Source organism: Mobula birostris, chromosome 27 (assembly GCF_030028105.1).
Source record: "Mobula birostris isolate sMobBir1 chromosome 27, sMobBir1.hap1, whole genome shotgun sequence".
Lineage (NCBI taxonomy): Eukaryota > Metazoa > Chordata > Chondrichthyes > Myliobatiformes > Myliobatidae > Mobula > Mobula birostris.
Window position 1 is genome coordinate 22,133,508 of NC_092396.1, and position 72,089 is coordinate 22,205,596.

General features: G+C 42.1%; 2 protein-coding genes and 1 pseudogene across 3 annotated transcripts; all 3 read right to left on the bottom strand.

Moving 5' to 3' along the window:
* Positions 1–12,658: 12,658 nt before the first annotated feature.
* ube2j2 (ubiquitin-conjugating enzyme E2, J2 (UBC6 homolog, yeast)) lies at positions 12,659–36,013 on the bottom strand. 2 transcript variants are annotated; one of them, XM_072244959.1, is made up of 8 exons: positions 35,831–36,013; positions 33,902–33,979; positions 26,702–26,832; positions 23,107–23,147; positions 22,153–22,255; positions 17,447–17,585; positions 15,832–15,912; positions 12,659–14,656 (listed from the first exon to the last, which is right to left on the bottom strand). In XM_072244959.1, the coding sequence occupies exons 3-8, from the start codon at positions 26,830–26,832 to the stop codon at positions 14,381–14,383; spliced, it is 771 nt and encodes a 256-aa protein (XP_072101060.1). In that variant the 5' UTR covers positions 33,902–33,979; positions 35,831–36,013; the 3' UTR covers positions 12,659–14,380. The 2 variants fall into 2 exon arrangements, with proteins under 2 accessions (XP_072101060.1, XP_072101061.1); XM_072244960.1 differs by lacking the exon at positions 33,902–33,979.
* Positions 36,014–42,485: 6,472 nt separating this feature from the next.
* mrpl20 (mitochondrial ribosomal protein L20) lies at positions 42,486–47,584 on the bottom strand. Its single transcript, XM_072245085.1, has 4 exons — positions 47,360–47,584; positions 46,725–46,835; positions 44,177–44,254; positions 42,486–43,228 (listed from the first exon to the last, which is right to left on the bottom strand). The coding sequence occupies exons 1-4, from the start codon at positions 47,444–47,446 to the stop codon at positions 43,055–43,057; spliced, it is 450 nt and encodes a 149-aa protein (XP_072101186.1). The 5' UTR covers positions 47,447–47,584; the 3' UTR covers positions 42,486–43,054.
* Positions 47,585–56,087: 8,503 nt separating this feature from the next.
* LOC140188590 (uncharacterized) lies at positions 56,088–69,644 on the bottom strand (annotated as a pseudogene).
* Positions 69,645–72,089: the final 2,445 nt, after the last annotated feature.

Genomic DNA, 72,089 nt, shown 5'->3' on the forward strand with positions numbered 1-72,089 from the left:
AAACAGTGCAAGCAGGTTAAAATACCGATTGCTAGATTTTGTTACACTTAATGAGCAGGTGCTTTTTAAAATGTTTGTATTTAACCAACTTTCATGGCAAGAGGCTGTGCATAGAGGAGATAACTATCAAAGCTAGTTACACTGCCACAGATAGTTTGCTCTCAGTTTGCACCTTAGGTTTTATGCAAGTAAAATTTATATAGATGTGTGGTGGAGAGTATATTGACTGGCTGCATCACAGCCTTATACTTTATACTTCATTGTCGCCAATAATTGATACTAGAACGTACAATCATCACAGCGATATTTGATTCTGTGCTTCGTGCTCCCTGGAGTACAAATCGATAGTAAATATTAAAAATTTAAATTATAAAACATAAATAGAAAATAGAAAAGGGAAAGTAAGGTAGGGCAAAAAACCGAGAGGCAGGTCCGGATTTTTGGAGGGTACGGCCCAGATCCGGGTCAGGATCCGTTCAGCAGTCTTATCACAGTTGGAAAGAAGCTGTTCCCAAATCTGGCCGTACGAGCCTTCAAGCTCTTGAGCCTTCTCCCAGAGGGAAGAGGGACAAATAGTGTGTTGGCTGGGTGGGTCGTGTCCTCGATTATCCTGGCAGCACTGGAAACACCGATGCCTTTGAATGGGAAATCTGACAAAAGGTGGTGGATTTAGCCCAGCCCATCACGGTAAACCCTCCCAGCCACTGAGCACATCTACATGAAACTCTGTCGGAGGAAAGCAGCATCCATCATCAGAGATCCCCGCCACCCAGGCCATGCTCTCTTCTCACTGGTGCTATCAAGTAGAAGGTGGAAGAGCCTCACTAGTCACACCACCAGATTCAAGAACAGCTACTACCCCTCAACCATCAGGCTTTTAAACAACGCCACCACCAGACTCATTCTCTGCTTTCAGTTTCCCAGCAGGGAGCCATTTCTTCCAAGACCTGTGGGTTCCTTTTCTATCTTCACCAATATCAGCTTCCCTTCTCACAGCGGTTTCCTGTCCACCGAAATGCAATATTTCCAAGACCCCAGCACTTCTGCACCGTTAGTTAATGAAGCTTGATCTTTCTCTGTGGTAGTTTGTAATCAGAAGGTGGTCCCTTCCACAACGGGGTGATCGAGTAAAGTTTCAGTGACTTTTTGTAGAACACACCCCTTTTACCTGTAGGTGTAACCCTGAGCTTTCAGTGTCCTGCCACTAATTCTCCACGTAGCTGACAACTTCATTCGCAGTCCAAAGAAGCACAACACAGAACGATACCCAACAACCTAATGCATTGCAGCCATCCAGATTCAGTAAGTTCAACGAATTGATATTATCAAGATTTCTTTCATTTCTCTTTCACTTAGATTTCCAACAGTCAACCTCACATTTCTCTAATAACTATTCAACAGTTAGACAAGCTTCTTCATTCGTCCCTTTATCACCTTGAAGTGCATTCCTTGTCATTCTCTCTCCTGCTTTGCAAATTAAACCAGCCTCTACTTAGGAGTTTGCAAAGATTCCACATGACAGCTAAAACTTTGTCAAACTTCTCTAGATATGTGGTGGAGAGCATATTTTTAGCCTGGTGCAGAAACACCAAAGCCCTTGAGCACAAAATCCTATAAGAAGTTGTGGATGCAACCTGGTCCATCACAGGTAAGCCACTCCCCAACACGGAGCACATCTACATGAAACACTGCCACAGGAAAGCGGCATGCATCACCCGGGACCCCCACCAGCCAGGACGTGCTCCTTTCTCGCAGCTGCCATCAGGAAGAAGGCACAATAGCCTCAGGACTCACACCACCAGGTTCAGGAGCGGTTATTACCCTGCATCTAATCAGGCCCTTGAATTAAAGGGGATAACTTCACTCCCTCACTGAAATGTTCCCACAACCTATGGACTCACTTTCAAGTGCTCTTAATCTCATGCTCTTGATATTTATTGCTTATTTATTTACTACTAATATTTTTTTTGTATTGCCAGTTTGTGTTTTTTGCATACTGGTTGAATGCTCAAGTTGGTGCAGACTTTCATTGATTCTGTTACTGTTATTCTATTGTGGATTTGTTGAGTATGCTTGCAGGATGACGGATCTCATATATGTATTCTGATAACAGTGGCCACGTGGCCAAGTGGTTAAGGCATTGGACTAGCGACCTGGAGGTCATGAGTTCAAGCCCCAGCCGAGGCAACGTGTTGTGTCCTTGAGCAAGGCACTTAATCAGACATTGCTCTGCGGTGACACTGGTGCCAAGCTGTTTGGGTCCTAATGCCCTTCCCTCGGACAACATCGGTGTCGTGGAGAGGGGAGACTTGCAGCATGGGCAACTGCTGGTCTTCCATACAACCTTGCCCAGGCCTGCGCCCTGGAGAGTGAAGACTTTCCGGGCGCAGATCCATGGTCTCGCAAGACTAACGGATGCCTAAATGGATTTTGATAATAAAGTTACTTTGAATTTTGAACTTCAAAATTTCCCTTTTGTTTCTTTACCTCCTCCACTTTTTGCAGAGATTAAACCACAGGTTTATTTCCATTTCTAGACCTGACAAGAGAGCATTAACCAGAAAATTAAGTTCTCTTCTCATGACAGACCAAGCACATATTTCTAGTGTTATTTTTATTTAGTATCCAGCAGTGGAAATTAGAGAAACTGTTATCAATCATTTTAGATGGGTGTAGTAAATCAGTAGCACTAGGCCAGAGGGAAACTTTAGATCAGACCAATTTCCATTATTTCCATAAATATTACATTTATATAATGGGCACATTTGCAGAAAGTTAAAAAAAAACTTTTTCATGTCGGCAATCGAGCTCTGGGAACAGTATGCCTGGGTCTGCCTAATTAATTGCATTGTTTCTGATGGCATCCCAAGCCAACACTGGGGAAATTAACTGTGAGCAAGACACACAAAATGCTGGAGAAACTCAGCAGCTCAGGCAGAATCTGTGGAAAGGAATAAACAGTCAACGTTTTGGTCTGAGACCCTCCATTGGGACTGAAAAGGAAGAGGGAAGAAGCCAGAATAAGGTGGGGGAGGGCAAAGAGTACAAACTAGAAGGTGATAGGTGAAGCCAGGTAGGTAGGGAAGGCGGGGTTTGGTGGTTGAAGTAAGAAGCTTGGAGGTGGTGGGTAGAAAAGGCAAAGGTCTTGAGAAAAAGGAATCTGATAGGAGAGGCGAGTGGACCATGGGTGAAAGGGAAGGAGGAGGGGAACCAGAGAGAGGTGATGGGCAGATGAGGAGAAGAGAAGAGGTAACCAGGGGGCCAGGGTGGAGAATTAAAGAAAACAGAAAGGGGAGGGGAAAAGTTAGAGAAATCGATGTTGAAGCCATCGGGTTGGAGGCGATCCAGAGTATGAGGTGCTGCTCCTCCAAACTGAGAATGGCCTCACTGTGGCAGTACAGGAATCCATGGACCGACATGTCGGAATGGGAATGGGGATTGGAATTAAAATGGCTGGCCACTGGAAAATCCTGCTTTTTGTGGATTATAATAATAAATAATAGTAACTTTGTTTATAGAACACTTTTCATACAGACGATGTAGTTCAAAGTGCTTTACAATGGGATAAAAGTACAAACATGAATATAAAAGACAAAACTATGTTAGTTAAAAGCAAAGTTAAATAAATAGGCTTTGAGCCGGGGTTTAAAAGTATCAACTGAGTTTGCATTCTTTACAGTTTTCGGTGTTGAATTCCACAGTTCAGAAGCATAGCTCAAAAAAGCTGGCCTGCCAATTATCTTTTGGGGGAGATTGTTTAAATTTAAGAGACCAGCAGAAGATGACCCAAGAGCTCGAGCTGGATTATAAAACAAAAACGATCCTGTGATCTACTCTGGTCCCAGACAATTAAGAGCTTTAAAAACAAGTAAGAGAACTTTAAAATCAATTCTAAAAGATACAGGAAGCCAATGCAGATTAGTTCATATGGGAGTGATATGTTCCCTCATCCTGGTTTTGGTTAAAAGCCTAGCAGCGGCGTTCTGAATGAGTGAAGTTGGCCAATAGACTGCCTTGGAAGTCCAGTAAAAAGAACATTGCAGTAATCTAGTCTATTCGATATAAAAGTGTTTTTTCAGCATCAGTACATGACAGAAACAGATGTAACTTTGCAGTATGTATTAGTCATAGTCATACTTTATTGATCCTGGGGGAATTTGGTTTTCGTTACAGTTGCACCATAAATAATAAATAGTAATAAAACCATAAATAATTAAATAGTAATATTTAAATTATGCCAGGAAATAAGTCCAGGACCAGCCTATTGGCTCAGGGTGTCTGATCCTCCAAGGGAGGAGTTGTAAAGTTTAATGGCCACAGGCAGGAATGACTTCCTATGATGCTCTGTGTTGCATCTCGGTGGAATGAGTCTCTGGCTGAATGTACTCCTGTGCCCAACCAGTACAATATATAGTGGATGGGAGACATTGTCCAAGATGGCATGCAACTTGGACAGCATCCCCTTTTCAGACACCACCGTCAGAGAGTCCAGTTCCATCCCCACAACATCACTGGCCTTACGAATGAGTTTGTTGATTCTGTTGGTGTCTGCTACCCTCAGCCTGCTGCCCCAGCACACAACAGCAAACATGATAGCACTGGCCACCACAGACCCGTAGAACATCCTCAGCATCGTCTGACAGATGTTAAAGGACCTCAGTCTCCTCAGGAAATAGAGACTGCTCTGACCCTTCTTGTAGACAGCCTCAGTGTTCTTTGACCAATCCAGTTTATTGTCAATTCATATCCCCAGGTATTTGTAATCCTCCACCATGTCCACACTGACCCCCTGGATGGAAACAGGGGTCACCGGTACCTTAGCTCTCCTCAGGTCTACCACCAGCTCCTTAGTCTTTTTCACATTAAGCTGCAGATAATTCTGCTCACACCATGTGACAAAGTTTCCTACCGTAGCCCTGTACTCAGCCTCGTCTCCCTTGCTGATGCATCCAACTATGGCAGAGTCATCCGAAAACTTCTGAAGATGACAAGACTCTGTGCAGTAGTTGAAGTCCGAGATGTAAATGGTGAAGAGAAAGGGAAAGAAGACAGTCCCCTGTGGAGCCCCACTGCTGCTGATCACTCTGTTGGACACACAGTGTTGCAAGCACACATACTGAGGTGTAGAAATGTTGCTCCTCATTTTCTTTATTGGGATTTACAATTCAAATCTGAATCAAGGATAGCACTCAGGCTAGTTACACCCAGGTTAAATATCACAAGGTGACCTAAGTTCCTAAGTTTATCAAGAAATTTATCTCTTTTGGCCTTAGGACCAACCAAAAATATTTCAGTTTTGTCTTCATTTAGTTTTAAGAAATTATTGCTCGATTTGTTTATTGCAACCAGACCAGAAGTCAGAGAAGATAGAGTGTTATCATCATCAGACTCAAGTGAGATAGACAATCGTGTGTCCTCTGCATAACCGTGGAAATTGGGTTTATGTTCCCTAATGATGTCTCCTAATGGGAGAATGTATAAGGAGAAGAATAGGGACCAAGACAGCTTCCCTGAGCAACACCAAAAGATGCATTGTATCTCTTGGAAATTTGTTCTCCAAGACAGACAAAAAAAAGCTATATGATCAAAAACCAATTAAGGACACTATGAGAGATGCCAACCCAGTTCTCGAGATGATCTAGGAGAATGTTGTGGTCAATTGTGTCGAAGGCAGCACTTAGATCTAGGAGGGATTTTCTACTTCAGCAACTTGCTCTCCTTCCCCAGCGACCCTGCTGCCATTGGTGTTTTCTGGGTGAGGCCACAATATTTAAATACACGCTGGAGCGAAGTGCTAACAACTTATTGATGGTATTGTCATTACATATGTAGCAGACTTTAACATGTGAAATGACACCAGTACCCATGCCTTAGATGTGTTAAGAACAGTAAGATCAAATACATGCAATGTTCAATAAAAATTTTTGCACAAAACTTTTCAGTAGTTTTCTTTATAGAGTTCAATACTACAACTGCAGAAGGAAAATTAAGATGTTTCTGAAGATTCTTAGGAATTTTACAAAGGCACAGATAGATGCAAATATCATGGCAACAAAATTTCAGTTCAGTTTATGCAACAGCTACTCATCTGAGAGTCAGGAATTCTCTCTTTTGGGAACTTGCACTTCAGAACAGGTGTCAGACACTAGAAGAAAGAAATCAAAATGTTTGAAAAAACCAACTACTTCAGAATGGCTTAAAGAAACAGTATTGTGTTATTGAGGTCAGTTATCAATATTTGAGTGTGAATACATACAGGCAAATATGCATAATATCCCAATATGTCACAAGAATCTGGCAACACTTTAGAAATTTAATTACATGGAACAGTACAACAGGAACAGGCTTTTCAGCTTACAATGATCTGCCAAACTAATCTAATCTCTTCTGCTGGCACATGGTCCATATAGTGTCATTCACTGCATAACCATGTGCATAGCTAAGAGTCTAAACACCTTTATCATATCTGCCTGCACCATCACCCCTGGCAGCGCACACCATGCACCTACCTTCGAACTTGCCTTTCTCACCTTAAATGAATACTCTCTTGTATTAGTCTTTTTGATCCTGGGGGTGGGGGAGATACTGGCTGTCTATCAATGCCTGTCAATTTTATTTCCTTCCATTAGGTCTCTGCTCAGTTTCTGCCAATCCACAGAAAGTGACCCGAGTTTGTCCACCCTCTCCAAAGCCTTGCCATCTTTCCTGTAATGGGGTGAATGCAATACTCCTGATGTGGCCGAGCCAGAGTTTTATAAAGTCACAACATAATTCCCTTACTCTTGAGCTCAGTGCCTCAAATGATAAAGACATGCATGCCTTATGCCTTCTTTACCATCCTATTGATTTGTGCATCCTTATTAGGCACGGATGATGGTCAGCTAATCTGCTGAGGGTGTTTGAAATAACAAGGTCATCATTGAAAATAAATTAAAAACAATAAATAATGAGTAACACCTCATGTTATTTTCAAAAGTCAATAATAATGAATTTTGGTCATTGGTGTGATAAGAGTTAACCGTGGGTCAGGATGATACTGACTGACTTCATGTGCCTCACTGTTGTAGCTGAGTCATACTGCACAACTTGTGACTGGGACTGAACCTCAGGCAGGAGATACTAAAGCCCTTCCCCAACTACCCTGTGTTTTTTTAAAGACGTTGTCAAAGTCTTTAAGAAATTTTCATTACCTCTAAAAACAGCTCAGAGAGCAATTAAGTTACAAAATTTAAAAATTTATCACTTTGACATCCTAGAGTTTAGGAAGATCAAGGAAAGAATAAAATGAATCACTTAAATGTACTTAAGTTAAAGAAATGACAATACTATCTCATAAACATGCTGGGTGGCCAATTCAAGACTGCTTTTAATGGAATGGTATAATGCTTAATGATAGCAGTACACCTCAAGGCCAGAAGTTGCAGATTCTGTTCCTCAGACATAATCCAAAATGAGAAAGCACATTCATTTTGGAAAGTGCTTCACACAAGTATAACATTATTCCATGTCACTTGCTGGAACAATACAAGAAAGAACTTCTCAGCAAATAAGATTGCAACATACTGTTTTTCTACTGCCTGTTGAGACCGGAATGAGCTGGTGATGATGTGGACATGCTGCTCCAATGCTGGACTTGGCACTGAGCTCATGATATGTGTGATACTAATGCTAAATCTTCTACTTCAGGATATTTTAATACCAAGATCATAGTAAACTGCAAGATTCAAGGCATTACTGGTAGCTGTTCTAAAACTAGGGTGCATATTGGAAGAACTCCTTCAATATATCCAATTAAGCAAGCATGTTATTCAAATTGTACAAGAGGGAGGGGTTACTAACTTTAATATAAAGTTTTTAAAAAAAATGTTATTTGACCTTTTGAGAATTGACCATTTAAGTCAATTCTTAGTATTTACGTGTTTACATGCTAAATTTTTAGTATTTTTCTTTTACTTTTGATAATTTAACACTTTTGAGCTACTTCTGTCTCTGACCAAACTGCTCCAAAGCCTTTGATGGGAACTAGTTTAAAGTACATTTATTATCAAAATATGTATACATTATACAACCTTAAGATTCATCTCCTTACAGGCAGCCTCAAAACAAGGAACCCGTTTAAAAAAAGACCATTAAACACCCAGTGTGCAGAGGGGGAAAAAAAACAAATCATGCAAACAATGAAAGCAACTAAATAGTTTTCTGAACTGAGGCCTACAAAGAGGGTCCATCCACAGACCCCCCCGATCAGCACAGAGCCGAGTAATCGTCGTGGAGCAGCGAGCTGAACTGGCCTGTCCCTCACCTTGGGCCCCAACACCTGGACATTTTCAATCAGGCCCAGTGCCTAAGTCGTTGCTTAACCATTGGGCTCAGTCATGTCAATATGCTCCAAGGCTTGGGCCCCACAACAGTAGCCCTGGGACACTACCTTTAAGATCTGCTGTCTCTTTTATAAATGGGATTAGACCGCTGCATTTTATAGGACACCCATACATCAAGGCCTTGTACATCAAATCCTACAGGGCCATAGGTGTTCAACAATAGCAAGACAGTTTGAAACCAGCTCAGTATACAAGCATTTTGCCACATCATCTCTACGAAGTAGCATGGAAGACTCAAATAAATGAATTACTTAAAATGCTGCCTTTCAGACACAAGTTACAATGAATTCCAAAAGCAGCAACCAATGAAACATGCACTTCATTAAAGAGGCGGAAGTCCTTATGTAAAGGTAAACGATGCAAGTTGCATTATTCTGCATTGGTGTCTACAGCAGAGTCCGGTTATGAATACAAGAGATCCTGGGAAACCAGAGCAACACACACACACACACACACAAATACTGGAAGAACTCAACAGGAAACCACTGTTCTTTTAAAATAATACTTTTTATAAGATTTGTACTTTTTAAATAAACTCAGCATTTTTCACACACTGGCAGAAATCGGTATAGCAGCTAAACTAACAGTTTATCACCTTTCTCATTTTTCATTTGCTAAGTATTAGCACATTACCCACATAATGTAATTGTTTAATTATGTAGCCTATTAATTAATTCATTCCTACCCAAGGAATTTCTCTTATCTGATCTATAAAAGTGATAGATTTTTCAGAAGTGCCATCTTTATTCCTTTGTCTTACACCACTTAGCATTAATTCCCCTCTTAGCTTCTCAGCTCTTTGTTTAGTTTGCTCAGTATTTGTATGTTTGTTTGTACTCTAAAATAAACTGAAATTTTGGAATTACAACTGCTTGCTATTTTGACTCAGAATGGGGAAATGATAAAGGGAAGGTGGGAGAGGAAAAGTATTACTGCAAGTTGAAGTAATCAATGTTCATGCCATCAGTTTGGAGGCTACCTAGACAGAATATGAGGTGTTGCCCCTCAACGTGAGACAGACTTCATTGTGGCAGAAGAGGAAGTTAATGGTGAGGGATGAATGGACAAGGGAATGGGGGGGGGGAATTGATTCCTATAAACTGCGGAGATTGGGGGGTGGGGGAGGTAAAGATGTGTTTGGTGGCAGGGTCTTAATGAAGATTGCAGAAGTTACGAAGAATGACATATTGGATGTAGAGGCTCAGAGTGGTTGGTGAGGACAGGAGGAACTCTATCCCTATTAAAGTGGGGGATGGGGTAAGTGTTGATGTCCAGGCATTAGAGGAGAGGCAGGTGAGGGCAGCATCAATGGTGGAGGAAGGAAAACCCTATTTTTTGGAGGAGGCCCAGAAAGGAACATTTCATCCAAGGAACAGATGCACTGAAGGCAAAGGAACTGAGAAAAGTTTCCCTTCATGAACCTGCTCTCCCACTCTCACAATAATGGCCATGGGCTAATCACACTGCCGATATGATCTGAACTACAGGGAATTAGGTGGTAATACATAAGCACAAGAGGTTCTGCTAATGCTGAAAATTTTGGGCAACACACACACAATGCTGGAGGAACTCAGCAAGTCGGGCAGTAACTACGGAGGGAAATAAACAGCTGATGTTTCAGGGTGAGGCCTTGTTCAGGAATGGAAAGGAAGGGGGCAGAAGCCAGAATGAAAGAGTGAAGGGTGGGGGGAGGAGGGAAGTAGTAAAAGCTGGCAGGTGATAGGAGAGTGATGAGAAAAAGTGGGTGGTTGGTTGAGGGGTGATGAAGTAAGTGAGGAGGGAATAGATGGAAGTAGTAAAAGGCTGAAGGAGGAGGAATCAAATAGGAGAAGATAGTGAAGAAAGGGAAGAAGAACTAGAAGGTGGTGATAGGTAGGTGATGAGAACAGGTGACAGCGTAAGCAGAATGGGAAGTGGAAAAAAAAAGCGAGAAGAAATTTTCAACTCCAGGCAAATTTCTTCTCCTCAAAGTTCGAAGTCCCCCCCCCCCCCCCCCCCCAAAGTACATATGCCAACTCCAAGATTCATTTTCTCTCAGGCATTCACAGTAAGTACAAACAAAATAGAATCGATGAAAAACTTCACACAGCAAGACAGATGTACAACCAATGTGCAAAATACAACAAAACTGTTCAAGAGCAATACATTAATTAATAAATAAGGAATTAATATCAACATGAGATAAAGAGTCCTTGCAAGTAAGTGAGTCCATAGGTTGAGGGAGCAGTTCAGTGAAGGGGTGAGAGACGTTATCCCCTTTCATTCAAGATGGTTGAAGGGTGATAACCGTTTCTGAATCTGGTGGTGTGGGTCCTGAGGCACCTGTACTTCCTTCCTGATGGCAGCAGCAAGAGTATGGCCTGGATGGTGGATAGTGCTTTCCTATGACAGCCTCTTTGTGGATGTGCTCAATGGTGGGGAGGGCTTTACCTGTGAAGGACTGGTCTGTATCCACTATTTTTTTGTGGACTTTTCCGTTCAAGGGCATTGGTGTTTCTATACCAGGTGGTGATGCAACCAGTCAGTATACTCTCTACTGCACATCTATGGAAGTTTGTCAAAGTTTTAGAGGACGTGCTGAATCTTTGCAAACTTCTAAGAGACATTGCTATGCTTCCTTCGTAATGGCACTTACATGCTGGACGCAGGACAGATCCTCTGAAATGACACCACCAAGGAAGTTTACATTGCTGACCCTCTCTACCTCTGATCCCCTGATGAAGACTGGCTCATGGACCTCTGACTTTGGTCAATAATTAGCTCCTTGGTCTTGCTGACCTTGAGTGAGAGGCTGTTGTGTCACCCCTCAACCAGATTTTCAATCTCCCTCCTTTATGCTGATTCATCACCAGATTTGGTTCAGCCAATGACAGTGGTGCACCTTTGCTGATGGAGATTGGAGAGGAGATGTTGCCAACCCGAACTGACTGGGGTCTGCAAGTGAGAGAATTGAAGATCCAGTTGCACAGGGAGGCATTAAGGCCTAGATCTTGGAGCTTATTAATTTTACGGTTATGATAGTTTTAACTGCAGAGCTGAGTCAATGAAAAGTACCCTAATGTAGGCATTTTCACTGTCTAGATGTTCCAGTTCCAGGGTTGAGTGAAGTGCCAATGAAATGGCATCTGCTATTGACCTGAGTGCATCCAAGTCACGTTGCAGGTGGGAGTTGACGTTTCATCACCAACCACTCAAAGCACTTCATCTAGGTGAGGATGTTAATGATTCTGGTACAGGAACTTCAGGACCCACACTACTATATTTTGGAACAATTATCCTGCAACCATTAGGCTCTTGAGAGGGGATAACTTCACTCACCCCATTTCTGAACTGTTCCCATAACATATGGACTCACTTTTAAGGACTCTTCATCTCATGCTCACTATTTATCATTTATTTTAAATTTTTTATTTCAAGATTCAAAGTACATTTATTATCAAAGAATGGACAAATTAAACACCTTGAGATTTGCTTACTTACAGGCAGCCACAAAGGAAAAAACCTGAAGAACCCTATTTAAAAAAAGACCATAAGCATTGCATAGAGAGGAGGAGGAAAAACACACACACACATCATGCAAGCAATACAGGCAAACAACAGCATTCTGAACCAGATTGTGTCCTTAGATCCACTCCCTGGAACAGCTAGAGTAGGCCCAAGCCTCAATATCAGTTTATCATATTAGTGGGGCAAAAACGCCACGAAACTCAGAGACGACAGCCACCAGTTGGCAGTTTGCTGTCTTTGCACATTGGTTGTTTGTCCGCCCTGTCAGTCTTTCATTGATCCTATTGAGTTTCTTGGATTTTACTGTGTATGCCCACAAGAAAATGAATCTCAGGGTTGTACATGGTGACATACATGTTCCTTGATAATAATCTTACTTTGAAAATTCTATTTTGTTTGCTGCAGTACCTTCTACTCATTAAGAACTTCAGTATTGTCACTATTAAACATTTGACATACACATTTCCCTTCTAAATCTGCTGCTATACCTTTCTTTGTCCATGGTCAATATTCCTCTCAAGTTTTAAACTCTCAATTTGCTATGCCACTTGTTTGGCTACTTTAAAAAACCAGATCAATTTCCTCAGCCCAAATTCAGTACCTAGTATATGGTAAATGCAAGCTCAGAACACAAGATCTTGGGAGACATGATGAATTTCATTCTAACAATCTGAGGTGTCCAACAATCTTTGCTCATTGCTTCATGTCATCAGATAACTGTAACAAAGATAGACTGGTGAAAAATCTGGCATAAAAATGGAACAGTTGCATTTACAGTTGTGATAAAGAATTTATTGATTTTACAAACTGCAACACAGATCAGAACATAAACCTACCATATACTAAAATCAACTTTTTATTTTGAAGTTCTAAATAGATCTTTCCTGGCAAGGCTCATTAATGATTTCTAGATATTTATGTTGGGGGCTTTTAGCTTTAAAAGGAAAATATCCATAAATTCATATTAATAGTTGTATGAATTAGGTAAAGGCCTTGCAAAGTATGCTTGTCAGTTTAATTAACTTGCACCATCTTTCTACTGTTCTGTTTCAATAATTCCAAAATATAGTCACCAACACTTTCTCAATTCCAGAGCAACTTTCAAAAAATACCTTCCAAAGACTTGACAGATTATTTTGCACATTATAAGGTAGAACCATAGAAACTTTATATGACAAACATTTCCCTACTCGATACTTTCAGAATAAAATCATGGACTTTACACTTACAATAACACCAATCTTGTCAGGAAATTGACTATGATTTCTGGAAGATTTTTAGGCTCTCTTCAGCTCTCTATGTATTAAAGACAACGGATACCACTAATATAGTCTGTAAATTTTAATTAGTAGTCATTTATAATGTGGTTGCTGCAATTATGCATAACCTGCTCAATAGAGCGGAGGGCAGGTATATATCAATATCCAGGGAATTACATGAATTTGACAAAATTGCACTGTTCTTCAAACAAGTGAAAAATCTAATCTAATTTCTATTGCTTGCTAGAGATGATATTTAAAATTCCAAATATCCTATTTTAACACTTAATGCCACTCATGAAAATGGAACAAGACATTGCAAAGGCTCGTCTCATTAAACTAGTAGATTGCAATTATATCGCTAAATATTAAGCCAAGTAAAAATTTTGTGCAGGTTGTCTTGTTGTTTTGAAAAACTGTATTGCTAAATTCCAAAGGTGTCGTAATGAGGAAAAAACATAACCATCTTCCAGAAATAACTGATTAAATAATTATTTCTATTACAGCGTCATTCTCAGCAACACAAATAGTGCATTGAGCATTTGAGGAAATCAATTACAAAAATGATGGTTTCCCTGACAGTTTTGGCAAGGATTATCCATTAAACTTAATGAGGAAAAGCTTCTAATTTGCTTGTAGGAATGTGCATAAGGTCTCGATCTCTCAGGCGGCCACTTATTTTACACTGGACGACCACAATTGCCTTTCATCATTTTATTAAAATAAAAACTATTTTAAAACTACTTAAGTTCATACCCAGTTTTACTTTGCTCGGCATTCACTTTTTGTATTGTGTTATCCCAGAAATACTTCCAGTATAGTCTAAATACAACAGTAATATAAATACATTAAAAAGTCATTTACACTGGGGTAGATATCTTTAATCATTGAAGTAAACAATTAAAATCTGAAAATGTCGCTGCAAAACATGCCCCTTTTCAAAATAATGCTAGTTTGACAATCATAATTAGAGGCATACTATTGGTCACCCACTGTAAAGTACACATGACCAGCGCAGTAAATCCGAACCTTCTGCATATTCTTGAATTATTTGTTAGCTTCATTGATCCATTCACTTGAAAGAAAACCATAGGCTCTGGTTGGTCATATTTTGTACATATACAAATGTAATTTTAATTACATCACTCCAGCGCAGTCTAACGTCTTTCCTCTTCTGCAAAGTTTCCCCAAAAGGGGACAGATTTGCTTGCAAGTTTGGTCACGTCGCCAGCTTTATTCTTGTGCTATGCTTCGTAACACGTATTTCACTGTGTAGGCAAATGCTGCAAAACCAACAATGACGAACAAGTTTGCTAAAGCTCCCCCTAGGAGTCCATGGTTTCGGTTGGCCTGTTGAAGGCCTTGATGGTTGGCAGCTGGTAGTACTGCGTGCCCATTAAGAAGTGGCATACCATTCTGGTGCATTTCTCCATCAGGGATAACATCAGGTAAAGGCAGAGCCTGCGCCCTGTTACTTAGTTCTTGTGCCCGTTGCTTTTCTTTTATTTCCTGGAGGCAGAAAAATATACATTATGCAATGATTTGGAAGCTCCTGGGTTCTTTTCATTGTACTTTGTCTCTTGAACCATAATCTCATCCTAGAAAAATGTTGAGCAAGATTCTCTACAACATTCTCTACAGCATTGGTCCAAAACTAACTTTTAAGTGTGACAAACTATGGTGTACCTTGGGGCAAGGAAAAACAAACAAAAACTGTTGATTGCAAATTATGCTCAAACACCACCCTACTTCTAAACCAGTTCCTTCAAAAAATATTTGAAACTTTCAATATCTAGTCCCTTCATAACCTTTCATACTTGGAATCAGCTTCAAGCATTTCATAACACATTGCTAGGCTTGATTTCAAAAATATTATCAGCATTCACGTTTTCCCAGATGGCAATTACAAATCGCCAGACTCTTGTGTCCAGGATTATATAATGACAAACACCTCCCTTTGAATCTTCTCCTTCCCAAAGGACGAACGAGTGAAGAGTTGGCTATTGATTACCCGCCAAATGTTCAAAACTCTGCATTTGCCAGATCATCCCAAACGTGGAGTTACTAATATTTCCTAACACCACACTCTGTCCTACTATTAAAGTCATCTATTATTTTTTCATAACTTTCCTACACACCAGTTCCAATTCAACATTCTGATTTTTACTTCTATTAAGCCTGGATCATTCTCATAAACTTTCTTTGGACCCTAACTCCAGCACATGCATTCTTAGACATGGGACCCAAAATGGCTCTCACACTCCAAAAGCATTACATCCTTGCTTTTACACCTGAGTCCTCTCAAAATGAATGCAAACATTGTATCTGCCTTCCTTAAAATACCGACGCAATCCACATGTTAACATTTAGGGAACCTTATTATTAGCTAGCTTACCTTCAAATACGTCTTCATTTCTCACATTGTTACTTTTTTTAGTTGCCCTAACTTCCCTGACTACAATTTCTTTACAGATTGACATAAAATGTTTGTGCAATGAATTGAAGTATTTAAATATGTCAAAATCAAGCCATTAAGAATATTACCATTCTTAAATATGATTTCTGCAACAATATTTGGTCTACATCATGATTGGCTAGTTCATTTTTAAACATTTAATACATGCAAAATCCCAAGATTAATGATGCATTTAGTACTTTAATTCTAAAGTTCTATGAATTCTCACCTCCACTAAATCTGGGAAGAGCTCACAAAACACTTTATCCTTTAGATTAAAGGCACTGCTTTGGGCAGCAAGTTGTCTTTTCTGCCAAAAAGAAATCAAAATTAGTGCAAGGATGAGTTATGATTGCTGCTAGGAATTCTCAAAAATTCCCCCTCCCCCAAATTAAAACACATCAGTATTAAGAGTTTTGTCAACCTTTGTAAAGAAAAACACTGGAAGCATCTCACCACCCGCCAGGCATTCACTACTGTCACCATCTATAAAAAGTAATGAATTTAAAACCTTAAATGACACTACACATTAGGCAGCAGGACCTTCTGAATACAACATTGTCTCCCACAAAGCTCAAATTCAATCCACAAGACGTTTTCTCTGCTTCAGCTGTGCACATTTTATCAAACAATTCCATCTAAATATCCCTCTATTCATACTTCACCCTTGCATTCAAATGTGTACATTTTGATACTAATCTGCATCCTACCACTGATTTGGATTTCAGTTTCCAATTTTTCTTCCCAGAGAATTTGACAAAAAAAAACTTCTCAGCACATTGCCACTACACTCTCCCTTGTAGGGCCACACTCTGGTCTTCATATTTGATTTCCCTTCACAAAGTAAAATATTGGGACATACTATCTTTATTCCATGCCTTCCTTTCTGCAACCTATGAACAGTCTTCTCTCCGTCCCCTTGCTCATCAATTTTAAAAGTACTTGACCCAAAAGAAAATTCTAACTGGTTTGATCCATGTATGTGGATCTAGCATCATATAATATTCAGAGTTCATAATATCTAAATAAGTGGGTTTGGAAAGCACTAAGTTTTACTTCTAAAATTGCAGTAGAATGGAGTTTGGCTAGCAATACTTCATGACATATAGTATGCCTCCAGCTTCACAGCCCGGTTTATTGTACTTATTGAATACATTGTAGAGAGATCCTGCTAACTGAAATTTTTGTTTCATAGATTTTAAACATTACGTTGATTGCAGCAAAATAAATCATAACTTAAACATTTACAAAATACAATCAAAACCAAAAATCCTTCACTTAGCACTTAAAAATTAGCACAAGGTAATGGCTACTATCATAACTAGGCAACTTAGGTACAAATTAGCTTGCTTCCCCTCCGCCCCCACCCCATGTCTTAACAAATGAACAGGCTGATTTAAGTTGTAAAAGTTTTAAGACAACAGTGAAAAGTAACAATGAGGTTAATTTGGTACTAATCTGATTTTTTAAGAACCATCACATATTAATAAACCCTTACTAAAATGGATGTTAGAGAAACTTGCAAAAGAAAACTCATTTACTCGTCTCTCCCGCTCAAAAGCTTTACTTTGCGTAACTATGGCAGTTGAATGCTTGAATTCAGAACACTAAATGGTTTATTACAATTCTACATGTGCCCATCACTTTTACTCAGTGACATGCTGGTCACGAGAAGAACAAAAAATCAAATTAAATTGCACTTTCTATCTGGGGAGAAATTTCATCTATTTTAACAAAGAAAACAAGACAAGATTCTATTTGGAATGTCATGTAGAAAAGGAAGGTCTACTACACAATTCAAAATGTATGAACCCAGTAAAGTCTTGAGAATAGTAAGAACTCACTGTATATTCTGAAGTTTCAATACTGCCCAATGTAGGGCCTTTCTCTACCATGAAGCTAAGGAGACCCGTCAGGATTGTGGAAACAGACCAGGCTGGGTTCCAAGTATCTGGATGGAAATCAGTGATTGAAAGACATAACCTGAAAAGAAAAGTTGTTTGCTAAAGTTTATTCTTTTTCAATTTGTACTATGTAGCTTCCTTTGGCATTCTTAATCTGTAGAATTTAAACATTTTTTAAATAAAAGAAAATAAGTTCATAACCAGCTTCTTGAGGTAATAAAGCAGTGTAAAAAGAGCAACACATCAGTAACTTCCCATGATCAGTTAGAGCAAAGTTCTGGAAAATTAGCTACAAAAGCTCTCTTAATAAAACAGTGCCCTGGTTTTGGAATGAAGGCAAGATGATGGAAAATAAATAATCTGAGAGTTTATTGAACACAAGACTTATTCCATAGAGATTTCAGAAAACTATAATTTCTGTGAGATCTTAGTTCAAAAGATTTACAAGAACTAAGACGTGTGCCTGAGTATGCATAAAAGTAATGGGAAACAGTGATGTCTCAACAGACTGAAATCCAAATAGCGGACAAAGACAGGAAGTTAAAAGCATTACTAGAAATCCAAGTGTAAAACAATGCATCCACAGAGTATCCCTAATGACCATTATTTGGAAGACTGCATGATACCTAGGATTTTAATTTTGTAATGAGTATTAACTGTGAATTTATAGATGGAAACTTGCAACTATCATTTCTTCCATATATAAAATAAGTGCAAAACCAAAAACACTTTAAAACATCTAGATATTAATTTGTTCATATTAGCAATCAAATGAAATCATACTGTTGCAATTAAAAACAATGATTTCTGCTATAAATTTGGCCAAAATTCCAAACTTTTAGAAATCCAAGTTGAAAATGACAAATGGATCCACAAAACTCTTCGCAAAATTCTTTTCAATTTCAACTTAATGTTTTACCAAGTTTATTCTTAAGCTGAAACATTCATCTGCAAAAATAACCATAACCTCAAAATATTAATATACAGTCTACGAGTCTCAGCTCAGTTTTGCAAAAAACCTAAAATTCTGAAGCTCCTTGCATTATTTACTTTTCTCTCCTCACCTTTAGATATTCCTCCAATCACTAACCAAAGATGAAATAAGATATAGGAGCAGAATTAGGCCATTTGGCCCATTGAGTTGACTCTGCCATTTCATCATGTCTGATCCAATTTTCCTTTCAGCCTTCATATCCCTTCATACCCTGACCAATCAAGAATTTATCAACCTCTGTCTTAAATATACACAAAGACTTGCCCTTGCCCTCCACAGTTGCCTGAGACAAAGCAATTCAGATTCACCACCCTCTGGCTAAAGAAATTCCCCCTCATCTTCATTCTAAAAGGATTCTCCTCTATTCTGAGGCTGTGTCCTCTGGTTTTAGACTCTCTCACCACAGGAAGCATCCTCCCCACATCCACTCTATCAGGCCTTTCACTATACAAGAGATTTCAATTAGGTTACTCCTCATTCTCTGAATACCAGTGAATACAGGCCCAGAGCCATCAAACACTCCTCATATGACAAGCCATTCAATCCTGGAATCATTTTTTGTGAATCTCCTTTGAACCTTCTCCAGTTTCAGCACATCCTTTCCAAGCTAAGGGGCCCAAAGCTGCTCACAATACTTCAAGTGAGGCCTCACCAGTGCTTTATAAAGTTTCATCATTACTTCCTTGGTTTTGTAGTCTAGTCCTCTTGAAATAAATGCTAACATGGTATTTCCCTTCCTCACCACAGACTCAACCTGCAAATTAACCTTTAGTGAATCCTGTACAAGGACTCCCACGTCCCTTTGCTTCTCAGTTTTTTGTAATTTCTCTCCATTTATAAAATAGGCAACCCTTTCATTTCTACCAAAGTGCATGACCATACACTTCCTGACACTGCATTCCATCTGCCACTTCTTTACCCATTTTCCTAATCTGTCCAAGTCCTTCTTTAGCCTACTTCCTCAAAACCACCTTCCCCTCCACCTATCTTCGTATCATCTGCAAAATTTGCAACGAAGTCCTCAATTCCATCATCCAAATCATCGACATATAACAAAAAGAACTGGTCCCAACACGCACTGCTGTGGAATACCACTGGTCACTGGCAGCCCGTCAGAAAAGGCTCCCTTTATTCCCACAGTTTCCTCCTGCCAACCAGTCACTGCTTTATCCAAGCTAGAACCTTTCCTGTAATACCACGGGCTCGTAGATTGTTAGCAGCCTCATGTGTGGCACCTGTCAAAGGCCTTCTGAAAATCCAAATACACAATATTAACTGATTCTCCTTTGTCTATCCTGATTGTCATTTCTTCAAAGAATTCTAACAGATTTGTCAGGCAAGATTTTCCCTTGGGGAAACCATGCTGACTATGGCATATTTTATCATGTGCCTCTAAGTACCCTAAGACCCCGTCCTTAGGAATCAACTCCAACATCTGAGGTCAGACTAACTGGCTTATGGTTTCCTTCCTTCTGCCTCTCTCCCTTCTTGAAGAGTGGAGTGACATTTGCAATTTTCCAGTCTTCCAGAATCTAGTGATTCTTGAAAGATCGTTACTAATGTCTCCATGATCTCTCCAGCAACTTCCTTCAGAACTCTGGGGTGTATAGCACCTGGTCCAGGTGACATATCTACCTTCAGATCTTTCAGTTTTCCAAGAACTTTCTCGTTATGGTAACTTCACACACTTCATACCCCGACACCTGGAACTTCCACTATACTACTACTCTCTTCCACAGTGAAGACTGATGCAAAGTACTTATTCAGTTTGTCCGCTATTTCATTGTCTCCCATTACTACCTCTCCAACATTGTTTTCTAGTAGTCCGCTATCTTTTACACTTTGTTTCTGAAGAAACCTTTGCTACCCTCTTTAATACTAATGGCTACTATACTTCATATTTCATCTTTACCTTCTTAATGACTTTTAAGTTGCCTCTTCTCAAATTTCAGGGTGAAATCAATCATATTATGGGATTGTTTTACCTTGGTCCCTAATTAATTCTGGCTCATTGCAGAACACCCAATCCAGAATAACTGATCCTCTAGTGGCCTCAACACGAGCTGCTGCAAAAAGCCAACATGTAGATACTGTAGAAATTCTCCCTCCTGTAATCCAACACCAACCTGATTTTCCCAAACTACTTGCATATTGAAGTACCCCAATGACTATTGTAACACTGTCCTTTTGACATGCATTTTCTTTCTTCCATTGCAATTTGCAAGTCACATCCTTACTACTGTCTGGGGGTATAGTGAACAAGCCCAGGGCTCGCATTTACAAGCCTCGGAATGCCTTCATCTCCTGTATCCTTTCTTCCTATCAGAAAAAAATAAACTTACCTACATTCTGCATCTCTCAAAAGTCTAACTAATATTTAGAACAGCAAGTTATGAATAAATTGAAAATCAAATAAAAGATAAAAATTCTGATTAACAATCTAGGAATCTTAGTAATATACATTGGGATTCTGGTAGCTGGGAAGCTGATCACTTCAAATCAGTCATTAACTGTAACCAGCCAGTAGTAAAACTTCAATGGACAAGTTATTCAGGCACAGTTATAAACAGTAGGTAAGGATATTGAAATTGTTTATAGGTTGCAAGCAGGAAGCAGCTAATTATTTTAGCTGGGGGCCTTTTAGGGTTTATCATTTCATATTGAAAGCTTGTTTTGTTTCGAGTGGTAAAATACCTTTCAGTGAAAACCTGTCAGGCAGACTATCGATCTACCTGACATTTTACACCCCATGTATGAAAATACTTGATTTTCCAATTATTCATTCAGATCCAAGTGAAGCTCAAGTGGAAAATGCTTTGAAAATTAATACCTGCATTGCCAAACTTGTGCTAGTCAAACACCAAATGTTTAGATAAGAACATTTCCTTGATAGGTTTCCTAAATTATGAACATTAATAATGCTTTAAATATTTATGATCCAACAGATGTGATGCATGAACAATTTTAATGTAAACTGGTAAAATGTTTGCTTCCCTGTGTTTTACTTATATACAGTATGAAAAATATAACTGGATAGATAGATCAGGAGAGCACAGAGCAGCTTTCTGCATTTCCAGTTAGTCCGCCAGGCAGAACACGAGTTTATCAGCACACATAAGCTGCAAGATTCTTTTCACGCAGGAAAAATTTTAGCTCACTTAAAGTCAGAGCTTACCAACAAAGTAGTTTATGCATTGAATGTTGGGAAAGAACCCTTGGAGAAAACCCAAATTAACACAAACAGCCTCAATGGCTGACGATGCACAAAAGAAATGTTTGGCAAGACTCTTTCAGGCCTTAATAAAAATTATATAGTCTACTGGACATGCAATAGAAATGAAAACACATGTACTTCCAGCAATACTGGAAAATGATTAAGGCCCAGTATTGGGCCTATTTGGAAAACACCAAGTGAAATGTTGCTTTTAGTACTTCCTTGACATTGGCAAAGAATCTCATTGTGCCAGAAACTATAAATACTTTCATTTTTAAAAGAAAATTACAGGTTTAATGTATATTGCAAAATACAGAGGAAAGAACAGAAACCATTGAACTGTTTTATTTTTATGTTTTACATTAAAAAGAACTTGAGATTCTTTCAAAGTTTCATGCAACTAATGAAAACCTGAAGACTTTATACATTATTCCTTACCGGGTATTACACTTGAATCTTCCATTAGGTGTAATCATATAAATACTAGGTGGTTTGAATGGAAATTCTCTTGGGAAAACTAGCTTCCCATGATAAAGACCACCTAGAATTGAAAGAAATAAAAGCATCAAGAGAATACTGAATCCATACATTCTAAAAGTAAAATTTATGCAACAAAAACTTGAAGGCACCATCTTTGATGAGGAAAGGGCAGAACAGAAAATAGCAATTCATCAGAAAATTGCACAAAGCTGTAGCTGGTTGAGTGAGAACTGCAATTTTCTCAGATTTGGAAATTATTACTTCCTGTAGAACTGGTTTGGAAATGTGATGGCTACAATAAAACAGACATTTCTGAAGTATTTTTCAAAATGACCCATTCATTACAAGTGAATGCCATGCTTTTTTCTCATGTAGAAATATACTTGAGAACTTTCTCAAGAACTCATTTCCACTAAGACAGTACCTGACATTTTAACCATTCAATATCAGACACTCATCAAGATTAATGCCCTCAATATACAGTATATTAGCAGTGGAGTAATTAGCACTTGCTAGATTTTTACATTTATATACACGTTTGGTTTCTTTGCTCTCCATCTGCAACCAAGCATCCATATTCATTTGAAACAGTTCAACAAATCACTATTAAAAGAAAACAGTATCAACATGAAATTAATCCCCCCCCCCCCCAATTCAGAGCTTAAATCACAATCAGACCCAATTAATTTTTGTCAACATCCTGGTGATATAACCCCAGCACCTAATTATTTACCAGATCAGTTAAGATGGAACTCTTGAGTTAAAATTAAACTGGAGAAGCTGTGGTTTTCCTCCATGTGGTAAAGTGAAAGGAATGTCCATGTGAAAGGAGATTAGATACAGTAGATGTATATGTTATCTTAATATGCCAGCCAGTAACCACTGATCAGTATGTACAGTATCAATACATACCCTCATACGGTGTTTTCTCAGGGCCTCGTACCACATAATGCCTACCAAGAGAAGATGACTATTAAACCATGGCTTCTCATTCTGAATAAACCCCTTCAATTTAGCACAGCCATTGCAAAGTCCAACTCAATACAACAAGCTACAATCAACTGTTTCAGAAACTCCATTACTGGGAACGTTTTAAAAATTTAACCAACATTTTTATATACAAAAATTCCAGAAAACCCAGAGTAGAATTAAAATACTGAATCAAAAAATTTCTAAACGACAGCATTCTTATCCGATAGACCAAAGAACAGGAACAATATGACATCATTTAGATGTGCTAAGTATACAATTGTGTCATAATGAAAAGATATAACCACAAATATGGCTATCTGAAGACAAATCTCAGTTGTATTCTGATAATAAAATGAACCTTTGAATTAATTTACACAAAAATCAAGAGTTTCAAATTCCCAAATGCTCATGCAAACTCCAATAAGTTTCCAAAACAGTGACTTTCACAAACCATAGTGCAGAATTTATATAAAATCAAAACAAGATGCAGTGTGTCCAAAAGTTAATGATTAGTCATGTCCAGCTAATTTTGATCACAAAACAAAAGATGAGCTGATACTCATCTGATCATGTAATCCAAAGTCATATTTGCATAACTTGTGCACATGCACTTTAATCTTGTTAGTTAAGTATACATCAACTATATTTACCTCTACGTCAAATGTTATTGCATTTTACTAGAATGATTGCACACAGTCACATCCATGCCACTAAAAAGCAAAATCCCAAACCAGGGTCTGTGCATTCACCCTTTCTGGATTCCTCAATTAAATCCCTACTCAAGTCTCTTTTGTTCCTAAGAGAGTAACCATACCTTGGTCTGTCTCCCCACAGATCCATTATTGCCCTGCCCAAAAGGACTCTTAATTCTGCTCTGCAACCATCACATCCTTCCTGCAGCAAGGAGACCGCGATGTACGTAGAAACGCTGCCCTAGTAACTCCAGCAATATTGTACTTGGATTGGGGGGGGGGGGGGGGTGAGAGATTTCCAAAATATCCACCTTCCTTTTGGGAGGAACAGCTCCAACGTACTAAATATTATTCTCCCTTTGACAACTGTATTACTAGGGTTAATTGGTGCCACACACTCATCATTGCATTGATGTCAAAGGCAGTCAAGTTTGCCTCATCTTTGGAATTTTGCACTTTTCCCATATTTGAACTACAGTTGTAAAATGAAATGTGTTCCCCTAACAAGACCACAAGACAGCAGAACAGAATTAGGCCATTCAGCCCATCGAGTTTGCTTCACGGTTCTATCATGGCTGATTTATTCTTCTTCTCAACCCCACACTTGGGCCTTCTTCCTGCAACCTTTGATGTCCTTATTAATCAAGAGCCAACAACCTCCAATTTAAATATACCCAAATGACTTTGCCTCCACAGCCATCTGTGGCAATGAATTCCATGGGTTCACCACGCTCTGGCTAAAGAGATTTCTCATCTTTGTTCTAATGGGCTATCCTTTATTCTGATACCGTGCCATCTGGTCCTAGATGCCCCCATTATAGGAAACATCCTTTATATGTCCAGTCTATCTAGGTCTTTTAATATTCAATAGGTTTCAATGAGGCTTCCCCTCATTCTTCTCATCTCCAATGAGCACAGGCCCAGAGGCATCAAAAATTCCTCAGACATTAACACTAATTCCCAGGATCTTCTTTCTGCACCTCCTCTGGAGCCTCTCCATTGCAGGCATGGACACATCTTTTCTTAGATAAGGGGCCCAAAACTACTCACAATACTCCAACTGTGGCCTGACCAACGTCTTATAGAGCCTCATCATTAATCCTTACTTTTATATTCCAGTCCTCTCCAAAAGAATGTTAACATTGCATTTACCTTCCTTATCACCAACTCAACTTGCAAGTTAGCCTTTAGAGAATACTGTATGAGGACTCAAAGCCCTTTGCATCTTTGATTTCTAAATATGCTCCCCGTTTAGAACATAGTCTATGGCTTTATTCATCTACCAAAATGCATGACCATATACTGTGTTCCATCTACCACTTCTTTGCCCATTCTTCCAATCTGTCCAAGTCCTTTTGCAGACTTCCTACTTCAACACTACCTGCCCCTCCAAATATCTTCGCGTCACCCACAAACTTGGCCACAAAGTGGTCCCAACACTGATCCCTGCAGAACACCACTAGTCACTGACAGCCAAACAGAAAAGGCCCCTTGGTGTCCAAATACTTGTCTCCTGCCAGTCAGCCAATCATCTATCCATGCTGGTATCTATCCTGAAATACCATGGGCTCGCATCTAGCTCAGTAGGCTCACGTGCTGCATCCTGTCAAAGGGTTTATGAAAATACAAGTAGACATCATCTAACGACTCCCATGTGTCTATCCTGCCTGTTATTTCCTCAAAGAACTCCAATAAATTTGTCAGGCGAGATTTCCCCTTTAAGGAAGCCATGCTGGCTTCGGCCTATTTTATCACGTGCCTCCAAGTACCTCCAAAGCCTCATCCTAAATAATGAACTCCAACATCTTCCCAATCAGTGAAGTCAACTAACTGGTCTAAAGTTTCCTCTCTTCTTGAAGAGTAGGATGACACTTTTCAATTTTCCTGTCCTCCAGAACCATTCCAGAATTCTAGTGATCATTACTAATGCCCCCACAACCTCTTCACCTACCTATTTAAGAACCTTGGGGTTTAGTTCATCTGGTCCAGGTGACTTATCTCCATTCAGATCTTTCAGCTTTCCAAGGACATTCTCTCTAGTAATAGTGACTACACTCACTTCCACCCTCTGACACTCTCGAATTTCTGGCATGCTGCTGGTGTCTTCCACAGTGAAGACTGCCACAAATACTTAAGCTCACCTACCATATCCTTGTCCTCCATTACTACTGGTCTATCACCATTTTCCAGCAGATATCCACACTTGCCTCTCTTTCACTCTTCATACATTTGGAAAAAATCTTGTGCTATCCTTTTACATTATTGGCTAGCTTACCTCCACAATTTTTTTCTCCCTCCTTACTGCTTTTTCTCCCTCAAGTTGCCTTGTTGCTTTTTAAAAATTTTCCAATCCTCTAGCTTCCCACCAAGCTTCTGCTAGTTATATGGCCTCTTTTGCTTTTATGCTGTTTTTGACTTCCCTTGTCAGCCATGGTTGTCTCATCCTTCCTTTAAAATACCACCATTTCTTAATGATGAATCTATCCTGCACCTTCCAAACTGCTCTCAGAAACTCCAGCCACTGCTGTCCTGCAGCTCTGCAAAGAGCTCACCATAGCACACATGCAAGACATTAAATGTACAGGAAGGCAATACAGGGAAATATTTGAAATTAAGCATAATTAAACATAGGGGCCACATTATTAAGTAAGAGACAGATTTAGAGTTGACAGTTCTTCATGGGTTATCAATACATGTAATACTTTGCAGTGAAAACCCACAAATCAGTTGAGTCACTGAATGTATTGAACACGATTTCAAGATCATTCTGCCTGAACAGTTACCAAGATACGTGAAATACACAGTAACTGGCCAGTCCTTTGTACTGTTGTAAACTCACTTACCATTCAAGAATATTAGATGGGAGAGGTTCAGCACAGATATAAGGCACTGGGTCTTTCTTTATTCGAAGATAGTCCTGTTTAAGTCTCTGTGTTGCTGTTGTTGGAGCTCGCTTGTTACTGTTGCTGCTCATCTATTTATGACAGGAAGAACAATTTTAAAAATCAAATCATTTGAGAACTAGCTCAAACTCCAAGAACACAGTTACAAATCTAATAAAACCATCCAGCTATTTCTCACAAAGACCTGCTCGGGTAGTAACCCATGAGAATGGTGGCATAGAGGTCAGTTTGCTGAAAGCAGGTTATTTCCTGTTTATGGATGTGTTCTGTCCCGAACTCTTCATAACCTGAATAGTTTGCAAGATGAGAATGTGACCGTGAACTTTGCTCCCAGGTGGCAGAAGATGCCTACAGCCCCACAGCAGCTGGCAAATCCATTTTGCCAATTCCAAAACCCCAGAGAAGGATTATACAATCCTAATCTGGGGAAGGCCTGCAATCAGATTATTGGTCCAGAAGTGCAAGGTCAAATTCAACCATGGCAATTGAGCTAATAGCAATTAAATAAATTGGTTAAAAAGATAACATCAGAAATGACAAAACTATCATAAAAACCCATTACATCTCAGAGATAAATTTTCAGCATCTTACTCAGACTGGACTACACACAACTCCAGAGCCACCAATGTGGTTGACTCAGAGAGAGGCTAACCCACCCAATCAATTAGGGAATAAATAACGGCAAATAAACAGAACCAATACAAATGCTTCAACATTTACAAAATTCAAACAACTAAAACTCAATCATTTTAATGTCGATTATTCTTTCTAATCCCACTATTTCACTTCAAATTCTGCACAAGCTGTGTAAATAATCACAAAGCTGACAGCACAGGAGACCTTGGGCCTTGTCAAGACTGTGGTGGTTCTGTGCAAGTGCAAACCAGGCAGCAATCCTCATGTGTCCCTTTTATCCCACCCTTTGGCAGGTTATTAATGTGTGGTAATAGACATGATGGTGAAAAACCATGAATCAGTTCCCAAAATGACCTTCCTCCACATTTAAGGAACTATGAAACACCAATTAAATCCACCTGCACTGCTCACCCCGACAGTGGATTCCAGATTGTCAATGCCTATTGTGTGGATTGATTAAGATGGTGACATCACTGGTTCCTTTGCAAATCTTCCATCCTCTGACCTCTGGTTATTCACTGTCACTAGTGGGAACAGTTTCCTTAGTACAATCCCCACACCCCTATCAGATCCCCTCTCATAGTTCAGAGTTAATTTATTATTAAAGTACATAAATGTCACCATATACAGTACAACCTCCAGATTCATTTTCTTGCAGGCAATCCACAGTAAACACGCAAAACGCAACAGAATCAACGAAAGACAACACCCAACAAGACAAATAACCAATGTGCAAAAGGCAAACTGTGTAAACACAAAAAGAAAATAAATAAACAATAAATAGAGAATATGAGATGAAGAGTCCTTGAAAGCAAGTCCAAAAGTTGTTGGAACAGTTCAGTGATGGAGGCAAGTGAAGTTAACCCCTCTGGTTCAAGAAGCTGATGGTTGGGGGGTAGTAATTGCTCCTGAACCAGGTAATCTGGATCCTGAGGTGCCTGTACCTTCTTACTGATGGCAGCAGCAAGAAGACAGCATCGCCCTTGATGACGGATGCTGCTTCTGCGCAGGGGAGATGTTGTTGCCAATCAGAACTGACCGGGGTTTGCAAGTGAGGAAATCGAGGATCCAGTTGCACATGGAGGCATTGAGGCCTAGGTCTTGAAGCTTACTGATTAGTTTTGAGGGGATGATGGTATTGAATGACAAACTGTAAGCAATGAAGAGCACCCTGATGTATGAACCTGTGCCGACAAGATATTCTGGGGTTGAGTGAAGAGCCAGTGAAATGGCATCTGCTGTTGACTTGCTGTGACAGTAGGTAAATTGGAGTGGATCCAGGTTGCTTCTCAGGCAGGAGTTTGTATGTTTTATCAGTAACTTCTCAAAGCACATCACAGTGGATGCAAGCGCCACTGGCTGATAGTCACTGAGGCAGGTTACCATGTTCCTCTTGTATAATTGAAGCCTGCTTGAAGCAGGCGGGTACCTTAGATTGCCGAAATGAGAGGTTAAAGATATTGATGGAACACTCCAGCCAGCTGATCAGCAGAGGACTTTACTCAGCCAGGTAGCCCATCTTGGCTGGATGTTTTCCTGTGGTTCACCCTCGTTAACGATACTCTTATGTAAGCCTCAAGCACTGAAATCACTGAGATTGTGGAAGTTGGCGAGGGTGCCTTCATGTTTTGATGGTCAAAATGAGCATAAACGGTATTGAGCTCACCTGGGAGTGTAATCTTGTTGTCACCTGTGCTACTTGGTTTCACATCGTGATGGCATTCAATCCCTACTCCCTACCACAGCTGTCGTGCAACCTTCAGTGATTCGAGTTTGGTCCAAAGTTGCTACTTCACGTGCGAGGTAGCTTTCCAGAGATCTTTCCTGGACCTTTTGTACTTTACTTGGTCTCCAGACCCAAATGCCACTGATTTGGCTCTCAGCAGATTGGGGATCTCATGGTTTATCCAGGGCTTCCGGTTAGGTAAGACCAAATGATCTTTCGGGGACATACTCACCTACGACTGACTTATAAAGTCTGTGACAGCTCATTCAGTTCTTCTGGTGAGTCCTTGAACACAGCCTAGTTCACTGACTTGAAGCAATCCCGTAGCCTCTCCTCTGCCTCCTGCAACCACTTCTTTGGCATCCCTATCTCTGGAGCCTTGCTTTGTCCTCTGCCTCTATAATGTACTGGGTGGGCACAGGAGTACATTCAGCCAGAGACTCATTCCTCTGAGATACAGCACAGAGCGTCACAGGAAGTCATTCCTGCCTGTGGCCATCAAACTTTACAACTCTTCCCTTGGAGGGTCAGACACCCTGAGCCAATAGGCTGGTCCTGGACTTATTTCATAATTTACTGGCATAATTTACATATTACTATTTAACTATTCATGGTTTTATTACTATTTAATTATTTATGGTGCAACTGTAACGAAAACCAGTTTCCCCCTGGATCAATGAAGTATGACTACGCCGGCAGGAGGAAGACAGCCAAGTGATCACATTTCCTAAAATGCAATGAAGGCATGGACAGTAGGCACTTGTAATCGTGATATAACAACGGTCAAGTGTGCTGTGTCCTCTGGTGTTACAGATGATATGTTGATGATAATTGGGCAGAGATTTCTTCAAACAAGCTTGATTAAAGTCTCTCAACTTCCTATATTCCAAGAACATCAAATCCTGCTTCTCTATGTAAATAAAGTCCTTTTCATTACTGGAATCATTCTGATAAATCTCTTCGGCATCTTCTCAAAGGTTTTCATTTAATAATAATAAACACTGTATTGATCCCGAGTGGGAAATTCTTTCGTTACAGCAACATTTAAAAACACACTTAGTGTGCAGACTTTAATAAAGTACTGAATAATATACACAATTATTATCAATGTGCAATAATGTACAAAATAATAAAACTGATTGTACTATGATGTGTGTTCTCCTGCACACAGATGAACTGGTGTATATGCTTATTGCATTTGGAAAGATTTTCTGTAATGATCCTTGTGACAGCAGAGCTGAGCGAGCCTGTTTGAAAGGGTACTCTGCTGCTTATTCAGTAGGCCATGGAGAGGATGTGCCAGATTGTCCATAATGGATAGCAGTTTGTTTAGCGACCTCCTCTCCACCATTAACTCAAGAGTTATCTTCCCTAAAATGTTTACCCAGATCCTGTACCAGAATTGAAGGCAAACGCATGCTTTTATGAAAAGCTCATCATGACTTCATTGTTAATGCTTTGATTTATACAGCTCTTCATTGATTTATAGACACATACCCACCAATTGCTCAGTTCCTGTCATTAGTTGTGCTCCACAATTTATACTGCCTCTTTGTTCTGCCCACTGAAGTGCCACTCTTCACCGTTTATTCTGTGATCATTTCAGCTAGTGTGTACCCCTGCCATCCCCCTCTCAACGACATACTTGAAGTTATCTTCTATCCTCCTCACACTTATGCTTTCAAGTTTCACACTGCCCTGAAGTTTGAAAACTGTATCCTGTACACCCAAGTCCACATCTAGACTGTGGAAAGAAACACCTCAAGGTAAAATTAATGGGGCAATGGGACTGCTCTGTGAGCTGGCATAGGCCCGATGGACTGGAGAAGAACCTCCCCATTTCATTAGGAAATATGAAACATGGAATTAAGCAGGCTCATTTTGGTTTTATGAAATGGAAACTGTTTAGCAAATTTACTAAGAGTTCTTCAAACTTTACTAGCAAGACGGATGTGGTGTACTGTATTTGGATTTCCAATAGGAGCCTCACAAAAGATTACTACATAAAATTATTATTTAAGATATTATCAGCCAAGATAAAGGATGGGCTACCAAAAAGGGTGAGGGGGAGAGGAGAAATCAGGACAAAGTAGGGAAATCTGAAATTGGGGCAATAGCTTCCTCGTATTAACAATTAGATTAAAAAAAAGTGCATCATAGCTAAACCGAAAGAATAAAGTCAGAAAACTAGTGCGATGATTTTGGAGTACCAGAAAAGTTTGGCCCATGGCCCTTAACGAAATGCCAGGTTACTCACTTTGTGAGGAAGAACAGAAATGCAGAATTAAGTCTGTATGGAGAACACAGAAAGCTAATATAGAGGCAGATGAGCGTGCATGTATAGGTAACACAAAATTAGCATGCAGATTATACAGTAATTGAAAATAAAAGCAGAATTTTGGTTTTATTGAAAGATAAATATTAGCTTTATTTGTTACATGTGTATCAAAACATACAGTGAAATGTGTCACTTGCACCAATGACTAACACAGTCCGAGTACGTGCCGGGGGCAGCTTGAAAGTGATGCCATATGTCTGGCACCAAAGTAGCATGCCCACAACTTACTAACCTTTACAAATCTGTATCTTAGGAATGTGGGAGAATTGTGCATTCTCTGCATAACGTACAGAGTGAAGTGGGAATTAAATCCCAATCATTGGCATTGTAAAACATTACATTAGCCATTATGTCAAGAAAGTGAGTTTACTGCACTGGAATACTACAGAGAGCTTTGGTCTGTTTAGGTACTTGCCTTGTTGGTACTTCAAGTAGCTTCACTAGGGTGATTGCTGGAATGAAGGGGCTGCCTTAAAAGGAACAACTGAGCAAGCTGACCTATTTTCACTGAAGTTTAGGATCAACTTTAGGGAAATGTGCAAGATCCCGAGAGTGAAGTGTCTCAGGGCGGATGCTGAATGTTTCCCATTGTGGAGAAATCTCGAAAAAGGGAGCCCAGTTTTGGAAAAAGGCTCAGCAATCTAATGTGGAGAGAAAGAAGAATTTCACAGCTAGCCATGAATTGTTGGCATTTTCTATCCCAAAGGCTCAGTTGTTTATATAATCAAAGACATGATTGGCAGTGTTTTGGAATACAAAGGAGTCAAAAGCATTGGGAACAGGCAAGGAAGCGGGGTTCATGCCAACACTGGACTAGCCATGATCCTACAGAAAAAATGGAGCAGGCTCAAGGGACACCTGATCTCCTTCTGGCTTTATTTCTCATACTCGCAACATTTCTCCCCCCAGTTTGAACAAATTCCTCGTGCCAGTTCACAAATTCAGCACATTTGTATTATATTTTTTATTTCGAGATACAGCACGGTTACCGGCCTTCCTGGCCCAACAAGCCCGCACTCCCCAGTTACACCCATATGACCAATTAACCTACTAACCCCCATGCCTCTGGAATGTGGGAGGAAACCCACACAGTCACAGGCAGCTGGAACGAACACCCTACAGACAGCGGAGGAATTGAACACAGGTCACTACCAGTGTAGTAGGTCTAGCACTGAACCACTTCAGGACATACATCCAAATCAGTAATGCATGCTCCTTCCTTTCAATACATGCAGCAAGTGATTTGAAAATTACTATCCTCTGGCCCCATTCTTTAACCTGCTGCTCTTTGTGCTCAAAAACCTGTTTTTTCAGGACTCCCATTTCTGTCCCTTATTGCTTCTAATGTGAACCACAATTAAGGAAGCAATCCCTCAACCCCCATGTGTGGGTTGGTTAATTGGCTTCTACAGATTAGCACTCGGTACATGCAGGTGGCAAAAGCATCAGCAGCAGATGAGGGGGATGAAAGATGACAAGCTGCAGGACTAAGAAATATGGTGGGTGGAAAGTAGGACGAATGCAAATGGTCTACTGGGAACCAGCACGGACTTAATGGACTGGATGAGCTACCTCCTCTCTCAATAAACTAACTACAGGGATGTATTTAAATGTTGTTATAATATGAAGGAAACAGAGGGCAGAAAGTGCAAACACTTCAACTGGTGCTAAATAGAACATGAAGCAAAGCAAAACCATTCAATACAAGGATGAATTAAAATGGGGGACTAATTGAGCACATTGTGCCCAAGTGTGAGAGGCAGATGGGCTCATTCTGCAATGCAACACTCTCGCATCCCATAAACTCTAGTAAGCCTTCCTACTCAAATCTCAATAGATGAAACCAACTTCTCTAATAATTATAATTCAACATCCCTGTCATTATCCTGCTGAATTACAGCCTACGACCGTAAGACACTGGAGCAGAATTGACCCACTCAGCCCTCGTGTCTGCACCAGCATTCGACCTTGGCTGATTTATTTTCCCTCTCAACTCCAATCTGCCTTTGACCCCGTGCCCCAAAGCTCTGATGTACAAGTCTGCAAACAGAACTTCTGTGCCACATTCACAGTGTAGAAATTTATTACCTTTGTACCTGTTTTCCTCTCAGTCCAGTACATTCCAATATCTAGTATTTCCTCAAAACTTCCCTGAAAATTTTCTTCCAGTTTATAAACTTGCCATTCCTGGGTTACTGATGGAAGTATTTTCCCTACATACAGCAAACAAGTTGGTTCCAACAGCCATCACCCAGGTACAACAGCTTTAATCCTTCGTTCCGAGCAAACGTTAACACTATTTCCTTCAAACACTTCCCCCACCTTACTTGCCACTTACATTAAAAATCCAAAAACACCTTGCTTCCAAGTCTATTTGCTCTCAAACGACTCACATTTCTAAATGTTCATTAATTTTCATCAGACTAACGACAATAATTACCTGGTTTATCCTTCTCTCCCTTCCTGTAGAGAGGTGTTACAATGGCTATGCTTCAGTCCACCGGTAGAATTTGAATATCTAAGGAAGATTGAAAAATTGAAGTCAGAACCTCCAGCTTCCTTCATCAATCTTGGGGCTTTAGATAACTTTTACACCAAAATCCACTAACAACTTTTCTGTAGTTATCTCAAGGTACATCCCATGTTATCTTCTGGTACGTCTACAGTCACATCAGCACTTAAAAAATAGGCCTGAGTACACTTTCATCCTACAAATTTAAATTGCCACCTTATTCTTCTACTTTTCAAGCATGTTTCTAATACTCTCGCTACCTTACACTGAAGTGCTATCCTTTTTTCATCCTCCCCGTCAATCTGATTTCCTTACAGGTTTTAAAACACAGAACGCACAGTAACCGGCCCTTTGGCCCACAACGTCTGCAGCAAACGTAACGCTGAATTATACAGACAACAGAAAAATCTGCAGATGCTGGAAATCCAAGCAACATACACAAAACGCTGGAGGAACTCAGCAGGCCAGACAGTATCTATGGAAAAAAAAAAGTCTTGATGAAGGGTCTTGGCCAGAATCATCTGTTTACTCCTTTCCATAGATGCTGCCTGGCCTGCTGAGTTCCTCCAGCGTTTCCTGTGTTTTGCTGAATTATACAAATTTTCTTCCGCCAGCATTTGATCCTTACCCCACCATTCTCTACACAATTGTGTGCCTAAGCCTTGTAGTCTTATGCACAGAAGGGAATTCACAGTCGCTGATTTACCTAGCAACATAACCGTCTTTGGGATGTTGGAGGGAATTAGAGCACCAAAAATACATCCAGACTGTTACGTGGAAAACGTGCAAACTCCATGAAGGCAGCACTGAATGCACTTTGCAGCTGTACTAGTATCACCCTAATCTCTTGCCATAATAGCATTTGAAGCGTTGAATCTAGAAGTACACTGTTTAACATGTGAACCAAATAGAAGGGAATTAAGACCTCAATGCTGGGATGTGGACAGAAGAAAGGACTTTCATATTGGCTCAAGTTGCCAATGGATTCGACAAGATCAGTGGTATCTCTCCTGTTTTGAGATGCTTCCTGCCAGCAGACCACATCACAGAAGCCTACAGGAAAATAAAGATCACTACCACCCAGTTGACCATGGGATTTGTGCTGGGATCATGTCTTGAACTTTAAACAACCCTTACAATCCATTTACCTTTTGGAACAGAGATTCAAAAACCCAAGGTATACTGGGCCAGTCAAGCTCTCAGGTGATGGAACTCACTGCAGGGGCATATTACTCTAACAATGTGAACATCACTGCAGGCAAGAGCTGGGATTATTTGGAAACTTGTTAAATATTGGTGGAGTGATACTAAGAGTAAACAACCCCTTGGAATGTAGGAGAATCAGGAAATTCGGAACTTTATTCAGTACCTCCTTCCACGGTTCCATCCCCATTAATCCCCAGGCCAAAACCGTCATCAAAGCCAACACAATGCCTCAAGCAGGTGTAGTAATCTTACATGGGGAGTGGGGGGAAGAGGAAGCTTTATGACAACGTGGGTATAGGACCGAAGCCCAAACAGACCCTCACTTATTCACGTGCATTAGGATGCTGGACGCGGAACTTCTACTGCCACTGACAGGGTTACTGTTGTAGAACCAGTGCAAGTCTGACACTATGGAACCGGTGGAAGGTTAGTGGGCGGTTACTTGGCCTTCCCCTATTGCCACCGCCTGACTTGCAGCTGATTGTTAATAGGAGTTTACCGCCTGTCTACTGAGAACACCCCCGGCCCCCAGCCCAGGCCGGGCTCCGCTCCCGAAAGTGGCGGTAGGTAGTGCCGGGTCGGCGGTAGCCCCAAGGCCCGGACCCTGCGCCCGACTCCGAACCGGGCCTTCCCACAGGTCGCTCCATTTACCTCGTCATGAAAGCCGTCCAGCACCTTCCGAACGGGCCTCCAGATCCTGGTCGAGCAGCCGAACAACGCTCCGACTGGAATCCGCCCGGCACTCCCTCCCCGGGTGAAGGAACCGAACCGGGCGGCAATAAAACCAAGTGCTGAATATGGCGGCCGCAGAGCCAGCTGTGCATCACCTAAATACTTCCGGCTCCGCGTCCAGCGGCTCCCCCTGACGATGGCTCCCGGAACGTCAGCAGCGGTTCCCTCCGGTGTCCCAGCTGAATCCTACAAGGCGTTGCAGGTCCAGAAAGTGCATGGAGACGTACGCCGGTTCTTTGCACGATATATATATATATATCTCATATATATAAACAAAGCATATTGAAGAGAAATAGGAATGCCTCGAGTAAACCACTCAATAGGGATTTAATTGATTAGATTGTTGTCATGTATTGCAATACAGGTTGCAATAAAATTCCATGCTGATAAATTTCACTTCTCGTAGGGTCGAACAGCACCGAAGCAGGCCGTTTTGTTTAGGTGCTTCTCTATGACGACCCAAAATTTGGATTTCATGTTTCAATACTCTCTGTTAGGTAGTCCTGTTCCAGGATTCCTTATTTTTTTCCCCCATTCTTGTTTATGCCCTACTACAGTACTTGACAGCAACAGTTTTAACGCTTGTTGGAGCACTTGTGTTTCTGCGCTGGTATCTGTGGCCCTAACTCAATGGAAATAATGTTGCAGAAGGGTTCCTGCTTCAGTTCCAGAGACTGAATCAATCCAGAATTTAGGTGGCATGGAGTTTGCATGTTCTCCATGTGACGACGTGTTTCCTCTGAATGTTCTGTTTTCCTTCACCAATCCCAGAGGTTATGCTGGCTGGTGGATTTGTAGGCCAATATAAACTGTGTCTGGCATCTAGCTGAGTGGCGGAATCTGGGAGCAGTTGATCGGAATGAGGGGAGAATAATGGAAATGCAGAGACTGCAGATGCTGCGAAGTGCAACAAGCAACCTAGTTGTCTTGCCCTCTGCCCTCAGTCCAGATGCAACATTTTGACCTGAAATTATGACAATTCCTCCTCTCCCACAGGTTCTGCTCAACCTGCCAAGATGCCCCAGCAGATTGTTGTGGAGAGAATAATGGGATTCATATAGGATCAGTATAAATAAATGGTTGGTGGCTGGCACAGACTTGGTGGGCCAAAGGGCCTGTTTCCATGCTTCTAATTAGGCATAACATGGCCAAGCGGTTAAGGCGCTGGATTAGTGATCTGAAGGTCGCGAGTTCGAGCCTCAGCCAAGGCAGCGTGTTGTGTCCTTGAGCAAGGCACTTAACCACACATTGCTCCTGCACATTTATAGCCCAGCTATTATACATAATAATAATATAATGGGGTAAGGAAATTTCTACCCATCTTAGAACACATGCACTTCATGGATATAATCACACTTGGCTTCTATTTTCAAGCTTTGAGTGAGGCAAGTGTCATGCAAAATGGGGACGACAAACAGGGTGAAGTAAATGGAAAGATATACAACAGCAGGTACAGCATGATACTGCGGACAAATGGCCACGCAAGGCGGCAGCCAGTCATGCAGCATGAACATGTAGCTGAGGATTTGAGGGTTCCACTCAGACACCAGGAGAGCGTTCCTGGCTGCAGCAGCCTTGACGTTGGGCACACGTATTTCCTGCAGAACCTGGAACCCGATGGAAAACGTAGAACGCAGTACAGCGCAGCAAAAGGCCCTTTGGCCCACAACGTCGGGAGGGGACGTGTGCCAAATCAAATCGCTTCCTCCCGCACATGTCCGGTATCCGTCCATCCTCTAACTATTCATATGCCCTTTTAAAAGCCACTTAAATGCATAAAAAAAAGACTACAAGGACAAAGAAACAGTTTTCAATTAAACTGGTATCTCATACAAGATTACACTGCGCTTTCCTGACCCTTAGTCTTCTGCACCCCTCGTCCATGCCCCTGGATGACGCATCCTTCTACCCACAGAGAGACCTAGGGCCCCAACTTGTATGGTTAATTTGCATGTTAATCTAATATAACAAAAGTGTGTATTTCTACACTTTCAAAAAGCCTGATTTGTACAGCAATATGGGATAAAAAGATGGGGTTATGTTTTCTGTCATTGTTTTTTTTCTGTTTCATGGATGTCTGTGAAGAGTAAGAATTTCAGGTTGTATATTGTATACTTTCTCTGATATTAAATTGAACCACTGGAAAATAAGCACATCCCCAAAGGATAACCCCCCGTCATCGCAAGGAAGCTACAAATCTCTGTTATGACAGCAGGGATAACCCTAGAGATGTCTCCAAGGATGTCTTCTTGGTGACCAAACACCTCCATTAGAAAAAGGAAATATCATGGATCAAGATAGGCAAAGTGTACTGTAACAATATATTGGGAGGCGATGATGCAGCAAGTCAGTGCAGGTGCTGAGAACAGTTAATTAACACAGGTACGAGATACACCAGACCTCTGGAGGTCTGTGGTAAGTGCAGAAACTGGGTCCATTGCTGCTCATCATCACCTTTGTATCCTTGGTCGAAATTGAACAAAGGGATTCTTTCGGCTCCCTGATCGAAGGCAGGAACCTGCAAGGCACACGATGAACATGCGTTGAAGGTGTATCAGAAACGATTAACCACATGCTTTCTTGTTGGGGCAGTGAAGGATAATTGAATATCGGTATTATCGGTGAAGGTGCTGTACCTTGTGTTGGAATATCTATAAAAAGCTGTGCTTTGTATAATAGGCATACGTAGACCTCACCAAGGTGAACGTGCATTTCCCCTTACTCAAAGAGAGATCTGTCAGATAAATGTTATTTGACCTGGGTAAGGATTTGTGTATTTCTCATGCTCTGCGTCAGCACAATATGGGATCAGAGAAATGTTAAGGACACACCATTATTCAACTTTTAAACCCCCAAGCTTTGAGTTTCTTCTGCTTCTTTATCAATGCACTTGGCAAGAATGAAGAGCTCACACTTCAGGTCCACAGAAGACTGATGTCCCAAATGGGAACCACAGGTTCATCTGCGGACGAGGTAAGAGATGCTGTCTGAACACGGCTGGGTGGTTTGGGAAAAGTTCCTTTTACCACTTAGGTTGGGTTTTAGATACGTAGCAAACCTATAGCACAATACAGGCCCTTCGGCCCACAAAGCTGTGCTGAACAGGTCTTTACCTTAGAACTACCTAGGCTTACCCATAGCCCTCTATTTTTCTAACCTCCATGTACCTATCCAGGAGTCTCTTAAAAGGCCCTTTCATTTCTGTCTCCACCACCACCACTGGCAGCCCCTTTTCACGCACTCACAACTCTCTGCGTAAAAAACTTACCCCTGACATCTCCTCTGTACCTACCTCCAAGCACCTTAAAACTATCCCCCTCATGCTAGACATTTCGGCCGTGGAAAAAAAACCTCTGACTATCCACACAATAAATCCCTCTCTTTATCTTGTACACCCCTATCAGGTCACCTCTCATCCTCCATCGCTCCAAGGAGAAAAGGCCAAGTTCACTCAACCTATTCTCATAAGACATGCTCCCCAATCCAGGCAACATCCTTGTAAATCTCCTCTGCACCCTTAATATGGTTTCCACATCCTTCCTGTAGTGAGGTGATAAGAATTGAGCACAGTACTCCAAGTGGGGTCTGATCAGGGTCCTATATAGCTGCAACATTACCTCTCAGCTCTTAAACTCAATCCCATGGTTGATGAAGGCCAATGCACCGTATGCCTTCTTAACCACAGAGTCAACCTGCACAGCAGCTTTGAGTGTCCTATGAGCTCGGACCCCAAGATCCCTCTGATCCTCCACACTGCCAAGAGTCCTACCATTAATGCTATATTCTGCCATCATATTTGACCTACCAAAATGAACCACCTCATACTTTTCTGGGTTGAACTCCATCTGCCACTTCTCAGCCCAGTTTTGCATCCTATCAATGTCCCGCTGTAACGTCTGACAACCCTCCACACTGTCTACAATACCCCCAATCTTTGTGTCATCAGCAAATTTACTAACCCATCTCTCCACTTCCTCATCCAGGCCATTTATGAAAATCAGGGGTCCCAGAACAGATACCTGAGGCACACCACTGGTCACTGACCTCCATGCAGAATATGACCCGTCTACAACCACTCTTTGCCTTCTATGGCAAACCAGTTCTGGATCCACAAAGAATGTCCTCTTGGATCCCATGCCTCCTTACTTTCTCAATAAGCTTGCACGGGGTACCTTAATGCTTTGCTGAAATCCATATATACTACATCTACGGCTCTACCTTCATTGTCTCTCAAGACTCTCAGTGCAGTCCTGATTGCTCATTCACCACTTGGCCTGGAATTTTGAGAAATCCATGGGAATGTTGCGTTTGCCCCATCTAAAGCCACAAATCTATTAATTTGCCCACCTAGTAATGTCTTCATTTGACCGAGCTTGGAAGAGAGCAGTAGTTATCAGAGTCTGGCATCAGGCAGGCAAATAACATGGTTTGCTTCAAGGCACCATCTCAGTGCAATTAGTGTTGGACTGCTTTGCTTTACCTGACCCACTGGTGAATAATTAATCTACATGACTCAGGCCCTGTACTCACTGGAGTTTAGAAAAATGGGGGGGGGGGGGGGGAAAGAAGAGATCTCATTGAAACCTACAGAATCTTGGAAGACCTTGATAGGGTAGATCTGGAAAAGATGCTTCCAATAGTGGGAGAGGATAAGACCAGTGGCCACAGCCTCACAAAATCAAAGACGTCCCTTTAGAATAGAGATTAGGTGGAATTTCTGTAGCCAGACAGTGGTGAACTTGTAGAATTGGTTGCTACAGACTGCAGTAGAAGTCAGGTCCTGGAGTATATTTAAAGTGGAGGTCGCCAAGTTCTTGATTAGTAAGGGCATCAAAGGTTACAGGAAGATGGGAATGGGGCTGAGAGGGAAAATAAATCAGACATGACTGACTGGCAGAGCAGACTTGGACTGAATTATTACTGCTATGTCTTATGGAAAATGATGCCTTTCTATATTTTGGAATGTTGCTCCAGTGCCTTACAACCCCCAAGTCTCAAAAGCAAATAGGAGGGCAGGGAATATCATTGGCCAGTATACTATGTTTGGTGCCAGATTTGAGGTCTTCACATTCAGAAGCCCATTTCCTCAGAGGGCCAAGGACTATACTGGCACACTTGTCATCTTAGCAGACTTCATCATCATCATTTGGCTTCACTGCCTGCGGTTTGGTAGATGGTCTATATTTTCCGGTGCCTCACTGGGACACTTTGTCAGAGGGTGGAGTTGTACAGCAGCTCCCACTGGAATGAACCTCTGTGTTCTGCAGATGCCCTGTATAAAGCACATCCTCTTGCATACTTAATGAATTAGAGCTCAGCATCAAGACAACTGAGATTGGGGGTAACTTTGATTCATTGAGTGGAGGCACCATAGGACGAATAGTTTCCCCATTAGTCCTCTAGTTCAACTCTCTTCTAGCAGAGCCTTTATTGAAATGAGGTAGACATCGATTCACTTGTTGACATGCAGCTTATGCATATCTAGAATAGGGCATTTCTTCAGCTTCCAGAAAAACACACAGCTCAGGTAACCAAATGAGCCATCAGATTTGAATCTGAGTCAAAGGAGCTTCTTAGTCATCGTTGATGAGTCCCTGGAGACCTCTCGGTGAGCAATCTTTGTCAACACTGATGCGTGTGAGATAACCCAGTATATAGGCAGAGATTTGATTGTTGAGAATCCTTGTCCCACCAGTCCAGGGTTCCAACCTTTTTCATGCCACGGAGCCTTACCATTAACTGAGGGGTCCATGGACCCCAGGTTGGGAACCTCTGCACGAGTCAAAGGGAAGCAGCCTCTCCAAACTAGTGCAATTCCTATGCACAGGCCGGGGGAAGAAAAAGTGGAGGATAAAAATGTGAAATACAAAGATGCAATGAAGGACAGGTGAAAGGGGCAAAAGGGAGCATTGGAAAGTAAAGGCCCAGCAGCAGTAAGAAACAGCAATAAGCCAAGGTAGGCGCAGCAAGCGATGCACATGCATGTGGATGGCAAGAGGGAGAGTAAACTTTCAAAGCCATTTGGTGACATGGAGAAAAAGAGGCATAAATAGAAAGTGGCAGGAATAGCTGAAGGAAGAGAAATTCAGCAATTGGTTTGAATCATTAAATCTCTTCCCCACACCCCCCCCAATACAAAAGGCAATCAAATCCATTACATCCACACCAACATCTTGGAAGAGCTGATTAGTTCAACTGTAAGTATGTGACCAATTGCATATTAAAAGCTGGATCTGCTTTCAGTACAGGTTTCTGTCAGTACTATAAAGCTATGTATTAGTTCCCTCATTGTTCCACTATGAACACCTAGGATCTGATTACTAATCTACTTGAGAGGACATCATGATGGATAATTGCTGAGCTAAAGCTCAGCTGTACCTCTCCATAATAGAAAGTGAACTATTTTGAGACAGCATGGATCTAGCTCATCTTACAAGTTATTCCGACAACATCTTGAAAAGCCTCTTGGGCAATGGATAGAGCATCATTCCATTACCCACACATTTATCATAAATAACTCATTATCTCCACAAAACCATACTGTCCAAGATAGATTAAGATATTCTACATAAAATAGCATTAAATGATTTATTGGGACAGAAATAAATTACAGTTTGGCCCAGTACATTGGAAGCAATATTGGAACAAAGCAAAGAGCAGGACTTAGGCAAGCATCCCAGTGATTTAAAAAAGAAACACAACTGTCCTCTTCTTCTTCAATCATTGATGTACAATGAGCCCTTGTGCCAAAAACTACATCCTATTAGTACTATTTTCGCTAGACAGGCCCAATTATCTTCTCTTTTAAGTGTAATCAAATATATTTCAGTATTCTTTAGTACATGAAAATTGGATGATCAAAGCTGAGGAAGACAACATGTACTGATGTTTTCCAGCAAGCAGTTTTTCTCCCCAGCCTGTCACATTTTCCAAGTTACCAAAATCTTATTGAAGAATTTCATATAATCATACTTAGATTCAAGTATGCATGGTAATAACTATTTCTTGTCAAAGTCCACACAGCAATGCCAAAGATTTTTGGACAGATTTGAAGTCTGCTTCAAATGTTTTGTTAAATTGCCAGCAAAACTCAGTTACAAAACAGATGAAAATTATTTACAGTAATTATTCACATTTATTCCTTTAGTCGCGGTGCACAATACGTGAAAATATTCCATCGGGTTCTCTGCCATCGCCTAACGCATCAAGGAAGCCTTCTTCCCTTCTTCGCTTTGCTAGTGCTGCCAGGGATTTGAATGTCTTTGGTTCGTATACAGCCAAATCAGCAAGTACTTTCCTATTTAGTTCCACTTGACTCTATCAAAATTTAATAACAAAAGCTTTAATTATTAAAACATCTCATACAATTTTCAGAACTTTTTTCTATCAAATCTAAAGCATAAAAATTACAAAAAAAGCCAGTTAAACAACACATTTATCAGAGTGGAAAGCAGCACTGTGTCAAATTTAGTCGGAATCTGAAGTTGCATGGACTGACCCAGCTGCCGATTTCTCTGAACTTATCCTCTACTTCAACATTTAATACATAGAGTCAGTGTGCAGTAACTCTGGGCTTTGACATAACTTTCTATTGTCAACACAGTGGGCAAGAAAATAAAATTTATATTCATTTACGTATTTGTACAACCCAATCTCCCAGCCAAGCCATACAAACTTTATCACTCCCATGGGAGAACTGGTCTATCCTTTCTGAATGTTACCATATAACTAACCAAAAGTGTAGAAAAACTGAATTTATTCATTTTTGGACCAATAATTAATCCTAAAAATACCACTCTTACATAACAGAAAAATAAACTATAAGAATTTGACACAGCATTTACATTTTGAAGCATTGTAGCAACTCAATTACTTTATTCCTGTTAGTGGTTATAACTATTTAGACAGCAATTTTTTTCTAAACAATGATATTTCAAAACAGTAAATTAGGCAAGTTCTAGCTGCTGGACAGAACACTACAATAATTCCTGTGTTCTCTGAATCGTGTCGTCTAGCACAGCCTGTTTTAATATTTCATGCAGAAGACACCATGCTCTGGCATGCCCTCATTGAAGCATCAGTTTAGAATATGTTTAAGTTCTCAGAAGAGCACATGCCCACCAGGTCCCAGGTTCCAAGAACTCAGCCAAAACTAATTTAGAAATCATGAGAAGCCCTCATAATGGAATGCAAAATAAACCACCCGCTCATTGCAACATGATCAAGGCCATCAACCCACTAAATATTTATAAGCTGCAAACTCACCTTAATCAAATTACAAATTAGTATTGGGTATTTCAGCCCATGCTCCCTGGAGGCTGCTGCTATTCTGCTGATCCAAAGCTGAAACAAAATAATTCATCATATTTTCTTTATTCAATCATGAATTTTATTACAAGAACCAGGGATATTGGCAGGTAAACTTCTAAGGAAGTAGAACTACTGAATGACTTCAGTACTATTGTACCATTTAAAAATCAAGTAGAGCTTAGCATTTTTAAAAAATAAAATGTTCATGTATTTTGGTCCTTCATGTCAGCAAACAAAGTAAAAAATAATTAAGGGAAACCGTACTGCAGGTAGGCAGGATATATGTATGGGAAAGATGTAGATCAGGATACAGTAATGGTTAGTCATTCTAGGACTGTATCTTGGAAATGGCCTCTGAAATGTCCATTTTACTACCTAAGCCAACTGGCATTTGATGTAGCTGAGGACTCAAAGACAACTATTCTCTCGAAACAATGATCAGGAACGTCAACAGCCACCTTAGGAAAAAATAAACTCTGTGGCGTTAATTTCTGTAGCTCTGTAGCTTCTGTACTATTTAATAAACTTTACTTCAGTAATACAAATTAACCCACCTAGGTATCAAATACTACATGAACATCCCCATTTACACACAACCCCATATTGTATTACATTTTATTAAGGCCACAAGATAGAGCTGAAGGAAACCACATGACTCACGTAGTTCACTCTGCACAAAAGTTTAACACTTCACCATGTAGCTTTCAATTCCTTCAACTGACCTACCTAAAATTACAATTGTATACACAAAAGGCTAATCAAAAGACCCATATTTGAATATTTCCCCAAATCATGACTAATAATGAACTGACTTGGGCACAAAGTAGCAGTGACCCAATACTTGAATAACAAATAAAACGTAGGTCGATCAACCATTCAGTAAGAACTAATCTTGTACTTCAGCCTTGCGTTCCTGTCCTAACATGGTTATCCTTGAGTCCATGAATATCAAAAGATCTGTGATTTCTGTCCAGAAATATTTCCAGTGGCTGAGCATTGAATAGAGTATTCCAAAGATTTACTATCATCGGGGAGAAAAAATTTCTTCTCAACTCTGCCATGACAGACTAACCCCTTATTTTGAGACTGTGACCCCTGTTTTTAGCTACTCCAGCTAGGAGACACATCAGCTCCACACCTATCCTTTCAAGTCCCACAAGTTTTATGTATTTCAATAAGATTCCTTCTTATTCTTTTAAAATAAAAAGAGTATAGGATCAGTCTGCTTACTCTCTTTTCATAAACCAAGCCTGAAACTCCAGTAGTAAAACTGGAGCGTCTGTGCCAGTCTCTGACTTGCAAGTAGCGTGAATTCCAGTTAATTGGGCCATCAGTTCATCAGAGCAGCTGCTTATTTGGGACAGCTCTTCAAGAACAAAAACTGAGAAAATAGCCAAGTTTTCCTTCAGTTATTTGGGAGACTTTGCTGCTTAATTGGGAGAGGAGACTGTTGACAAACAGCTTCTAACTAGTGTCAGTTGTGTGCATGTCTATAGCCATTAATTCCTACACCATGCTTAGAGCAAACAGTTTTTAAATAATACACGTTGCGTGTGTTTGTGTTCAAATAGCAGTGATTTTTGTCACTGACAGTTGGCAAGAAATAAGCAGCAAGACAGTTCAGAGCTGTTTCAATTACTGCTGATTCAGGCTTGCAGATACATGCTAGAAATGGCCAGGAATGAAAATGAAACGATTTCACTACTTAAGTTAGACATTACAAAGAATTTAAAGGTATCAACAATGTTACAGTGAAAATGAAGAATTGGAGGATGCAATTGTCAAAAGCCTTGTATGAAGGCAGTCCATTATCTGCACTAGGTGTCTGCGCTGATTTTGTTCATTTACAGTCAAAAGAACATGTCACTGTACACTTACTAAATAATAGTTTTATAACACTGTACTAGTATTGGTAGTGTTCTAATTTGCTCTGAATTTCATTTAAATGCATAATTTAATTATCAGTTTGTCTTTTTTATACCTTATTAACTATTTCCATGAAACTTCGGCTTACTATGGCAGCCACTTAACTGTACCAAATGGAGGGGTCCTGATGTGTCCCAGTTAACCAGAATCCACTGTATTTCCTGCCTCGATTTGAAATACCATACCTGTTCACAACATACACGCTGTCAGGTTGACACTGCAACTAACTAGCAATCTTTAAGATAATCAACACGAAATAAAAACATCAAAAAGCATGAAAATTCCTTGCACCCCTGTGTATGCAACAATAGTCTAAACTTACAGCCCATTTAAGTGCTGCTTGCTCTGTTAAATATTCCTCTCCTGAGTTCTCATGCCAAATGATACCAATTTCTCTAATACTTCATAAAGCACTGGCTCTCCCATTCCACATTTACAAACAACCCTCCAGAAGCACTATTGTCACTCAACTCATTTCATGTTTCTCTATAACTTGAGACTACAGCTGCATATCTTGCCAGATGTCTGCAAAACCCCTCCCCAGTTGCCGACTAGCCCCGTCACTGGGGCTCTTTACCGTCCTCATGTTCCGTTTCTTCAGTTTCCTGGCTTTGGTGGAGTAGAGGAAGGCTCTCCGGACGGCCCGCAACGCCAGGCTGTAGCATCGATTCTTCCGCCCGCGGAAATGCTGCATAAACAAAGAAATAATAAATGAGAATCGATCTTCGGGCAGGTCATAGGGCTGAGGTGAGAGGTGGAAGATTCAGAAGAGAACGTAAGGGCAACTTCACGCAATGAGCTGCCAGAGGAAGTGGTTGAGGCAGGTACATTAACAACATTTAAAAGGACATTAGCACAAGAGGAGATGGATGGGAGGATAGATAGCATTATGGACCAAACGAGGCTAAAGTCACATAGACGAATTTGCCCGAAGGGCTTATTTCCTTGCTATATGACTGACTCTATGACTGGCACACGGAGGCCAGGTCACAGTGATAGACTCAGGCCTTTCGGCCCACCAACTCCATGCTGACTACAGGGATCCCATTGCCAACAGCAACTGGGGCTTTACCGCTTCCTATTAAACCCAAACCTGTCCCGCTGGATAAAGTTATGGTCGGGCCCCGGAGCTGGGAGTCTGGCGGCATCCCAGCAGCCCGGCCTCAGGTCCCGACCCTCAGCCTGCCTGCCCGCCCGGCCTCCCTCCCTCACCCGTGCGTGCTTCAGGACTTCTTGGACCCGCCAATATCGATCGGGCCCGCGGCTCCGGATCCAACGCGAGAGCGTAAGGAAAACCATCAGCGTGAGAGCGGCAGTTCGGATCCCCGCCCGCCGCCGGCTGTGTCCAAGACCCGCCTCGACTTCACCTCCACCGGCTCGGTCCCAAGGAGATGCGGCCCCTCACCTCGGGGGACGTCACAGGCCCCACATCCGGCGGTCCCTGCCCTATGATTGGTCACTCCAATCGTGCGCATGCGTACCACCTCCCGGGGTGGGCGGGGTTACAGTTCAGCCCGAGTACGCACGTGATTTTGTGTTAACTCTGTCATTGAAAGTTGTCTCTGTTCAGGGAGATGTTTGTGTCCTGTTAGAAGTCGGGGATAGTGTCTGATTATTTTAAAATTAAATTAAAACATTGGAAACGTTTGGATATTTTCAGCACAACAGATTAAATCAGTAGTATATGTATTTCGCATTCTTTCCACGTACTCATACAGTTAGGAGATTTAGCCTGTTGCAATTAAAAATGAGACCAGAGAAAATGGAAAATCCATAGTTACTGAACTTGTACACCGACTAAAGCTGATTGAAACTTCGCTTTCATGTATTATTGTTTTTCTTAATGGTAAAGTCTAATTAGCATAACTGAACTCAAAGCGTTTTAAATCTTTCATTGAGAATACCATAAGGCAGTGAATGAGCAAGAACTTGGTGTTTCATTCACTGGAGATTTCTGGTTGTAAAGCCTAAAACTTGTGAATTAAAGGACGGAAGAACTGAATATTTGAAACAAAAAATAGAAAATGTAGTGAGTACTCAGCAGGTTAGGCGGTATCAGTAGTGAAAACGAAGGCTTCTAGTAAACATTACGTGACTAATGTTTCAGGTTGGTGACCTTGCATGCGAACAATTAAATATTTAATTTTATATCCAAAATAATAAAGATAAACATTTACTACAATAAGATTTCCCTCAAAATCTGATGTTTATCAAATCCTATATTGTATTAGCTTTCCTGATTACAAATATGCCATGTATTCTTTTCCTCGTCCTAATCCCAGACACTCAGGGTGTGTTAGTATTATATTTACCACTATACTTTGTTCACAAGTGAACTCCTTGGGATTTGTGGTGATAAGCCATTGAACAATTTATACAAATAACATCTGGATTTGATTTTGTCACTGAAAGCTGGATGGGGAAGGATGATTACCTAATTAGCTTTGAAAATACTGTTAGCTTCTCACAGAGGTCCGCAGCGATACACATAGGCCTACTGAGTCTCTGCCAGCCATCATTACCTATTTTTGATGGACTGTTCAAGTTAATCAGTGAGATGTTTGGTTAAAAAAAAGATGTCATAATCCAAATAAATGTCCAAAAAGAAACTGAGCCTGAAAGTGTCAGTTGGAGTAACAAAATATTGGAGTTTATTTGATGAGATGGCGGCGAGTTCAGAAAAGTGGCATTATTTTCTTCTGCAAGCGTTCCTAAAGCTACATAACTAGTTGGGGGGTGGCTCTCTGCTCTGTGATGTTAGAATGCACGAGAGTCAAGTAAAATGTAAATGAAAACATAAACAGGAGTCAGCCAAAAAGGCATTTCAATTCAAGAATATAGGCATTCCACAAAGATCTGCCAGGGAATCGTTGGAAGATTTACTTTTATCCAATTCCAGACACATTAGAAACGTTTTTATTGTTGACTGCGCACAGTGTATATAAAAAAAAACTTAAAATTGTAAGCCTGGTCTCAGTAATTAGTTAGAAAGTGTTTCAAGGACAGTATCAAAGCCCTGTGAAATGACCCATCATAGTTCTGCGTGAATGCTGAGCAATGCCCGTGAGGCAGCTGCAACAAACTCATTCACGAGGGCCTTAAGTTTACAACATCAAAACCACCTTGTTGATTACCAATTGAGGAAGCCCGCTGACAAAATGCATACCTCAGTGGTTTATTTGCAAGTGCCACGGTCACGCAGAAAAGATGAAACTAAATTTCTCTTCAGTTATAATTTTACTACAACCTTAGAGTGCTCTATCAGAAGATGGTGATGGAAGCTTCCCTCGAATACCATGAGTGAACTGCAAACAGACATCAACACAACACCAAAACTCCTAAAGGATGCTGCTCCTAAGTGTTAGAATCAGTTGTTTTTTTAAATTACCTTTTATAAGATATCAATTGAATTAATGCAAGACCAAGAACATTGTTTCCTTTTTGCTATCATAATTACTATTTTTAATATAGTCATAGTCATAGCCATAGTCATACTTTATTGATCCCGGGGGAAATTGGTTTTCATTACAGTTGCACCATAAATAATAAATAGTAATGAACCATAAATAGTTAAATAGTAATATGTAAATTATGCCAGTAAATTACGAAATAAGTCCAGGACCAGCCTATTGGCTCAATAATTTGTATCTTTAAAAAACTCATGTATTTTTCACAAACGAGAGAAAATCTGCAGATGCTTATTATTTATTATTTTTATTTATTAGTTATGTTTATTATTTATTGTTGCATTTGTTATGTTATGATTGCACTGCCCCTGAGAAACGCCGTCTCATTCTGCCCTGCAGAGCTGATGTATGGTTAGAATGACAATAAAGTTTTTTGAATCTTTGAATCTTGAATCTTGAAATCCGAGCAACAGACACAAAATGCTGGAGGAACTCAGCAGGCATTTATGGAAAAAAGTACAGTCGACGTTTTGGCCCAAAATGTCCTGCTGAAGGGCCTCGGCCTGAAACACTGACTGTACTCTTTTCCACAGATGCTGCCTGGCCTGCAAGTTCCTCCAGCATTTTGTGTGTGTTGCTTGGATTTTTCACAGTATGTGGTGGTTCATCTCCGCCTACTGGCCAAAGGCAGTATAACAGTTATGTACACCCTTTTATCTTTTAATTGGCTAAATGTTAGCACTTTATTTATTTATTGATTGAGATACAACGTGGAACAGCCCCTTCCTGCCTTTCGAGCCTTGCCGCCCAGCAACCCCACGATTTAATCCCAGCCTAATCACAGGACAGTTTACAACGACCAATTAACCTACCAACCAGTACGCCTTTAGACTGTGGGAGGAAACCCACGTGGTCGCGGGGAGAACGTACAAACTCCTTATGGGCAGCAGTGGGAAGTGAATCCAGGTCGCCTGTGCTGAAAAGCGTTGTGCTGACCATTACGCTACTTTGCCACCCCATATATGTTATAATTGTTATAATTATGTAGCCTTTCGATTGGATTCTATTATCTAAGTAATTTCTGTTATCTCAAGAATAAAAGTGATGGCTTTTTCAAAAGCACCATGTTGAATCTATTTAATCTCGGGTTCTCAGCTCCTCACTTAGTTTCAAGTGCTCTGTATCTTTGTTTGAACTTTAAAGTAAGTGATTGTGAAGAATCAACATTTTTTTGCTCATTCCCGAACTCCTAAGAGAACCCAGGCGTTGAAAGATCCGTCATCAGTTTTCAGAAGTAGCTCTGCATATTAGACTAGAAAAGAATAACGGTAGGGGTAGATGTAACACAGGAACATGCAGATGTCATCAAGGAAGTTATAAAATTCAACAGTACAATCTTGCTAGGTAGGCAGGAAGTGGCGCTATTTAATGGGATGATCACTGAGGTATGTTAGATTATACCACAGCAAGAGATGACTTTAGCCATCAAGACTATGCCAAATCTCCTCTGTTCCAATTCAAAAATAATGCTACGGCCTTATTCTCCTGAGCTGACTTTCCCAACAATTTCCTCTTTGTCACAACAGCACCAATTACATCGAAATAGGATTTGGACTACACCTTTCAAATCTTCCCTTCTTTCTCCCTCCTCTTTCAGCATTCCAATGGGATGGTTCACTCCACAATTTCAAGGTTTGCTCTTACATCTCCATCAACCACTCCCTTCTCATGGCATCGTCCCATGCCCGCCCAGCTGCCCTTTTACCGTCTCCCTTCCTGTGCTGCTAGAGGTCTTTCCAGGTGAAGCAGAAGTTCATTTGCCCCTGTGTCCAGTGTCTATCCAGTGCTCATGATGTGAACTCCACTACAGCGGGGAAGCCTAACATAGATAACCACTTTGCAAAACATTCATTTAATACACAAGATTGCCCTGAGCTTCCCTATCACTTAATTCTTCATGTCACTGCCCTCTGACCTCTCCCATTTGGTCTCCTAGACTGATCCAACAATGAACTATGTTAGCTTGAGGAACAACTGCCTGGGCATGTGATAACATGGAGAGTCGCTACTGCATATGGCATTTCATCAGCCTTTTTTCTGTTTGGCTAAATCCATTGTAAGATTTTTTTTCTGGTATTTCTCCATTCATGGGGAGCTGCCTGATCCGCTGGGGACTTCCAGTGTTCCTTTTGTTTAAGTTTTCCAGCAACTGCCAAAGTTGCAATAAGTTCTTTTGTTTCTTTTCACCTTTATTCATTTATTAACTAGATGGGACTACAAACAACGACGTTACCTGGACGACCTTAATCTCCACCCTATCACAGGTATTCCTTTTGTTCCCTCCATGCCTCCAGGTCTCTGCTATTTAATACGGGTTGTTTTCTCAATTTTCCTGTTCTAATGATGAGTTATTGACAAGAAACTGTTCCTTTCCGCTCACATACTGCCTGACCTGCCGTGTGTTTCAGCTGAGCAACACACGCACACGATGCTGGAGGAACTCAGCAGGCCAGGCCACATCCACGGAAAAGAGTAAACAGTCGATGTTTCAGGCCAAGGCCCTTCAGCAGGACTCACTGAAGGGTCTCGGCCCAAGACGTCGACTGTACTCTTTTTCCATAGATGCTGTCTGTCCTGCCGAGTTCCTCCAGCATTTTGCGTGTGTGTTGCTTGGATTTCCAGCATCTGCAGATGTGTATGTGTGTCAGCCATTTTGTTTTGTTTCAGACCCCACATCTGGTGTTGGACTATTTAGTGTGAGGTACGTTGTTGTCACTGTTTCTCCCTGAGGTGCACAGTAAGAGAAACGCTCCCGCGCAGATAGGCTTTGTTGCTGCGTAGTTGGAATTTTCTTTTGTATAATGTTAACTTAAAGTGTTGCTCAGTTTTCAGGCAGTGTAAAAAAATTCCTGCTCAGAGCAATGGTTGGTCTGCACAGTTGTAAAAAAAAGTAGAGGGAACATGCTGGGAAATTAACCTGGTCAGGTGTCAGGTCTCTCAGTGGGAGAGCATTTTGGAGATAGTGATCACAATTCTATCTCCTTTACCTCTCCTCTCATTGGAAGGGGACAGGAACAGACATGTTAGGGAAACATTTAATTGGAGTAAGGAGAAATATCAGGCAGGAACTTGGAAGCATAAATTGGAAACAGATGTTCTCTGGGAAGTGTACAGAAGAAATGTGACAAACGTTCAGGGGATATTTGCATGGAGTTCTGCATAGGTACGTTCCAATGAGACAGGGAAAGGATGGTAGGGTACAGGAACCATGGTGTACAAAGGCTGTTGTAAATCTAGTCAAGAAGAAAAGAAAAGCTTATGAAAGGTTGAAAAAACTAGGTAATGATAGAGATCTAGAAGATTATAAGGCTAGCAGGAAGGAGCTTAAGAATGAAATTAGGAGAGCCAGAAGAGGCCATGAGAAGACCTTAGCGAGCAGGATTGAAGAAAACCTCAAGGCATTCTACAAGTATGTAAAGAGCAAGAGAATAAGCCATGAGAGAATAGAACCAATCAAGTGTGACAGTGGAAAAGTGTGTATGGAACCGGAGGAAGTAGCTGAGGTACTTAATGAATACTTTGCTTCGGTATTCTCGACGGAAAAGGATCTTGGCGATTGTAGGGATGACTTACGGTGGACTGAAAAGCTTGAGCATGTAGATATTAAGGAAGAGGATGTGCTGGAGCTTTTGGAAAGCATCAAGTTGGATAAGTCACTGGGACTGGATGGGATGTATCCCAGGCTACTGTGGGAAGCAAGGGAGGAGATTGCTGAGCCTCTGGTGATGATCTTTGCATCATCAATGAGGACGGGAGAGGTTCTGGAGGATTGGAGGGTTTCGGATGTTGTTCCCTTATTCAAGAAAGGGAGTAGGGTTAGCCCTGGAAATTACAGCCAGTGAGTCTTACTTCAGTGGTTGGTAAGTTGATGGAGAAGATCCTGAGAGGCAGGATTTATGAACATTTGGAGAGGCATAATATGATTAGGAATAGTCAGCATGGCTTTGTCAAAGGCAAGTCATGCCTTACGAGCCTGATTCAATTTTTTGAGGATGTGACTAAACACATTGATGAAGGTAGAGCCGTAGATGTAGTGTATATGGATTTCAGCAAGGCATTTGATAAAGTACTCCATACAAGGCTTATTAAGAAAGTAAGGAGGCATGGGATCCAAGAGGACATTGCTTCGTGGATCCAGAACTGGCTTGCCCACAGAAGACAAAGAGTGGTTGTAGACAGGTCATATTCTGCATGGAGGCCGGTGACCAGTGGTGTGCCTCAGGGATCTGTTCTGGGACCCTTACTCTTCATGATTTTTATAAATGACCTGGATGAGGAAGTGGAGGGTTGGGTGAGTAAACCTGAAGATGACACAAGGGTTGGGGGTGTTGTGGATAGTGTGGAGGGCTGTCAGAGTTTACAGCGAGACATTGATAGGATGCAAAACTGGGATGAGGAGTGGCAGATGGAGTTCAACACAGATAAGTGTGAGGTGGTTCATTTTGGTAGGTCAAATGTGATGGCAGAATATAGCATTAATGGTAAGACTCTTGGCATTGTGGAGGATCAGAGGGATCTCGGGGTCCGAGTCCATAGGACACTCAAAGCTGCTGCACAGATTGACTCTGTGGTTAAGAAAGCATACAGTGCATTGACCTTCATCAATTTTGGGATTGAGTTTAAGAGCCGAGAGGTAATGTTGCAGCTATATAGGACCCTGGTCAGACCCCACTTGGAGTACTGTGCTCAGTTCTGGTCGCCTCACTATAGGAAGGATGTGGAAACCATAGAAAGGGTGTAGAGGAGATTTGTAAGGATGTAAATCTGGTTTGGGGAGCATGCCTTATGAGAATAGGTAGAATTAACTTGGCCTTTTCTCCTTAGAGCAATGGAGGATGAGAGGTGACCTGATATAGATGTACAAGATAATGAGAAGCACCGATCGTGTGGATAGTCAGAGGCTTTTTCCCAGGGCTTAAATGGCTAGCACAAGAGGGCACAGTTTTAAGGTGCTGGGGAGTAGGTACAGAGGAGATGTCAGGGGTAAGTTTTTCACGCAGAGTGGTGAGTGTGTTGAATGTGCTGCCAGCAATGGTGGTGCAGGTGGATACGATAGGGTCTTTGAAGAGACTCCTGGACAGGTACATGAAGCTTAGAAAAATAGAGGGCTATGGGTAACCCTAGGCAATTTCTAAGGTAAGGACATGTTCGGCACAGCTTTGTGGGCCGAAGGGCCTGTATTGTGCTGTAGGTTTTCTATGTTTCTTTGCTGTTGTGTAGCATAAATATAATGCAGGGTCCGGTGAAGTACAAGCGATAGTGTGCATCTTATGGTGTTAGATAAAGTACATTGTGAGTACATTATATAAAGTGAACAATTTCAAGTTCCTTGGTGTCAATATCTCTGAGGATCTAACCTGGACACAACATATTGATGCAACTATACAGAAGGCAAGACAGTGACTATATTTCATTAGGAGTTTGAGGAGATTTGGTTTGTCAACTAAATCACTTGGAAACTTGTACAAATGTACCATGGAGAGCATTCTGACCGGCTGCATGTCTGTCTGGCATGGGTGGGGGGGGGCAGTGTTGGGGTGGCAGTACTGCAGAAGATCGAAGTAAGTTGCAGAAACTTGTAAAATTGGTCAGCTCTATCATGGGTACCAGCTACCATAGTATCCAAGACATCTTCAAGGAGCGGTGCCTTAGGAAGCTGGCGTCCATCATTAAGGATCCCCACCACCCAGGACATGCCCTCTTCGCACTGTTACCTTTGGGAAGGAGGTACAGGAGCCTGAAGACACACACTCAGTGATTCAGGAACAGTTTCTTCCCCTCTGCCATCCGATTTCTGAATGAACATTGAACTCATGAAAACTACCCCACTACTTTATTATTTCTGTTTCTGAACTGAATTGAATTGAGTTGACTTTATTACTTACGTCCTTCAAACAGGTGAGGAGTAAAAATCTTTATGTTATGTCTCCGTTCAAATGTGCAATGTGCAATTCTAGTAATTTATAATAAGTTACAGGATAGTCAATATAACATAGAAATACAGTTGTGACAGTCTGATGACCTGGTGGAAGAAGCTGTCCCGGAGCCTGTTGGTCCTGGCTTTTATGCTGCGGTACCATTTCCCGGATGGTAGCAGCTGGAATAGTTTACGGTCGGGGTGACTCGGGTCTCCATTGATCCTTCGGGCCCTTTTTACACACCTGTCTTTGTAAATGTCCTGAATCGTGGGAAGTTCACATCTACAGGTGCGCTGGGCTGTCCGCACCACTCTCTGCAGAGTCCTGCGATTGAGGGAAGTACAGTTCCCATACCAGGCCGTGATGCAGCCGGTCAGGATGCTCTCAATTGTGCCCCTGTAGAAAGTTCTTAGGATTTGGGGGCCCATACCAAACTTCCTCAACCATCTGAGGTGAAAGAGGAGCTGTTGTGCCTTTTTCACATTTTTACATTACTTACTTTAACTTAACTATTTAGTAGACATATATAATGTAAGTCAGTTCTTTTCTCTATATTTAATTATCATGTATTTCATTGTACTGTTAACAAATTTCATGACATATGCCGGCGATATTAAATCTAACTCTGATTCTGGGTCTGACATCAATGTACATAAGTTGTCACTCTTATATATTGTATTGTGCAAGCATACAGCGTTGTTAAAAGTACAATGGCTAGTTTACAGTGTTATAAAGGGTACATGATTATTTTAAGTTTATACACAAATAGAGTTAATTCTGTTTCTCAGATCCACAAAAACCACTGTGACAGTCTCGTGCTGAGGCGATGTCAAGGGGCGTTTCGTACCACAGGTTAGTGGCGTACATGTTGGCACCTCTGCTCAGCAGTAATTGGATGGTCCGCTCGTGGCCCCTTTTGGTGGCGAGGTGGAGAGGAGTACTCATAAGCCAGCCTCTTGCCTCTATATCAGCTCCACGCTCGATCAGATACTCTGCGACATCAGCATCGCCCCTCTCTGCCGCCCGATGAAGCGCAGTCATGTTCAGGCCATCTCTGGCATCTACGCTGGCCCCCTGTTGCATGAGAAGGTCCATTATTCGGAAGTGGCCCATCCCTGCTGCGGCCTGCAGAGCAGATGCTTTGTTACTGTCTGCAGCCCCGTGTGCGAGTAAATCTACCAACACCTGTCAGAAGGGATGCAAATCGTGAACTTTACAAATGATCCCTGCCGCTTTTTATTGAAAATCATTATATTTTGAGCTTTTCCTTTAAACCAGGTGTTCCCAAGCTGGAGTCCATGGACTCCTGGCTTAATGGTGTTGGCCCATGCCATAAAAAGAAAGATTGGGAACCCCAGATTTAAACTAACTAATTACTTACAAGTAGCAGACACAAGAAACTGCAGATGCTGGAATCTAGAGCAAAAAAAAAACTGCTGGATGAACTCAGCAGGTCCGACAGCATCAGTGGAAGGCAATGGGCGGTCAATATTCTACACTGTTCTATTTCCTTGCTTAGTTCTTTCAGCAGTTTGCTTGTCATTACCATTGGCATTTCACTGAAGACCTGTGGCTGCTTACAGTGAATGGGTTAACATTTCAGGCAATTAATCCTTTATTAGGGTAAGTACACCACAGAAATGTATTGGAAATCCACTATTAATTAAATTGGTAAATTGGTTTATTGTTGTCACTTGTACTGAGGTACAGTCTTGCATACTGTTCATAAAGATCAGAAGACCATCAGACATGGGAGCAGAATTAGGCCATTCAGCCCATCAAGTCTGGTCTTCCATTCCGTTATGGGTGATTTATTATCCCTCTCAACCCTACTTTTCTGCCTTTTCCACATACGCTTTGATGCCCTGGCTAATCAAGAACCTATCAGCCTCCACTTTAAATCTACCCAATGACTTGGGCGTCTGTGGCAATGAATTCCACAGATTCACCATCCACTGGCCAAAGAAATTCCTCCTCATCTCTGTTGTAAAGGGACGTCCTTGTATTCTGAGGTTGTCTTAGAGTCTCCCACTATAGGAAACATCCTCTCCACATCCACTCTGTCAAGGCTTTTTAAGATTCGATAGGTTTCAATGAGATTCCGCACCCCACCCCCACACACTTCACTCTTTTAAACTCTAATGACCACAAGCCCAGAGCCATCAAATGCACCTTGCACGTCAGCCCTTTCACTCCTGTGATCGTTCACGTGGCCTCCTCCTGATCCACTCCAACACCATCACATCCCGTTCCTAGACAAGGGACTCAGGGCTGCTGACAATACTCCAAACGCGGCCGGCCCACTGCCTTGTAAAACCCTCAGCACTACATCCTTGCTTTGATTTTCCAGTCCACTTGAAATGAATGCTAACATTGTATTTGCCTTCCTTACCACCGACTCAACCTGCAAGTTAACCTTTAGGAAATCCTGCACAAAGAATCCAAAGTCCCCTTGCACCTCTGACTTCTGAATTTTCTCCCCATTTAGAAAGCAGTCTATGCCATTATTCCTTCTATCGAGGTGCATGACCTACATTATGTTCTATCTGCCACTCCTTTACTCGTTCTCCTAGGTCCTTCTGAAGACACCTTGCTTCCTCAACACTACCTGCCCCTCTACCTATCTTTGTATCATCTGCAGTCTTGGCCACAAAACCATTAAAGCCATTGACATATAATGTGAATAAAAGCCCTGACCCCTGTGGAACAAAACTTGTCACCGGCAACCAACCAGAAAATGCACCCTTTATTTGTACTCCTTGCCTCCCGCCAGTCAGACAAACTTCTATCCACGCTGAAAATCTGCAGATGCTGGAAATCCGAGCGACACTCACAAAATGCTGGAGGATCTCGGCAGGCCAGGCAGCCTCTATGGAAAAGAACAAACAGTCGACGATTCGGGCCGAGACCCTTCATCAGAACTAGAGAGAAATGATGAGAGGTCAGAGTAAGAAGGTGAGGGGGAGGGGAGGAAGAAGTACAGGGTAGTAGGTGATAGGTGAAGGCGGGAAGGGGAGAGAGGGGTGAAGTAACGAGCTGGGGAGTTGATTGGTGAAAGAGAAACAGGGCTGGAGAAGGGGAAATCTGATAGGAGAGGACAGAAGGCCATGGAGGAGCACCAGAGGGAGATGAAAGAGGAAAAATGGGGATGGGGAGTGGTGAGGTGGAGGCATTACTGGCAGTTCGAGAAATCAATGTTCATGCCATCGGGTTGGAGGCTACCCAGATGGAATATGAGGTGTTGCTTTTCCAACCTGAGTGAGGCCTTGTCGCGACAGTAGAGGAGACCAGGGACTGACTTGCCAGAATGGGAATAGGAAGCGGAATTAAAATGGGTTGGCCACTGGGAGATCCTGCTTTTTCTGGCGGTCGGAGCGTAGGTGCTCGGCAAAGCGGTCTCCCAGTCTGCATCGGGTCTCACCGATATACAGGAGGCCACATCGAGAGAACCGGATACAGTAGATGGCTCCAATAGACTCACAGGTGAAGTGTCGCCTCACCTGGAAGGACTGTTTGGGGCCCTGAATCGTAGTGAGGGAGGAGGTGTAGGGGCAGGTGGAGCATTTGTTCTGCTTGCAAGGATAAGTGCCAGGAAGGAGATCAGTGGGGAGGGATGAATGGACAAGGGAGTCGGATAGGGGGTGAGCCCTGTGGAAAGCAGAAAGTGGAGGGGGAGGAAGATGTGTTTCGTGGTGGGATCTTGTTGAAGCTGTTGGAAGTTGTGGAGAATTATGTGCTGGATGTGGAGGCTGGTGGGGTGGTGGGTGAAGACAAGAGGAACCCTTTCCCTGGAGGGGTGGTTGGAGAACGTGGTGAGGGCAGACGTGAGGAAGTAGAAGAGAAGGGGTTGCAGGCAGCGCTGATGGTAGAGGAAGGGAAGCCCCTTTCTTTGAAGAAGGAGGACATCTCCTTTGTTCTAAAATGAAAAGCCTCATCTGGCCTATAGTTTCCTATCCTTTGCCTTCCTCCCTTCTTAAAGAGTGGAGTGAAATTTGCAATTTTCCAGTCCTCTGGAAACATTCCAGAATCTAGTGATGATCGAAAAATCACTACTATTGCCTCCACAATCTCTTCAGATACCTCTTTCAGAGCCCCGGCGTATAGTCCATCTGGTCTAGATGACACATCTGTTATCAGACCTTTCAGCTTCCCAAGCCCCTTCTGTGTAGAGGTAGCAACTACACTCACTTCTACCGCCTGAATTAATTACAACAGTGCATTGAGATAGTACATGGTAAAACAATAGCAGAGTGCAGAATGAAGTGTACAACAGAGAGAGAGAGTGCAGTGCAGGTAGACAGTAAGGCACAGGGTCATAAGGAAGTAAATTGTGAGGTTAAGAGCCCATTTCGATCGTAGGGGACTCTTTGATAATCTTATAACAGCAGGATAGAAGCTTTTCTTGAGCTTGGTTGTACATGGCTTCCGACCTTTGTATCTTCTGCCTGTTGGGTGAGGAGAGAGGAGAGAAGAGAGGAGGCCTGGAGTGGGAGAGGTCTTTGATTATGAGGTAGGGAGAAGTGTAGACAGAGTCCATGGAAGGGAGGCTGGTTTCCACAACTCTCTGCAGTTTCCTACGGTCACGGGCAGGGCAGTTACCACACTGAGCCATGCTGCATTCTGATAGGACGCTTTCAATGTTGCACTGATAAGGGTCAAAGGTGACACGCCAAGTTTCTTTAACCTCCTGAGAAGGTAAAGGCGCTGGTCAGCTTTCTTGACTGTGTTGTCAACACGGATGTACCAGGACCAGCTATCACTCTGAAGAACTTGAAGCTCTCAACTCTCTTGACCTTAGCACCATTGATGTCGAGTGCTGTGTAAAAGTCTTAGGCACATATACATATCTAGGATAGCGAAGACTTTTGCACAGTACTGTAGTAACTTTATGCATTGCTCTGTACTGATGCCACAAAGAAAAAAACAAATTTCATGACCCATGTGAGTGATGATAAACCTGATTCTGATATGGGTCTCTATTGTGGACTGAGAGTGGGAAGGGGGCAGGGAGAGGGTAATCATGGTTGGGAAAAGGAGAAAAGAGAGGGGAGGGAGTGGGAAGCAACAGGGAGACATTCTGTAGTGATCAATAAACCAATTGTTTGGAATCAAATGACCTTGCCTGGTGTCTCGGGGCTGGGTGTGTCTGCACCCAGACCAACACCCGCCCCGGCACTCCTCCTCTGCCACCTGTCCCACACCCCTCCTGTGGCTCTCCACCCTCGTCATTCCCAAATTCCTTTAGTCCCGCCAGATTTATAAAATCACTCTCCGCTCCACATTGACAAATGCAGTACTGCACAAAAATCTTAGGCATTCTAGCTACATATATGTGTCTACGACTTTTTCACAGTGCTGTGTTACCCTGAAATTCATTTTCTTTACAGGAAATTAAAGAACTACAATAAAATTTATGACATTGAGATATAAACAAAGGCTGTCAAACAACCAATAATGCAAAAGAAGACAAATTATGCAAATAAACAAATAAATAAACATATTAATAATAAATAATACTGAGAACATAACTAATTGAAAGCATCCATTTACCTGTAATTTTCAGCCTACTTTGAAACAATGCAGTTTCTTATTTGAACTAATCATCACTTCTTTTGATGCTAACTCAACTAACAGGATAGATGAGCATTTGAATCAAAGGTTCATTTATTATCAAAGTATACAACTCTGAAATTCTTCTTCTCCAGATAGCCATGAAACCAAGAAAGAAAAGAAAGGCAGCACGATCACCAACCCCCAAATCCCCCCTCCCCACAAAAAAATGAGCGAAAATGGAACAGGCACATCAATCCCAAAATTGCTCCTCCAGTACAAAACCTGAGCAAAACGGATCAGGCACATCAACACCTAAACCAGAGAGAGAGAAAAAAGGAGGAAATAAATAAATAAATAAGGGATGGGGTAAGAAGGGGAGGGGGGCATTAATGCCTTGTATTCCGTCTGGGTAGCCTCCAACCTGATGGCATGAACATTGACTTCTCTAACTTCCGTTAATGTCCCTCCTCCCCTTCTTACCCCATCCCTTATTTATTTATTTATTTTCTCTCTCTTTGTCTCTCTCTCACAATAACTCCTTGCCTGCTCTCCGTTTTCCTCTGGTGCCCCCCTCCCCCTTTCTTTCTCCCTGGACCACCTGTCCCATGATCCTCTCGTATCCCTTTTGCTAATCAACTGTCCAGCTCTTGGCTTCATCCCTCCCCCTCCTGTCTTCTCCTATCATTTCAGATCTCCCCCTCCCCCTCCCACTTTCAAATCTCTTACTAGCTCTTCTTTCAGTTAGTCCAGACGAAGGGTCTCGGCCCGAAACGTCGACTGTACCTCTTCCTAGAGATGCTGCCTGGCCTGCTGCGTTCACCAGCATTTTGTGTGTGCAACTATGCTCTTCTATTGAGATGTTCCCACACCCAATGATCTCACTTTAAGGACTCTTTATCTTGTAATTTCATGCTCTCATTATTTATTGCTATTTATTTATATTTGCATGTGCACAGCCTGTTGTCTTCTGTGCTCTACTTGATCTTTCATTGATCCTGTTTACAGTTACCATTCTATAGGTTTGCTGAGTATGCCCACAGGAAAAAGAATCTCAGGGTTGTATGTGGTGATATGTATGTACTCTGTTAATAAATTTTACTTTGAACTTTAAAATTTGCAGCAGATTAACTAATCGATTGAACATCCTTCCATGGAATCTTCAGCTTGCTCTGAAATGAAACAGCTTCTCATTTGAATTAAGTGCAATTTCTTTTTAAAAAGGTGAAACAAATCCACCTTTGGGGAGATTTGAGAAACACACATCCAAATGACAGGAGCCCCCATCTCAAGGGGAGGATGTTGTTATAGCTTTGGGATTTGTTCCCACAAAGCTTGGCATGAGGACATTTCCGTACAGACTCCTGGTGTACAGACAGTGGGTGGATTATGTCACTGCAAAAAAAAAAACCACAAAAAAAACAACTTTAAAGTGATTTAAGAGGGACGGTTTTTACTTTGGCTTATTGTCGATGTGCAGATTGTCGGGGAGCTTGACTGTAGAATACCATGTGCTTGGTATCTACGACATTGTTTACAAAGGGAAGGTCTGGTATGGTCTGTGTCTCTCTCAGTGTATTTTGCATTTCCTTATTATTTGTCGTCCAGACATACCTCTTCTTGGCCGTTAGCAGCAGCAATCGATAACGCTGTCCTTCCAACAGCATCCTCAGCACTGATGCAGGTTCCAGTTTCCAATAGTATTTCAATTACTTTTCTGTTTCCAACCTCCGCGGCCAGGTGCAAGGGCGTCATGTTGCCTCGTGTCGTGCAGTGCGTTGAAACTCCTCTCGAAAGGAGAAATTCGATTATGTGCAGCCGGTCACTCACGACCGCCCAGTGCAGTGGGGTCCAGCGCTGTGTGTCCGCTGCCTCGGCGCTTGCCCCGTAGTTCAGCAGCTGCTGCGCAATCAGGAGGTGCCCCCCTGCGGCTGCGCAGTGCAATGCGGTCAGTCCGCGCCTGGTCGGCACGCTGGTCGAAGCCCCGCGCTGCAGGAGGAGGTCGGCAATCTGGGTGTGTCCGTTCCACGCAGCCTGGTGAAGAGGAGTCCAGCTGTGCCTGTCTGTGGCGTCGATCTCTGCCCCGCGGTGAACGAGAAGTTTAACCAGTGATTGGCAGCCCTTAAATACTGCGTAATGTAGTGGGGTACAGCCAAATTCATCCCTGCATTTAACGGGATAATGATAGTCGTTAAGAAAGCACATGGTCCATTGGCCTTGATCAATCGTGGGGTTGAGTTTAAGAGCTGAGAGGTAATTTTGCAGCTATATAGGACCCTGGTCAGACCCCACTTGGAGTACTGTGCTCATTTCCGGTCGTCTCACTGCAGGAAGGATGTGGAAATCTTAGAAAGGATGCAGAGGAGATTTACAAGGCTGTTGCTTGGATTGTTTATGAGATTAAGTTGAGTGATCTCGGCCTTTTCTCCTTGGAGCAGGGGAGGATGAGAGGTGACCTGATAGAGGTGTTCAAGATAATGAGAGTCATTGATCGTGTGGATAGTCAGAGGCTTTTCCCCAGGGCTGAAATGGCTAGCACGAGAGGGCATAGTTTTAAGGTGCTTGGAAGTAGGTACAGAGGAGATGTCAGGGGTAAGTTTTTTTATGCAGAGTGGTGAGTGCGTGGAATGGGTTGCCGGCAGCGGTGGTGGCGGCAGAAACAATTGGGTCTTTTAAGAGACTTCTGGATAGGTACACGGATCTTAGAAAAATAGAGGGCTATGGGTAAAGCCTAGGTAGCTGTCAGGTAGGGACATGTTCAGCACAGCTTTGTGGGCTGAAGGGTCCGTATTGTGCTGTATATTTTCTATGTATCAGATAGTTATTATTCTGTATTGTTAGTGTTTTACCTTGTCCTAACTCTGTGCACAGTGCAATGATTTGATGCATATGAACAGAATGCAAGAAAACATTTTCGCTGTATCTCAATATATGCAACAACAATAAACTGACTCCAGTTCCAAATACCTGACTGTACCCACATACTTTTCAATCATACAGTTAAAGTGAACACCACACATTCACAGATATACACAGGTTGAGCACCCCTTAACCAAAACTTCAAAATCTGAAAACCTGCAACATCCAAAATTTTTTTGATCACTGACATGACATCACAAACAGAAAATTGCGGAAGGAGCTGGGAAAGTTTCTAGGCAATGCACAGGTCTCTGTGTACCGCAGATACTTCAGAGAAGTGACCTCACATACCTAATGATCAGGAGTTAATAAAAAATAGAAAAACACCGCATAAAGTGAAAAACGAAGATCTCGATTGTGTATTGGAAGAGTGGATTTGTCAGCTTCGGAGTAAAATATTACTGGTAAGTTGATCATGAAACAGGTAAAGATCTGTCACAACAAACTAAAAATTGAAGATATTTGTGACTATTCAGCAGGCTGATTGTAGAAATTTAAGAAAAGACACGGCATTAATTTTTTTAAAAGATTTGTGGTCTGCTGATCACGAAGCAGCAGTGAAATTCACTGATGAGTTTTCTGAGATTGTCACTGATGAAAATCTAACACGCTGATCGGTTGTATCAGCACATACGCGTGATGAACAAGTGTAAGACCAAGACAGCGTACCGGCAACACATAAATTCAGGGTCGGGAATGATAGTGTTGCCAAACAGCCTCTGACTGTCCACCTGGGTGGCTGAGGTAGTGATGGCTTACCTTTCTGATGGTTCAATGTATTGTTTCACGCACAGAATTATTAAAAATATTTTACAAAACTACTTTCAGGGCGTGCGTATAAGCTGTATATGTAATGCAAATGGATGGATTTCATGTTTAGACTTGGGTCCCATCCCCAAGGTAGCTCTTTATATAGGTGCAAGTATTCCAAAGTCAAAAAAAACCCCTGAAATCCAAAGCATTTCCAACCCCCAGCATCTCAGATCGGGGTGCACAACCTGTATATGTAAATGAATTCTGGATGGTATAGGCTGGTTCCTGTGCTAATGGAAGAATTCAGGATGAATAAAGTGGGAGATTTGGATTGAAGACCAGTGAGACAGAATCTCTGCAGAGATTGGATCCAATATATTTCATGTTCAAAAGGTTTCTCCAAAATTTCCTCCTTTTATGCTCTCATGCGAAACACTGAGAGCTATGATTTGCAACAGATCCTTGGGATACTCCACTTGTGACTTGATTCCTGTGGAACTCCGCCTATTAATGACTATCTAATTCTGACCGCATACAGAGATTATATCTTTATTATTATGTATTGCAATGTACAGCTGCTCGATAGTAACGAGTTTCACGACAGTGACAATGATAAACCAATCCCAGTTCCACCAGGGATATCCCAAAGAATGGCAAGGATCTGAAGGAATACGGTTGTTAATGGCCCCGGTGTTCCTTGTAACGCTGAGGCTGCACTGGTGAGGTCTCACTTGGAGTAAGGCGAGTAGTTTTGGGCCCCTGATTTAAGAAAGGACGTGCTGGCATTGGAGAGGGTGCAGAGGAGGTTCACGAGAATGATTCTGGGAATGAAAGGGTTATCATTTGAGCAGTGATTGATGGCTCTGTACTCGCTGGAACTTAGAAGAATGAGGTGGGGATCTCATTGAAACCTGTCGAACGTTGAAAGGCCGAGACAGAGAGGCTGTGAAGAGGATGTTTCCTTTGATAGGGAGTCTAGGACTAGAGGGCACAGCCTCAAAATAGAGAGACGTCCATTTAGAACAGATTAAATTTTTTATTAAAGTCTGTCACAAGCCTTGTGGCCCATCAGGCCGGTGCTTATGCCGGTTTCCGTGATGTGAAGCGACTGAGAGCACGAGACTTCCCCCCCCCCCCACCCCGGGATAGGACACCAGTCTATTGTGAGGTTAACCCCCAGCATTTGCCAGTACCCATTCTCAGCTGGGTGGACTGGAGCAATGTGTGGTTAAGTACCTTGCTCAAGGACACACACACTGCCTCGGCCGAGGCTCGAACCCACGACCTTCGGATCGCTAGTCCAACACTTGGCCATGCGCCACACAGAGACGAGGAGCAATTTCTTCAGCCAAAGGGTGGTAAATCTGTGGAATTCATTACCACAGGTGGCTGAGGAGGCCAGGTTACCGGGTGCATTACTGGTGGAGGTTCTTGATTAGTCAGGCAGTGAGAGGTTATGGGGAGAAGGCAGGAGAATGGGATGTCGAGGGAAATGGATCAGTCACGGTGGAATGTTGGTGCAGACTAGACGTGCTGAATGGCCTAATTCTGCTCCTATGTCGCACGGTCCTATGCTCAGAAAGCAAACTCCTTCATTCATAAATCTATTCCACTGACCCTTATGTTAGTCTATTTCATATTGTTGTGTTAGTAGTTGAATGCAGTTCGTGCCAATAGTGGCACCTCACCTGGAGTCTATGAGAGCGCCGTGCTGTAGATATGTCTTTGCCAGGTGGACGTCACCACTACAAGCTGCCTGATGAAGGTCAGTCCATGTGCCAAGGTGGACACCATCTCCTGCTCCCTGTTGCACCTCGTTAAGCTCTTCACTGAGATCCACCAGTCTCCACAACAGTTCTGCTGTCATCCCAGATACCTCGTCATGTCTTCTTAAAAAGTAAGACTGATACAAACAAACTCTTTGAGAGCTTTGTGGGATATTTTTACATAAATAAAGACGTGAATTGTAAAGTAAGAAGATTTGGGGCAAGTAGACTCTGAAATTGGGAGGGGGCATTGTTTTTGTTTGCAGATCCATGTTTTTTTATGCACCTCTTAGCATCTTTGGTCAATTTAGGGATGGGTGCAGAGTGCAACCCCCAATCAGTGGCACTGAAGTACAGCAGTTAGTGTAATGCTTTACAGTACCAGCGACCCAGGTTCAATTCCCACTGCTGTTTGTAAGGAGTTTGTATGTTCTCCCCATCGCTGCGTGGGTTTCCTCCGGGTGCTCTGGTTTCCTCCCACATTCCAGTGACGTATGAGTTAGGGCTAGTAAGTTGTGGGCACACTGTGTTGAGGCCAGAGGCATGGAGCCATTTGCGGGCTGCCCCCAGCACATCCTCGGACTGCGTTGGTCGCCAATGCCAATGACGTGTTTCACTGTACGTTCCGAGGTTTCGAGGCACACGGGCAAATAAAGCTAATCTTTAAGACGCTTGTTTACAGAAAGGATGCTGCAGACGGGTTTGCAAACATGAAAGCTCTTTGTCGGTTTATAAATAACCAATCTTCAGAGAAATGGGAAAGCAATTTAAAAAAAACAATGCAGATGCCAGAAACCTAAAATTGGAACAAACTGTTCATTCTTTTGAAGTCTCTCAAAGCTTTGACTAAACAGTCGGTTTTCAGACGCCTAAGAACTCCATTGTCAGTAAAACAAAAAGGTGACTTGGAAACTGGTAAATATTCTAAAACATGACTTGCAAAAAGCAGAGGTGTTTACAGTTTTCCTGTAACTGCATCTCTGGCTACTGGATATTGCAGAGCATATCCAAGGCCACAAAATATACCTTTTGTTTCAAGAGTTAGGTTTGGCTCTTTTCTGATTTAGAGTGCCCTGGGTTTAATCTAATTAGCGTCCCACCCACCCGCTGAGGTTGGGTGGGACTACTACCAGAGGTGATGGGTTAAGGGTGAAAGGTGAAACTTTTAAGGGGAATGTGAGGGGAAACTTCTTCACTCAGAGGGTGGTGAGAGTGTGGAACGAGCTGCCAGCATAAGTGGTGCATGCCAGCTCCATTTCAACACTTAAGAGAAGTTTGGATAGATACGTGGATGGAAGGGGTATGTAGGGCTATGGTCCCAGTGCAGGTCAATGGGAGTAGGCAGTTTGAATGGTTTCAGCATGGAACAGATGGGCTGAAGGGCCTGTTTCTGTACTGTTCTTTTTGATGACTCTAAACGCTGATTAATAAGTATAAACGTCTGATCTGAAGCTCCTGCACCACACTCAAAATGCAGGAGGAACTCAACAGGTCAGTTGACACTTTAGGTCGAGACTCTTCATTAGGACACTCATCGAGAAGCTTGACTGTCTATTTCTCCTCATAGATTCTGCCTGACCTGCTGAGTTCCTCCAGTATTGTGTGCTTTGCTCTAGATTTCCACGTCTACAGCTTCTCTTGCGGCGCACTGGACCGAGTAAGGAAGTGCGCCCCCTGCTGGTGATAATGGGAACTGACTCCCCACCCGATCTCGATATTTCATGGGAGATCCCAGGTCCTCACTGGGAAGAAGAAACAGGGAGGTAATCTCCGGTCAGCTGACCTATATTGTTGCCCCATTCAATTAGGCTGTCACATTGTCACACTGCTCTGCACAAATTGGTATTTTACTTGCTACCTGACTGTCCCTAAGGCAAAGTCGAGTTTATTGTCTTATGTACCAGTGCATGCGTGTCCAGGTGCAATGAAAAACTTACTTGCAGCTGCATCACAGGCACACAGCATCACAAGAAAATAAAACATGAATTGCCATAGATTGTACACATTTTTAACAAGAAGATACACAACACAGACACTGTGCAGTACAGAAGCTGCAAGGCATTGGAACTCAGGACCTTACAGAGGACAGCAAAGACTGCTGACAGGATCATGGGGGTCTCCCTCTCCTCTGTTTGTGATATTTACCGGGAGCATTGTAGATGAGGGGCCCAAAACATTTTTGAAGATCCCTGTCACCCGTCCCACCATCTCTTTGACCCACTACCATCAGGAAGGAGGTACAGAGGCATCAGGACGAGGACTGCCAGACTGGGTAACAGCTTCTTCCCTCAGGCTGTGAGACTAATGAATACCCTGTCACCGGGACAGCAAGCTCTTTACTGTTTACCTGTGCTGCACACGACACGGATTTTGAATGACAGTTCATTAACTTATGTATGGTAATATCTTGTTTTATGTCCAGTGTGTGACACGTGTTTTGTTTGGTCGTGTATTTGTACAGTTGGACGACAGTGAACCTGAACTTGGAAAAAATATCCATTGCAGGGCAAAGTGATCAAAGTGGCCGTAATGTTCTTATACTGAGGTAGTGGATTAGGGTTGTACAGATTGGTTCAAGAACCGAATGTTTGAAGGGAAGTAGCGTTCCGGAGCCTGGCGGTGTGGGACTTGTACCAGGAGTATTTTATTGGTGACTGAGTGTTCTGGGATGCTGTGTTGCTACAAGTGAAGGTCTCCTGAACGGATGGGTCCACTGGAAGGAGGTTTTCCATATTTGTGATTTTAGAGTGCCCTGTGTTGTGAGTGTCAGAAATTCCATGCACTGGTGCTCCTTTTGCATGCTGGATTGGGTGAAAGATTGGCAGGGCACCCAGAGGGGAAGGGGCTCACTCCTTGGTGAGGTTTTGATCCTTCGATGAGACTGAGGCATCTCGGGCAAATAACAAGCACAGAGTTCAGCCAGCTTTCTCAGTTGCTTTTGTCACATGCAGTCACTGACCAGGTATTCCTGAACATTGGACTGAAATAAAATGCTCTGAACATCCTTCTTAAAAAGATCCAATGAATACGGTGAAGTGTGTTACTTACAGCTGGTTGTTCAATGGTTCTAGGTTTAGTGAGTAACAAGGGCCTGTTGGGAAAACAAACGGCAAATTAGCTTCATATTAGAAACAGAGAAACTCTGGAAAGTGTAAGACAATGTTTTAAAGTTTGAGACATCAGTTCAGAATAGAATCATTAAACAGATTTAAGATGGAAGTTATGGTGAATATCAGCAACTTACTCCACTTTTATTGTGCTTAACTTGTACAGTAAAGAATTGCCACCGCTGGCGTGTACACGGCAAGTGCGGACGTTTAAATATTCACTGATTGAACTGGTCTGCTGCACTCTCAGAAACATTATCCAAGATGCATAAAGGTCCCATTGTGTACCCTCATAATCTCATAATCTCGACAAGTAGAAACTTGCTGAGCCCTTTTTGTGAAATATTATCCTTCAATTACTGCACAAGCCTTTGATGGGACCATTTCGATCTCGCTGGAGTATATTAACCCTTTCAGCATCCATTCATCTTTCAAATTGTGCAATGCCCCTCATCACTCAGTGAAACTATTAATAGAGGAGCTCTCAAAAATTGAAATGTTGTACAATATAGAAATTTTAGCTTATGAGTAGTTGTGCACACAAAATGGGATTTGTTGAGTAACGTTATGGTGAATTATGTCCTGTCTCTGGAGCCTCACTAGAAGATCAAAGTTCAATGGGACCAACTCTATGATGCCGGGTAGGGTTTGAGTCAGGCTGTGACATAGTTGCCTCCAGATCAGAGTGACTTGCTTAATGTTACTGCACCGGGTAATGTTTAAGGCTGCTTTATTTATGACAATGTGGAAAAATACATAAATACTCAGACTGTGGTCAGGAGTTAATTTTATACATGGGCAATTCCCTTGAGTTGTTATCCTCCATCCTGTTGACCTCTGACTTCATTTTTAAATTTATTTACTGCCCGTAATGCTGCTGGCATTTAGGGCCACAATGAAGCTCGTCCGTCTCTGGCAGTGTTCAGGGCTTCTGTCATCGTGTCAGTAGCTTCCTGTCAGTTTTCACTACTGCGAATCATGCAAGTCCCGGGTGGAGACTCAGGAATACCAGGTGTAGAAGGATTCTTCATTGCTGTTTCTGTAAAAATATTATTTTACCGGTCAGGGTAATTAGCCCTGAGCTGAACCCCCGAACCTGGTGGCCACTCTTAGTCTGGCCTCTACCCTTTGACCTGTTGGCATGGGTGACCCTATCAAGAGCCAAAACATAAAGCCCTGACTCCAGCCAACATAGCCCTCCGGGTCATTGAGGCATGCAAACCTCCAAACCCAACGGCAAGGTTGTGGCCCTCGTGGATCTGACCTCAATACTTGCTGCTTAACTGTTGTCTACATGAGGTGGTGCTAGACAGTACAATCCTCTTAGCTAAAGTTGGATGTAAAGGAAGGTGGATAATTATGTGTTGATATAGTTCAGTTCTCATTTGTTAATGAGAGTGATATTCCTCACCAGGATGAGGAATGAGGGAATTAGTTGCAGGATGAGGGAATCAGGGGTGTCATTTCCAACACGCGAAGGAGCTTCACTGGTTATCTTCCTGGATTCATGGCAGACAGCACTGTGGAAGATGGCTTGTGCTGCGCAGAGCTTTACAGACCCAGGGCAAAAGGGGATGAGGGACGGTCTAGGGGAGTAGTCATCCCACAGCAGGTACCTGAAAGCTCAGTACAATCGGTGGTGTTGCACTGGGATGTAAACAAGCCGGGCTGCAGGTGCAGACAGAGGTAACATCAGAGCGTATTGCTATAGGAAGTAGATTACTGATGAGGCCGTGTTAATCAAAGGTCCAAGGACATTTACCTAGTTTATAGGCATCATTATGTGCCATCTCGTACGACATGGGCGATCACGGTCTCCGACCGTGATTGTTCTTGGCAAATTTTTCTACAGAAGTGGTTTGCCATTGCCTTCTTCTGGGCAGTGTCTTTACCAGACGGGTGACCCCAGCCATTATCAGTACTCTTCAGAGATTGTCTGCCTGGCGTCAGTGGTCGCATAATCGGGACTTGAGTTACACACCAGCTGCTCATACAACCATCCGCCATCTGCTCCTCTAGCTTCACGTGACCCTGATCGGAGGGCTAAGCAGGTGCTACACCTTGCCCAAGGGTGACCTGCTGGCTAGCGGAGGGAAGGAGTGCCTTACACCCCCTTTGGTAGAGATGTATCTCCACGCCACCACCCACTTACAGGCAACTCTGAAATAGTCCAACGGCAGCAGGCAGCACTCGCTTCGACAAAACGTCCCAGGCTGGCAAGTGGAAGGTCGATGGTGAGCTCACTCTGAAAACCCCAGGACCAGAGAGTGCAGCAACCACCGCTGGATGAAGGAACTTGTCAAGTGAATCCACCGGCAGGGGGTGATCAGGGAGCTCCACTCCACACAGAACAAGCAAAGTGTGGAGGAGGGCGAGGGTCCGATGCTTCCTGAATGACTGCCACGCATCTGTGAGAGGCAACGTCGAGCCAGGCGAAGAGGGCCTTCAATCACAGGAGGAGA

What these genes read in the sequence shown, in the direction of transcription:
- ube2j2 (XM_072244960.1), bottom strand. Translation starts at nt 26,832, where the DNA reads ATGAGCAGCAACAGTAACAAGCGAGCTCCAACAACAGCAACACAGAGA. An exon ending in CCATCTAATATTCTTGAATG is followed by an intron (nt 23,148 to 26,701) that starts GTAAGTGAGTTT and finishes TTCTCTTGGTAG; the next exon opens with GCATTATGTGGTACGAGGCC. An exon ending in AGATTCAAGTGTAATACCCG is followed by an intron (nt 17,586 to 22,152) that starts GTAAGGAATAAT and finishes TTTTCTTTTCAG; the next exon opens with GTTATGTCTTTCAATCACTG.
- mrpl20 (XM_072245085.1), bottom strand. Translation starts at nt 47,446, where the DNA reads ATGGTTTTCCTTACGCTCTCGCGTTGGATCCGGAGCCGCGGGCCCGAT. An exon ending in AAGTCCTGAAGCACGCACGG is followed by an intron (nt 46,836 to 47,359) that starts GTGAGGGAGGGA and finishes TTGTTTATGCAG; the next exon opens with CATTTCCGCGGGCGGAAGAA. An exon ending in TAATTTGTAATTTGATTAAG is followed by an intron (nt 43,229 to 44,176) that starts GTGAGTTTGCAG and finishes AAATTTTGATAG; the next exon opens with AGTCAAGTGGAACTAAATAG.